A 72,089-nucleotide genomic window follows, 5' to 3' on the forward strand; every position below is an offset into this window, starting at 1 on the left:
ATTTTGTACCTTTTGCCATTCCCATCTTCTGGTACAGGTATAGTGAATTGTAACCAGTGGGGGTATCTCTGTCACCTCTCACCTTTCTCGTCCTCTGGTCCAGGGGTAGCAAATTCTGAGTGATGGGTTACATCTGTCACAAGTTGCTACCTCTTACATTGTAGGACTCTATGGGTTGCTTTTGGCCCATGGGCCCTACTTTGGCCATCACTGGCTACACTAACTTTCTTTTATATTCGACAAAGGTTGTCTAAAGAAAAAACTTGACAGTGGTGTGGGCAGGGCTGTCCTTACCCATACGCAAAGTACGCAGCTGCCTAGGGCACCAGGAAACTTGGCACACCAAATTTCCTGGTGCCCTGCGCAGCTATGTGTTGCTCCAGCCCCTGCTCCAGCTCTTCCCCAGGGCCCCCACCCCTGCTCCACCCCCACTCTGCCTCTTCCTTCCCCTGCTCTGTCCCAGCCCCGCCCACACTCCCCTGAGCTCTGCAGCAGAGCCGAGCCTGCACTCACCGGCGGTGGGAAGTGCAGCGACCTGGCCCCAGCTGTGCTGCGGGTGACTGCTGGGGGTGGTTCCCCTGCCCCCCATGCCAGCCCTGCCCCCCCGCAGAGGCCTGGGACCAGCCCCCCCCCATGGGGGGGTTGCGTAGGGCCCCAGAATAGCTAGGGACAGCCCTGGGTGTGGGATGGAAGCATAAAGTCTTCAGTTGCCAAACGACCCTGCTGTACATATGTATCAATTACCTCTTAATAGAGTGAGGTCATTCAAACATCATTATGCAGCTTATACATATTTTTGATGAGTATTAAAATATAAATTAAATAGCACAATGACATGTATCTGCACAATGATAACAAAGGTAAATGATGAAGTGCTAAAAGTAATGAAAATAACATTTTAAAAAGTAATCAATTAAAAGGAGCAAAAGTATATTTTAAATAGATTACAAGGAAGGGAGAGCAATTCAGGGGACCCCAGCAACAGATAAGACAAATTTGTGAACTGTTTCCTGCAGCAGATAGAGAAGAGTGGCAATGACTAGGCACTGGGATGCCTGTGCCTTTAAGAACCCAGCCCTGGGAAACCCTTTGCTGACTCATTTGCGCAGGCAGGCATAGCGTTCACAGAAATTTCATCTCGGTTCTGCTTCCCGTGTCCCTTGTTGTAGGCAGAAGCTGCATGCTGTGAGGTAAGGAGGGGGCTGCTGGAGAATAGCCCGGGGAGAAATAAAACGCTTAAGATAGAAATGGGGGGGGGGGGGGGCAAAGGGAGGCGCGGGGAAGAAACAGGCTGGAAGCTGGCAGTGGGGTGGGGAGGGGCAGACAGGGTCTGAGGGAAGCCTGGGCGGGGGGGGGGGGGGCGTCCCAGTCCCAGTCCCAGTCCCAGTCCCAGTCCCAGTCCCAGTCCCTGCTTACGAGGGCTGCCTACAACCAGTGATGAGCTGCCAAAAATCTTAACAACCGGTTTCCTCCTCCTCATCTCAGGAGGGGGTCGTGGTCTCCCGGGACTCCCGCTCCATCCAATCCCTCATGTTCCTTGACGCCCTCCCCCCGGATGCCTGCCCCATTCACCCCCCTTCCCTATCCCCTGCTGCCCCATCCAACCCCTCCTATCATTCCTGATGCCCCCCTGGGACCCCTGCCCCATCCAACCACCCCTTCTCATTGTCCCCTGACTGCCCTTGGAACCCCTGCCCCCCACTGCCCCATCCAACCCCTGCTCCTTCCTGACTGCCCCCCGGGACCCTTGCCCCCATTCAATCCCCCTGTTCCCTGCCCTCTGACTGCCCCAACCCCTATCCACCTCACCACCACCACCCTGAACTCCCCTGCCCTCTATCCAACACCTGCTCCCTTACCATGCTGCCTGGAGGTGGCTGGCGGTGCTACAGCTGCGCTGTGGGGCCGCTGGGCCGGGCCCGGGCCGAAGCTGCAGGGATGCCGGGCCGGAGCAGGTCGGCGCCCGGGGCGGGACTGGAGCAGGTTGGCCGCTGGGCCAGGCTGCGCCTCCCTGGAACCCTCCTCGTGCCTCCCCCACCCCAGCTCACCTGCACGAAGCCGCTGCTTGCTTTTCAGCCCTCCCAGGCTTCCCGCGTGAACCGCTGATTCGTGGGAAGCAGGGGAGGGGGAGGAGAAGATGGGTGAAGCGTTCGGGGAGGAGGCGGAGGTGGAGCAGAGGTGAGCTGGGGTCAGGGGCAGGGCAGAGAGCTGCCGGAGCTTTACCGCTTGTTAAATTTAAAAGCCCTTTTAGAACCAGTTGTCCCGCGTGGGACAACTGGTTCTAAATTTAACAACCGGTTCCTGCGAACTACTGCCTACAGCTGTTGTGAGAGCACTGGACCCCACGCCTCTGTAGCTGCGGGGGAGGCAGCTGTGTGGCGCTCCTTGCAGAGTCCAGTGCCCGAGCTCTGGGACCCCGATCCGCACTGGGAGGGGAGCACGGATGCAAGCCTGGAACAGGCAGACTGGCTGAGAGGCTGGGGACTGTGGTGCGCAAGACCATGCCATGCCGCCCGCCTGCCCAGTGCTGAGACCACGCTGGGGCCTGGGGCGCTCCAATGGCACCACCCGCCCAGCATTAGGGCTGGAGGTGCTCTGGCCATGCCCCCAGCCAACTGCAAATGGCACAGACTGAGGAATTAATCTCTCCAGTCTCCTCCCCACTGCTCCTAGATGCCACTTCTGTTGCCCTAAAATAATGAAGGGGAGAGGGGGAAATGAAGAAAAACAGCTGAAACTCTCTGGGAGGGACAGTGAAATAAAGTAACTCTGGATCTGAGTCCCCTTCTACTTAGGGCTGGCTCTAGGTTTTTTGCCGCCCCAAGCAAAAAATTTTGCCGCCCCAAGCTCTGAGAGCCGGAATGCCGCCTGAGCAAAAAAAAGGATGGCCGGAATGCCACCCCTGGACATGTGCTGCCCCAAGTACATGCTTAGTTTGCTGGTGCCTAGAGCCGGTGACCAGTCCTGATTCTACTCCCCCCATGCTGGGGATGAGGCTGATCATCGTAGCAAATAAATGCATTAGTCTCTAAGGTGCCACAAGTACTCCTGTTCTTTTTTCATCCTGGCAATGAGACCCAGACAGAATATCACTCTGTACTACAAAATTAAGTCGACCTAACTTGCATCAGCATACAACTGGCATAGTAATTGCGTTGCTCTCTTGTTGTCCGGCCCAATTAATATTTCATTAAAGTGGAAAGGTTTCAACAAGTGAGAATCACTCATAAGTCCAGAATATCCCAGAGTCTAGTGGTTAGGTCATTTCAAAGATGGCAAAGCTGAGGTAAGCAATGAGAACGGCCATACTGAGTCAGACCAATGGTCCATCTAGCCCAGGATCCTGTCTTCCCACAGTGGCCAGTGGGAATGAGCAGTGCTTTAGAGGGAATGAACAGAACAGGGCAATTTTGAATGCTCTATCCCCTCTCATACAGTCCCAGCTTCTGGCAGTTGGAGGTTTAGGGACAGCATACCACAGCAAGACAATAGCAGAGCCAGAGCTCAAACCCAAGCGAGCTTGCTTCACATACACTGTTTGCTAGACTACGCTGTGCTCAGTGCACTTTCAGTCACTGTGGAGAAGATTTACATACTAGACAGACAGAGTCAAGTTTTGCTCTCATGCACAGCACTGCAAATCAGAAACCAACTCCACTGAAGTTAGTCTCTTTGTTCCAGATTTACATTGGTGTAGCTGAGAGGAGAATCTGGCCCACAAAGTCTTTGATATATCCAAATCAGTACAGTGTTTATCTGTTACAACTCCTGTCCATGCTATAGACACAGGATGGAGAGAGAAAAACATATCGTGGATGAATGAATAGAGGATAGAACTGGAGTATTGTGTCCAGATCTGGGCACCACATTTCAGGAAAGATGTGGAGAAATTGGGAGAAAGCCAGAGGAAAACAACAAAAATTATTAAAGGTCTAGAAAACACAACCTATGAGGGAAGTTTGAAAGAACTGAGTTTGTTTAGTCTGGAGAAGAGAAGACTGAGAGGGGAAATAACAGTTTTCAAGTACATAAAAGGTTGTTACAAGATGGGGGGAGGTAAATTGTTCTCCTTAACCTCTGAGGATAGGACAAGAAGCAATGGGCTTAAATTGCAGCAAGGGAGGTTTAGGTTGGACATTAGGAAAAACTTCCTATCTGTCAGGGTGGTTAAGCACTGGAATAAATTGCCTAAGGAGGCTGTGGAATCTCTGTGATTCAAGATTTTTTTAAGAACAGGTTAGACAAACACCTGTCCGGGATCATCTAGCTCAGGGGTTCTCTTTCTTTCTCTCTGAGGCACCCTTCGACATGCTATAAAAACTCCAGGGCCCAGTGGGGGGAAAAGGGAAGGCTTGGGGCAGGGCCCAGGGCCCTTGGCATAGGCATAGTTTGACTTCTATTTGGGGGCCTGGGGCCAGTGGGATTTGAGCCACCTCTGCATGGCGGGGTCCAGGGAGGGAGCGCCGACTCCACCCTCTAGCTCACCTCAGCAGGACACCCAGCCTGTCTGGGTTGGAGGGAAGGGGGGCGTGCAACCAAAAATTAATAACTCTAACTTTGAAAACAGCTTAGGGTGCAGGTGTAGCTACGAGCTGTAGTGCAGGCATGGGGGGTAGCTCAGGGTGCAGGCAGGGGAATACCTCAGGGTGCATGGAGGGGATAGTTAGGGGCTGTGTGTGGGCAGGGGGTATTTCAGGGTGAAGGGTGGGGGTAGCTAGGGCTGTGTGCGGGCAGGGAGTAGCTCAGGGAGCAGGTACCTTGAAGTTGTGTGCTGGTAAGTGGGTAGCTCAGGGTGCGGGGAGGGAGAAGGTAGGAGCTGTGTGTAGGCAGGGAGTATTTCAGGGTGCAGGGAGGGGATAGCTAGGGGCTGGGTACGGGCAGGGGGGTAGCTCAGGGTGCAGGCAGGTGGTTGTTAGGGACAGTGTGTGGGCAGGAGTAGCTCAGGATGCAGGGAGGGGGGTACCTGGGGCTGTGTGCAGCCAGGGGAATAGCTCAGGGTGCAAGGAGAGTGTAGCTAGGGGCTGTGTGTAGGCAGGGGAGTAGCTTAGGGTGCAGGTAGTGGGTAGCTAGGGGCATTATGTAGGCAGGGGAGTAGCTTAGGGTGCAGACAGTGGGTAGCTAGGGGCTGTGTGTAGGCAGGGGGGTAGCTCAGGTTTCTGGGAGGGGGTAGCTCAGGGTGCAGGGAGAGTGATACTAGAGGCTGTGTGAAGGCAGGGGGCAGCTAAGGTTGCAGGGAGGGGGCGTATTAGGGGCTGTGTGCTGGGAGGGCTCCCCTGCGGACCATGTTCCTGGAAGGGTCTGCCAGCCATGGAGCTGGGTTCCCCTGCCCAGGTGGCTCTTTCTGGCTGGGAGCTGAGGAGCAGCTTTAACCTGGGGCACCAGCAGGAGAGGAGGGAATGCTTCTGCTGCATGGCACCAGCCAGAGCAGAAGATGCTCTGCACTGCCAGGCTCTGGCTTCCTGCCTCACACCTGGCCTGGGGGCGGGGAGAGGAGATGGGGGCAGTGCCACACCTCACCACCCCGGGAGTGCCATGATCTTGCGCTGCAGTTTGGGGTAGGGAGCAATGCTCTCCATTTCCCCAACTCTGCCCTTGAGCTCAGGGCTTCTGCCCCACAGGGAGCACCAGGGCTCGGGGCTTTGGGATTCAGCCCCACGTTGGGGATCGGGGCTTCAGTGCCACTAGGGGTGCCGGGGATCAAGGTTGCAGCCATGGGGCCCTGCGGCCCCCTTGAAAGGGCTCGCAGTCCCCCAGGTAGCCGTGTTCCCCCAGTTGGGAACCGCTGATCTAGGTAATACTTAGTCCAGCGTTGAGTGCAGGGGACTGGACTAGATGACTTCTTGAGGCTGCTTCCAGTCCTGTGATTCTGTGAAATCCCAGCTGTACTTTTACTGCAATCTCCTTAGAGTAGCTATTGCATTGGCCTCTTGTTTGTACAGCACCAAGCACATTGTAGTAATAATGATAATAAAATAATTAAAAGTAGGGCTGTTGATTAGTCGCAGTTAACGCACGCGATTAAATCAAAAATTTAATCACAATTTTTAAAATTGTGATTAATCGCACTTTTAATCAAACTGTTAAACAATAGAATAGCAATTGAAATTTATTAAATATTTTGGGATGTTTTTCTACATCTTCAAATATATTGATTTAAATTACAACAGAGAATACAAAGTGTACAGTGTTCACTTTATATTCTTCTTTTTTATTACAAATATTTGCACAGTAAAAATGACAAAGAAATAGTATTTTTTAAATTCACCTCATAGAAGTTCTGAAGTGCAATCTCTTTATCGTGAAAATGCAAGTTACAAATGTAGGTTTTTTTTTTTGTTTTGTTACATAACTGTACCCAAAAAGAAAACCAACCTCTGTTTGTCAGAAGCTGGGAATGGGAGACAGGGAATGGATCACCTGATGATTACCTGTTCTGTTCACTCTCTCTGGGGCAACTGGCACTGGCCACTGTCTGAAGACAGGATACTGGACTAGATCGACCTTTGGACTGATCCAGTATGGCGATTCTTATGTTCTAAAACAATGTAAAGCTTTAGAGCCTACAAGTCCACATATTCCTACTTCTTGTTCAGCCAATCACTCAAACAAATTTGTATACATTTACGGGACATAATGCTGCCTGCTTCTTATTTACAATGTCAACTGAAAGTGAGAACAGGCGTTTGCAGCCAGCATTGCAGGGTATTTACATGCCATATATGCTAAACATTTGTATGCCCCTTCATGCTTCGGCCGCCATTCCAGAGGACATGCTTCCATGCTGATGACACTTGTTTAAAAAAAAAAAAGTGTTAATTAAATTTGTGACCGAACTCCTTGGGGGAGGGGGATTTATGTCTCCTGCTCTGTTTTACCCGCATTCTGCCATATATTTCATGTTATAACAATCTTGTCTGATGACCCAGCACAGATTTGACAAAGTGCAAAGAAGGTACCAATGTGAGATTTCTAAATATAGCTACAGCACTTGACCCAAGGTTTAAGAATCTGAAGTGCCTTCCAAAATCTGAGAAGCATAAGGTGTGGACCATGCTTTCAAAAGTCTTAGAAGAACAACACTCCAATGCTGAAACCACAGAACTGAACCACCAAAAAAGAAAATCAACCTTCTGCTGGTGGCATCTGACTCAGATGATGAATATGGGTCGGTCTGCACTGCTATGAATCATTCTCGAGCAGAACCCGTCATCAGCATGGATGCATGTCCTCTGGAAGAGTGGTTGAAGCATGAAAGAACATATGAATCTTTAGCGCATCTGGCACGTAAATATCTTGCCATGCTGGCTACAACAGTGCCATGTAAACAACTGTTGTCACTTTCAGGTGACATTGTAAACAAGAAGCAGGCAGCATTATCTCCTACAAATGTAAACAAACTTGTCTGTCTGAGCGATTGGCTGAACAAGAAGTAGGACTGAGTGGACTTGTAGGCTCTAAAGTTTTACATTGTTTTATTTTTGAGTGCAGTTATTTTTTTTGTACATTTGTAAGTTCAACTTTCATGATAAAGAGATTGCACTGCATTATTTGTATTAGGTGAATTGAAAAATCCTATTTCTTTTGTTTTTTACTGTGCAAATATTTGTAATCAAAATAATAATATAAAGTGAGCACTGTACACTTTGTATTCTGTGTGGTAATTGAAATCAATATATTTGAAAATGTAGAAAAACATCCACAAATATTTAAATAAATAGTATTGTATTATTCTTTAACAGTGCAATTAATCACGATTAATTTTTTTTAATCGCTTGACAGCAGGGTGGATTTGATTTAAATCATGATTTAAATCACTAGTCAGGAAGACTCGATTCAATCATGGATTTCTACATAAAAGTGCATTCTTGTTGGTTGCTATAACCTTAATACATATTCTTCACAACTCCGAGATAGATGTAGGTTTCATTTTTAGAAGGTACACACTATACATTTTTAAAGTGATTTATTTTGAAAACTTTTCAGATTAGTTTTACAGCTATATCAGAAAATGAATGATTGTTTTGTTATTTCATTTACCAAAGGTAATGGAAGCAGTGCACCTCCCAATGACTTCATAAATATCTATCTCCAATTCAACAGGTTTATCATTAATATTTGGAGGATTTCCTTGCCATGCTGTATTAGGAGGAGAACATCACCAGACAGACATTTAAATTGTTTTATTTAACTAAAACAACAACATTATGTATTCTGGATTTTTTTCTTCAACTGCAAACATATAATATTTTAACAAAACAAGCATTTGAATTTAGTTAAAAATTCAAGTTTTTTAAAATCAGGTTTGTTTTTGTTAAAATTGTTTTTAACTAAAATAGTTAAATGAATTACTTAAACAAAAAACAAAAATTAAATAGACTCTGTCAGTCAGGTCAACATGAGAAACTTAAAATATTGGCTTCTGTAGAAAACTCAGTCATGTTCACCTTCATTTTTCTCTTTGTTCAAAATCTGGAAAAGCAAAACAAGCTTTCCTGCTTTTTCAGGTCCCAAACGATTTCTCAATTTGGAATGAATTAGTCCAAAGGAAGAAAATATTGTTTCTACACCAGCAGAAGAAGCTACTGCTGTTTAAAGTGAGATTATCACTTCAACAGTCTCTGAATCAAAGTGCTTAAGTGACTTCCACCAATTCACTGGTGTGACTTTCTTTAAAACATCATCAGCACACATATATTTCTTGAATCACAGCCCCAGACACCTCACAAAAAATCTTTTGATTCCATTTGAAATAAGAAAATTCATTTTGAAATATTTTGCTGAAAAATTACAAAAAAAAAAAAATCAAATAACTGGAAAACTTTTTTTTTTTTTAATTTTTTCTTATACAACATATTTGACCAGTTCCAGTGTTGTGAACTGTCACCATTTTATCATAAGTCTTGACATATATGATGTTTTCCTTACAGCCCCAGCTGTTCTAGTCCTTTGATTATGAGAATTTCAGCTTTCATTTTTATTTTAAAAAGCAAGTTTCTAGCCCTTATGGTTACAGGAAAAAGCTAAAGTATATGACCTGAGTGCAGCCTAAATGCTCAGATACCAAAAGACAAATATAAAGAACCCAGAATTTTTTGATCATGTGGAAGGCGAGAGAACCGGGTTCCCCTCCATGAGTAGATCTATAGGATAAATTTGGTTACATGTTATGTACAGTCTCTAGCTCAATGGGGTCTGATCAGTGACTGGTGCTCCTAGTTGCCACTACAAAGCAAACAATAAATCATCATAGTATGTTCTGTCCCTGTATATTTTCCGCCTGCTAAGCTTTCTGCACAACTTACTTTAATGTGACATTGTCTCATTGCTTCCTGCTGGGGAAAAAAGGAGAAGTCTGTGTAGGGGATTATGGGATTGTTGTGATAAAAAAATCGAACAGCCATAATTTTAATTACAAAAGGGCAAATTCCCAATGCATAGTATTGTAGGGGCAGATTTTTTAAACCTATCACGGTGGGTTTAACCTTCCTGTCCCCAGTAGAGTAACTATAAATATTTCCATTGACTTCAGTGGGGCATAATTAGGCCAATTCTCAGTGATTTTCAAAATGCTACCCTAAATTAATATTCAAGGGATTAAGATATCAATTTTCTCTCTTTTTTTGGTGATGGGAATTTAATATAATTTTATACCAATCTGCCTTTTTGTGTGTGGAGTTATAATGGAAACTCAATTTCAACCTTAAATATGGGATGATTGCTGTCACTCCATAATTTGAAAATGAGTTCACTTAACAATTAATTTATCCTTTTTTATTTAATGTATCTTCTGTAATCTTCTATTCCTCAAACTCCCTGGCTGGGATGATTTAGTTGGGGATTGGTCCTGCTTTGAGCAGGGGGTTGGATTAGATGACCTCCTGAGGTCCCTTCCAACCCTGATATTCTGTGATTCTATGATTGATTCCAGTATCCAGCTGGTCATAATCACTGCATCCTACTCACTAGGGTAAATTGTTGTTTTGTGTGATTTTTTTTTTTTTTCTCTTCCTGTGTTCTAGATGAAGTTTCAGTGAAGATGAAGGTTCTCTCGTTCTGCCACAGCTCCGGATTCAGCTCCTCTTTGCTTGGTTTTGTTATTTATTTTATGACTTTTTATGTTCACAAGTTGAAAACAGGTAGGAATCTTCACTGCCTCTGCTGCTTCCCCTAGGATTTATTTTGGGCCCCAAGCCTGCAGTCCCTTACAGATAGGCTTATCTTTATGCCCTGTGAGTAGTCCCATTGAAGTCAATGGAACTAATCCCAGTGTGTAGACATAAGCACAGAACAGGATCAGGGCCGTAGTTGTTGTTTTTTGGCTGTATTTATGTTGTTGCTGGACTATTTGATCTGAGCTTGGGGTAATTTGCAGCTCTGTCCGTTCATACCTGTATTTTGTAAAGATTGCCAAGGAGGCCCAGCTCATTGGATGGACACACTTTTACTGCTGAGTAACACAAACCTGTATAATTAAAATTATTGGATTTTTATATTTACAAAAAGGGCCCGTCACTCTCTTTAGTTGCCAATACAAAGCTGAATGAAATCTAGCACACATTCCAAACTGGTCCAATAGTGGATTGGTTGGTTGGTTTAAAAACACCCTCCTGCCTTCCTAAGCCTTCAGGACTAATAATTCCCCAACACACCTTATCTCAATTGCATCCTCTTCCATCCATTCCCTGCCCAAGACAGAATGGACTGTAGAGGTATCAGACCAGTGGGGTGTTGCATTCTTCTCACCACCATCTCTCTCCCACTAAAACCAGTGGGACTGTTAGACTGAGCATCCCAGCGCTCTTCGCCACTGTCGTATCACATGAGGAGAGAGGTGGTAGCCTGTTCCAAGCCTTAGTGCTTCACATGTCAAAAATCAAACACCTTGAATTGCACCAGAAATATACTGGGAGCCAGAGCAGATCCCAGAGCTCAGGGGTGCAGAATCTTGTTTGAAGATTAGCAAGCAAGAGGTGACAGTCTGCAAGAGCTGCCAACTAGTCTTCAGGCAATAAAGGGATTCCTACACTGCGAATCTGAGCACAGAAACTGGTGGGGCCCTGAGGAGCTGATTCAAATCCCACTAAAAGTCTTTCCAGTCACGTCAGTTGGATTAGATCAGGTCCCCAGCCCTCTAAGAAACTGGAGGAAATTTTACCCTAGTTTACCAGGCCTAATCCTACCCTCTGTGGACACCACTGCTGGGGTGGCACGATTGAGGGGGCAGAAAAAAAATGTCTTGTGTGTCCTGGTATATTTCACAACACAGTGTATGATGATTAGACCTGATCAAGCTGCCTCTGCCATTGTCAATTATCACATTTTGTTACCCTGCTCTGCAGGATGAGCACCCAGAATATATACACTTCAGGACACAGAGTGTTCATTCACAGAGCCCTTCACCCTGGTGTTGTAGTGCTCAGCATTTGGTGCTGTCACTGCCATAGCCTGCATTCGATTCCCAGTCCGGGAAGACTAGCTCTTTGCCATAGAGAAATTCTGCAGCCTGTGTTACACAGGAAGTCAGACCAGATGATCACAATGGTCCCTTCTGATCTTTGAACCTATGAAATAGCTCCCTGAAATATAAAAATGTATAAAACAAGACCTGGCTTGTGTGTGAGACTGATTACATGTATAGGAACTTCTCTCTGAGTTTATTTTCTTTATCCTGGTACATTTCTCAGCTCAGTTTAAAGTGATTGGACCTGAACAGCCTGTCACAGCCATTGTGGATGAGGAGATAGTGTTACTCTGTCACCTGTCCCCCAGGATGAGTGCTGAGAACATGGAGGTGACATGGTTCCGGTCCCAGCTGTCCCCATTTGTGCATCACTATAGTAATGGAAAGGACCAATATGGGCAGCAGATGCCGGAATATCAGGGGAGGACAGAGCTCTTGAAAGATGGTCTCGCCAATGGGAGTGTTGCCTTGAGAATTTTCAGTATCAGACTCTCTGATGAAGGACAGTACAGCTGTTTTGTTCAAGATGGTATCTTTTATGAAGAAGCCCGATTGGAACTAAAGGTGGCAGGTTAGTAGCCTGTATCTGTATTTCCTTCAAGGATGGCTCTGAGTGATTCGAAGGGCTTGTTGACCTTGGGGTTTATTTTTCAGTAACTGCAGCATTTTTTAATAAAAATGGCCCATATCCACATGAAGCTAATCTTCTTCCAAAATACCTGTCCAGTTAGTGCAAACTGGATAATCCACTTTAAAAGCCATGCAAATCCATCTATAACCCCCTGTGCATAGCCAAGTTTTATGACCTCTGCCATCAGCACCATCTTTATAGTAGTGCATGTGTCCATGACAACAGCCCTGACGGCTGATCTACCAACAGCAGATTGTTGACTTGCTGACTGGTAGCGATCAGAGATAGCAATGGCCATGTGCTTCTCCACACGGAGGGGAGCTCTCATGTTGGTGTGATGCTGCAGCAGCACCAAGGTGAGCTCTACACAGCTCTGTAGGAAAGTGCCCTTTGTCAGCTAGACATTCTGTCTCCATTGCTGGTCATCCCAGGACCACTTCACTAGCCTTTCCTACTAGTCAGTACTGGCTTCTGAGCACACAGCACAGTGCTCAGTCAAGTGAAGTTGCTCCAAGAAAAGTTTTTTTCCACAATTAGAGGCTAAATTGCTTTCTCCTCCTCTTCCTCCACCAAAATCATTGCAGTAGCATGGTGGCTTCCAAAGCCACCTGGTTATGTGATCACAAAAATATGTGCAGCAGCCTTTGTGTGTTAGTGAGTGCCTGGCCCATGGCACACACCAATGTGCCTCCCTCCTCCCCCGCCCCCCACTGGCTGACACTATGCAGAATTCCCTTTTTGGTACCATTCATTTCCTCATAGGAACTTCAGTATGTCACTTTTGAAAGTAGGACTTAAATTCCTAATTCAGTTAGGTGACTTTGAACATTTTACCTATGGTCTGTTGCTGAGGTAGAATATTTATTGTATCAAAAGTGAAGTAAATTGGAGAAGGGGCTCCTGAATTATTACACCTTCTTTATCAATAGTCATCTAATATTTTGGAGGGTGTGGGATGAAGAGAATAAAACAGAGATATAACATCTGATTTCCTGTATTCACATAGTTAAATCTAATGCCCAGGACTGAATTTTAGTTTCCTGCGGTAATTGTCATTATATGAAAAGACCCTTCCAACCATAAATAACATCCTTTATAGTGGAACAGACCTGCACAGACTTCACATTAACTGGAATTAATTGTACAAACTAGCCACATCCATGCCAGTCAAGAATGCCCATTCCTAACCTATGGGCACTAGATACCCCACATTTGAAAAAGAGTACCTAATGATCTGCTGGCCCTGGGACACTCTGGTGTCACCTTCTGGAGATTTATTTTATTCTGGTGAAGGCTACATAAAACTTTGAGGAAGCTTTCATCCTGTGAAAGGCTGTTTTCTCACCAGTCAAGAGGCAGTTCAAGACGGTTACGCTCAAGGAGATGTCCAGATACTTCTCCCCTTCTGCTCTGATAATGTATTTGTAGGTCTAAGTACAGTATATTTAATACAATCAAATAGGAGATATTTCACCTGAAGACACATTTGAAATACATGGTTTATTTTTCTCAGTTTCTTTTAAATCCGTTAGTGCTAAGATCAATTATCAATTAAAGGGGTTCATATAATCCAGAAATGCCATGCTGTGCTCTGTGTAGATCCAGAGATAAAACAATACTGAGGAGAAAAGCTTCCCCTTCCCCTCCATGAAATAATTACAGTTTCTTGTTCATATCGTTTCCTGAGTCCATGAGCACTGGGAATAAATGGGAAGTTTACATTCTTATTCTCTAGGCTGAATATGTGCATAAATCAACATGGATTTATTCATTTGTCTCTAGCTTCAGGCTCTGCGCCTCACATCTCTGTTGAGGGTTACCAGGATGGAGGGATCCGACTGGTGTGCCGATCGGCCAGATGGTACCCAGAGCCCGAGGTGCTGTGGAGAGATCTCAAGGGACAGCCCTTACCTTCATCCTCTCACACAAATTCCCGAGAAGCCAGTGGCCTGTATGAAACACAAACTTCTATCATTCTAACAGAACATTCAAATCAGAACTTGTCTTGTTTGGTCAGGAACACCCACCTCAGCCAAGAAAAGGAATCAACATTATTTTATATATCAGGTCAGTAGCCATCAAAAACCCACAAACTGTTGTTGTTTTTTCAGCAACATTAAAAAAAGACAGCTGTGGTCAGATGTTGGTTACATGTGTGTTCTCTGACACACACAACATACAACACAGGGCAGCCTTACAATTAAAAACAAATGGCGCCAGAATTCTATTTATAATTGTACAAAATAAGGCATTAACAACTTAGTTATGAAAGCAATGCATTTAAAAAAAAACAGAGAGAGAAACAAAAGAGTTAATAAGCAAGTTATTACCTTGTTGTTTAAAACTTTTATTAAAAATTGACAAAAATTCAAATTAAATTTGCTAAATATGTTGTATTAATTTAGTAACTTAAGGCATTTTCAATTCTTTATATTAACTTTATTTTAAAACCCTGCTATATGGAAATAAAGAAAACCCATGTTTCAAATATTAGTCAGTGGTTAGGATTAGAACCAGAGCCTGCATTTCTGTTGCTAGGCAAGCGTATCTTCAAGAAAGTTAGGAGTACTTCCAGTTGTTGCATTCCTGAAGGGTTAAAATAATTAATTTACTGGAATTATTCAAAGTAAAGTTTTTTCCTTGTTTTCTCTTTCTTTGTTGTTCTGTTCTGTTTTCAATTGCTTTATCTTTTGGAGGTTTCTGTAAAAACTATAACCTTTAAAACAAAAAGAGAGCAGAAATGAAGCGGGGGGGAAAAAAGGAGAGGGAAGAGCAAAGTAGGAAGGTAGGGAGACCCGAGCCAAGAGAGATTAACTCTATCAAGGTATCTTAAAGTATAGGCAGCAGCAGTAAATTTATCAAACCGAGAAAGGATATAAAGGAAAACTTAAATTGTATGTAAAAATATTTGAGAAAGAAGGTTATATTTTTTTAGCTCTGAGTGAGGTGTGTGGCTCCATGGGTTAAATAATTAAAAATAAAAAAAAAAATAAAGCAGTTTGGAACCCACACCCCTGGTTTTTATCCTAGCTCTGAGAGAAGACTGGGGGTCATTACTTGCTCTTGCAAAACCTGCATTCTTTCCCCCCAGTGTGTGTTGCTTTTATTTGCATGCTAAATGGATTACAGGAGTGCCCTTTTTTGCTGCAGTTAACTGTTTTTGGGCAACTCCATGTGTTAATGCATCAATTCTAATCTCAGTTTTTCACTTTGAAATCCTTTTTTATTCACTCCCCTGTGATCGAGTCACAGCTTCTGTCTCCTAATGTGCTCTGTGAACTGTTCCATTTTTTCCTTCATCTGATTTACCAATCCTGTGATAGTATTGTCTGCTACTTTTCCTCCCTCTGCACTTACTTCTCCTGTTCTGACTGGCACCAGTTTAGGTCCTGATTTATTTTTTTACCAGAACCTGGCTTTTATTGTACGGTGATGGTTGCACTGCAGTGGCCCCAGTTTAATTTTATAATTTTGCTAGGGCCACCTTTTTCTATTTCTGTCCCCATTCTTCAGGCACAGGGTAGTTACCTGAAGTCCACTGTTGACTACCAATATTTAAAACATGGGTGTGACGTTCCCCTCTGGTGTTATCTGGACCGGTGATCTCCTAGGTCACTCCAATCCTTGACTTTGGGAGCCAGCCTTATCCTGCTCTGCGGTGAGAACCCCCACTCCAGGGCTGTTCATGCACAGCCTCTAGCATGTAAGCTGCTCCTTGGATTGTGCAACCGAAGGACACTAGCCAGTATCTCTGGTCCCAGACACAACCCTAGGAACCTCCGTCTTGCAGTGTCGCATTATGCCTGCTGGACACTGCAAGCTTATATGAGTTTGTCAATTTAACAAAGAAATTGATCTGCACCAGGCTTGTTATCCCAAGGGGAGTCTCTGACACACTTTAAACCAAACGCACTGCTTCAGGTAGAATAAACAAACAGATTTATTAACTACAAAGATAGATTTTAAGTGATTATAAGTCAAAGCATAACTAGTCGCATTTGGTCAAATGAAATAAAAGCAAAACACATTCTAAGCTGATCTTAACACTTTTGGTGCCCTTACAAACTTAGATGCTTCTCACCACAGGCTTGCTGGTTGCCCTTCAGTCAGGCTCTCCCCTTTGATCAGTGTTTCAGTCGCTTGGTGTGGTGCCTGTAGCTGTAGGTGGAAGAGAGAGGAAGAGCATGGCAAACATCTCTTCCTTTTATCATGTCCTTTCTTCCCTCTTGGCTTTACCACCCTCCCCCCCCCCCCCCGGCGCCCCCATTCAGAGTCAGGTGAGCATTACCTCATCGCAGTCCCAACCTGACTAAAGGAAGGGGGTGACTCATTCGAGAGTCCAACAGATCCTTTGTTGTTGCCTAGGCCAGTGTCCTTTGTTCCTGTGAGGCTGGGCTGGGTTTGTCCCATACGTGCCCTGATGAGGTGTGAACTGCCCCTCTGCTTCTGGAGAGTTTTTGCCTGGGCTTGCCTTAAGTCATGAGGACACATTTTCAGCCTCATAACTATATACATTAAATTACAACCTGTAACATTACTATAACAACAATTACTATAACAATGCTCAGTACACAATGAGCCTTCCGAAGACACCCAACTTGACAAACTTTGCATTAGATACCACACAATCATATTATAAGGATGAACATGGGGGTGCTGGGTGTTCCCTCGAGGTACAGAGCGTCACAGCCTGTCTATGCAAACAAGGTCAGTTTCTGAAGTGTTCTCCCCCACTTCTCTTTTTTGCGGATTCTTTACAGCTGTCTCCAATCTTTTATTTTGTTCCTGTGCTTGCTGTCTCTGAACTGCTTGCTGCCCTGTTAAAACAGCAGGAGCATTCCAGGGCTCTGTTATTTCTCTTGCTTCTTTTAACTTTCTTTGTTTCTGTTACTTGCTTCACCAATTTTGTGGCGTGTTGTCTTAACCATTTAACAGCCAGGGCCATAGTTTACAATATTCTACATTTTTTACTCTTATTTTTCAAGGCTACAGTCTCTGCCCTAGTCTTACAGATTCCGTTCCAGATTTCTTCCCCACTATATTTTTTAAATTCATATGGAACTCTTTTGCTAGCAACCCAGCATGTCCTTACCTTATCAAACTCTGTGGGGATTTTCAGGGTGGGGTTAAGGGGATTCCCTAGCATGTAGCCTTCTGCCATGTTAGATCGTGATTCCTACAGAGGACAGCTTGCTTACTTACCAGATCAGCAGTCGGGGCAATATTGTCAGATGTTTGGCTGCATGTGTGTGTTTTCTCTCCATACTGCACTGGCTCTGGCCAGATAACCTGTACAGCAGGCTCCAATCAAACTATTCAGTAACCACAGACCCATTTAGTAGCAAAGGCACTCGGTCAGGTTTATTGCTGACAAAGCATGGTGCTAATGCCCCGGCTCAATGGTTACAGGTACACTAACACATGTATGCTTGTGACAATGGACCAGCTCAGTCAGTGGCAGGACTTTTTCACTGCCCCCTAGGCTGGACGAAGGGTTAAGGTGAGGTATCCCAACATTTATAGACTGAGACAAACAATCTGGGATAAACAACTTATGTACCACCTTACGTGTTTCATGACACATTTGTTACCTCCCCTTGTACTTTTCTCCTGATTTTTCAGACAAAATATCACTGTTCAGCACTTTTGTCAAGCCATTTTATCGTGTGCTAGGTTGGGGTGTTCTTGTGCTGGCCTGCTGGAATGTGTTTACACATTGTGTGCTTTAGTAATGCTAGCAATATTGGTGCCGATTTCATGTACCAGACACTGACTTTCAGGCAAGCATCTGCTTTTGACAGGGCCTGACTGTTGCTCATAGCATAATTTTTGCTGACTTTGGTTCAGGCCTCAGGCTTTGTACCAGGCCAATGCTTCAAGCTCTCTCTTTCGACTACAACAACAACCAACTGATTAGCTATGTTAAAATGAATCCATAGCAATGAAGGCCACAGTGTGTATTTCAAACAAACACACACACAACTAGAAATCCAGTTAGCTAATGGTGTTATTTCCCCCCCCACATACTCACACACTCCACCTAGTCCTCAAAGCCCTGATGGATAACCCCTTTGAGCCAATGGCTACCTGCTCCCTTCTCCACCTATCCATGAAGACTGCCTTGCTGATAGCAATCATGTCTGCCAGACAAGTAGGAGAAATGGGAGCACTCATGGCAGAATCTCTGTATACCACATTCTTCCGTATAAGGTCACACTCCACACACATCCGAAGTCCCTGCCTAAGCTATCTCTACCCAGAGACTCTCCAAATGGATTGCAGACTGCATATGTTTCTGCTACCAACTGAAGAACATACAACCTCCTACATCAATTAGGACACACTCTACTAGAGCTGTCTCCACTTCCACTGCCTTTCTCCATATGCAGGGCAGCTACCTGGGCATCAAACCTTACCTTCGCCAATCATTACGCTTTCATGCACACAGCAGCATCCGACACCAGGATGGGTAGAGCTGTCTGGTCAACAGCCTTCTTACCTGATTCGAAGTCCCAACCATCCTAAGGGATACTGCTTTTCAGTCACCTGAAGTGGAGCACCCACAGGGACATCTCTCGAAGAAGAAGAAGAAGAGGAGGAGGTTACTCATCCTGTGCAGTAACTGACGTTCTTCAAGATGAATGTCCCTGTGGGTGCTCCACTATCCGCCCTCCTCCCCTCTACTTCAGAATCTGGAACACACTCCGTTGTAGAGAAGGAATTGAGGAGCCCGGGCCACGCATGCGTTCTTCAAACACTGACAGCTCATGAGATAGGCACAGCGCGTGCGCAGCCCATAGGGGTACTGCTGTAGAAATCTCCGATCAAAGGTGCTGGGACGCATCGTGACCTGATGTGGAGCACCCACAGGGACACTCATCTCGAAGAACGTCAGTTACTGCATAGGGTGAGTAACCTCCTCTTATGACTTATAACTGACATAAACAATACTCGTGTGTAAGGGTATGTCTACACTACCCATGTTACAGTGTGGCTGCAGCAGCACTGCGACATGGGCAGTGTAGACATGCTTTATTAAAAAAAAAAAAAAAAACACCCTAAACGAGCGATGGTAGCTTTATCGCTGGGAGCGCAGCTCCCGGGATAAAGTGCTGCCTATACTGGCGCTTTTCAGCGCTAAAACTTTTGTCGCTCAGGGGTGTGTTTTTTCACACCCCAAATGACAAAAGCTTTAGCGCTGAAAGTGGCAGTGTAGACACAGCCTTAGTGCAGTTTTTCCAGCATAACTGTGACTGCACTAGGGCTTTTGTCAGTATAACTATGTTGATAAAAAAAATCATATCCCCAACTGATATGTTGGCAACATGTTTTTGTATTGTAGACTAGACATTATGCATTTCTGAAATTCCCACCTATACTATATAGGCAGTAGAGGAATCTAGTTATTTTTCCCTTATGTCATTTCTGGTAGAGAAATATTGACCTGTCTGAAGAATGTGTTATGTCCCACTTGCTTTCTTTGACTTAGGAGATTTTGTATATATCATCCTAAACCTTTAACTGTATTTGAATGAACAGTAATCAGAAGGCACAGTAGACAAACAGCCAAACATTCTCCCCACTCTTACATAAATCTATGATTATTAGATATCCTATTGACCATTTGGGGATGGGGGACAACACTTAACTCATTTGCGAGACTCAACCCCAATGGAAATCTTTGTCCCATTAAAAAGCAACAGAGGGTCCTGTGGCACCTTTGAGACTAACAGAAGTATTGGGAGCATAAGCTTTCGTGGGTAAGAACCTCACTTCTTCAGATGCACTTCTTCTTGCATCTGAAGAAGTGAGGTTCTTACCCACGAAAGCTTATGCTCCCAGTACTTCCGTTAGTCTCAAAGGTGCCACAGGACCCTCTATTGCTTTTTACAGATTCAGACTAACACGGCTACCCCTCTGATATTTGTCCCATTAAAGTCAATGGCAAAACTCTTAGAGTTCAGTGGGACCAAGATTTCACCACTATCTATCATTTCTTAAATCTTTGACTGCAAATAGTAATGATCACAGCTCACCACCTGCCTAGCTATTATTAGGTTGCATCATTGCAGAGATGAGTTTTGAGGAGAGATTGGAAGGAAGACAAGAGGCTTTATGAATTTTGACTGGAGCTTTCCCCACTCATAAGGAGTGGCATGTGTGAAAGCACAGAATACCTTGCTGAAGAAGTAGAGAACTGGGGGATTGAGGTTGGCATCACTGGAAATGAAACTGGAAATTGACCTTGTGATGGTATACTGGGTTGGGTAGGTGGGGTGGACTAAACTGGAGAGCTTTGTAAGAGAGGACAGGAAGTTTGAGTCTGATACATTGGAAGAGGCGAGCCAATGGAGGGATTTAAACAGGCTGATAATATAGTCTGTGTGATGAGATCTTAATAGTGGTATTTCGCATTGATTTGATTGGAAGGGGGAGCACTGAGGCTAGGGAGGAAGAGATTACAGTAGTGAAGATGTGGGGTGATCAAGGCTTAGACCAGAATTTGGCAGCGTGGGCAGAGAGAAAAGGTCAGACCTTGGAGATATTGTATGGGAAGAAGTGGTGAGATTTAGACATGAGGTTTAAACAAGAGGATCACAAATAATGAATAGCTTCCTGCACAGTAATTTGGATGAATTGTGATTATGATTCATTGAAAGATTTGAGGGAAATAGTGGATTGACAGGCAATTTTTTTCAGACAACCTGGCAATTTCTGAGTGTTCTTTAACATTGAAAGCCTTGTTCTCCCCTGGTAGAACACCACTCTGATCAACGACTTTAACCCTTCAACATTCTGATCCATGGTCATTACTATTGCTAGTGGCAGTATTACATTAGATTCCTCATGTGAGATAGTAGCCCTGCTTTGCTGAGCACTGCACACAAAAAACACATAGTGACAGTTGGTTCCTGCTACAAAGAACAGGCATCTAAATAATCAAGACCCCAAAAAGACTGGAGAGGAAATGGAGCCACAGAGAGGGGAAAGGACTTGTCCAAGGTCACACAGCAGGTCACCAGCAAATCTGGGACTGGAACTCAAGTCTCACAAGTCCCATCTCACTACCTGAAGGACTGGAGAGTGTTGCCTCTCATTGTACAAGAAGCAGCAAATCAAACCAGGCTCACTTATACACCAATGTACAAATTTGATGTCTGTCTTGGTTGGAGTCACTTTTAATAGCTGTTTCTAGTGTTTTATGCAGTGCTGATGGGGCCATACTTCCTCCCTTGTTTTAGACTAGTCCCACAGGGGTAGGCATCATATGAAATGGAGTCATTTGGTTTTTGTCCCTGCTTACAAAGTAATGAGTCGTTCTGGGATTTTGTTTTTCAGATCCTTTTTTCCCAAAGGTGAATCCCTGGATGGTGGCGATGTGTGTGATCCTGGTGGTTTTGTTTGGTTCCTTTGTCCTTAGTCATTACCTCTTCAAAATCAAAGGTAAATTTAGAAGCAGGAAATACAGTGTAATTAGCAAGACATTTTCTTTTTTTAAAAAAATGAATACAGTAAACAATTTGATACTGGCCAGACGTGATGGGAAGCGTGTAACTGCACCACCTCCCAGCAGTGCAGGGAAGAAAATGCTACTAAGATTCCCCTTTTGTCAAGGGGGGTGGTAACCTGCACCAGTCTCTGGCTCCAGCACAGAGGACGTCTCCACCAGTACCTACCTGCAGCATTGTAGGATGGAGTGAAAGCTCAGTCCACTGTCCGCTGCTCTTTGCTCATTCCCCACCCACCTTTGCAGTGGTGCATATTGTGCCAGCTGAGCCTCCCTCAATCCAATGCACACAGCAAGGATCCAGGGAGCCCATGCATGAAACTAAGGAGGTTTCATTTCCCCCTTACTCTCTTGTGTAGGGGTGTTGTGCAAGATACAATCTTGTCCTAACTGCAGAAGACCATGATATTTCCATTTATGGAGAGAGAGAGAGAGAGAGGTATGGAATTGGAAGGAGGAGAAAATTAGGCAACAAGGCTGAATCAGAAACCCAGATCAAAGCAGTTATATCTGCATCTTGCTCAGTCTTCTGTCTTCTGGGGTCACTTATGTCTGTCTCATTTCTCACAAGACTCTGCAAAGCCTAGGGCTGGCCCTGATATCTATTAGTTAGTTAGTATCTATTATAAGTGGCAGATTAGCCACTGGGCCAACAGGGCCGTGCCCAGGGGCCCTGACCAATTGGGGGGCCTCAGAAAAATGGGTGCCCCCACACCCTGACCTGCTCTGCCCACTCGCCTGGCCCTCCTGCCGGGGAGTGCGGTTGGAGTGCGGGGGCTTCCCCCGCTCCACCCACCTGGCACTCCTGTCAGGGAGCAGGGGAACCCCTCATGCCCTGACCCTGCTTCCTGGTAGGAGCGGCGGGCGGGCGGAGTGGGGCAAGCCCCCGCACCACGACCCTGCTCACTGGCAGAAGTGATGGGTGGGAGGGTGGGGCGGGGCAAGCCCTCATGCCCCGACCCCATTTCCCCAGCAGGAGCTCTGGGGGAAGAGGGGAGACTGAAGGAGGAAGGGGTGGGGAGGGCCCCACTTACTCTGGCCCAGGGCCCCACAAAACTCTAATCTGCCTCTGCCTCTCCCCTGGCGTTTAGGGCAGTGACGAAGCTCTTCCACTCCTGTCTGTTTCTGGCAAGTCTTTCCATGGTTCCCCAGCTGTGCCCCATGTTTTTCAGCTCGGCTTCCACAGCTCTTCGCCATGTTGTTTCCAGGTGACCTCATTTTCTCTTGCCTTCGGGTGTCCATCTAATTGCTATTCTGGTGATGGAATCAGTTTCCATCCGAAGCACACGGCCAGTCTATCTCCAATGCCTCCTGGTAATGATGGTGCTCATATCTTCTTGGCTGCATGGTGTGAATAGGTCTTGGTTTGAGATTGTTCTGGGCCAAAAGATACAGAGAATTTTTCTGAGGCAGGTTGTATGGAATGAAGACAGTTTGGACACATCATACTTTGTCATTCCCCAGCATTCTGCACTATAAGGTAGTGTTGGAAGTATGCAGCTCTGATAAATTCTGAGTTTGGTTTTGGTGTTGTATTTTGATGATTTCCAGACTGTATTCAAGCTCCTGAAGGTGTTCTTGGCTTTATTGATTCTATTCTGGATATCCTTGCTTGTTCCACATCCTAGCTGATGGTGCTGCCCAAGTATGTGAATGTTTCTACATTGATGAGAACATGATCTTCTATCCATATTGGTGATGGTGAGGCAATATTAATGGTCCGGATATCTGTCTTATTGTGGTTGATTTGCTGGCTGAATGTGTTGAGTTGGATTGTTTTTTCTTGTATATGGTTTTGACTATGTGATAGGAGAGAGAGATCATCTACGAAGTCTAGGTCTTCAAGGGATGAAAAGGGTGTCTATCTGATGCCTCTTGGCATGTCTTCTGTTTTACGCTGCATTATCCAGTCAATGGCAATATTGAAGAGGATTGCAGACATGACACTCCTGACTTACTCCTGTTTTGACTTCAAAACTGAGCTCACTGTGATCAACACTGCATGTAAAGTTGGAATAGAAGCTTTTAATGATGTTGATTGTACGGAGAAGAATTCCATATGCCCCTAGAATGCGCCATAGGCTGGTCCTGTGAATACTGTCAAAGACCTTTTAAAAGTCTCTGAAGTTTATGTAGAGTTGCCGTTGCCATTCTAAGCATTGTTCTATTATGTTTTGTAGAGTGAGTATCTGTTCTATGCATCCATGCCCTTTCTGAAAACCAGCTTGCTCTTGTAGGTGACCTTGTTTGTCCCTAATGAGTGTGTGTGTTGGTGTTTGCCACTGATAAGCTGCATCATTTTTTAGATGGTTCCTTGTTCACAACAGGCAGCTGCATCCTCTGCTTGTATTGCCAGATTATCAATATAGTGTTGTTTGTCCACTCTCACAAGGCGTTTGACCTCCCATTGTGCCTTGCTATATTGCTCATAGTGTTTGTCCTTTAGCTTCTGAGATTTTGTATCTAAAACTTTATTCTTCAGGGCTCATCTAGTTTCTATGGCATTCTATGTGTTGGGTGTAATCCACTCTTTTCTTTTCTTCTGCCTGTAGCCTAAACAGGCGTCACTGCTCTGTTTATAGATTGTTGTTGCTTTGCCCCAGTTCTTGTTGATCTCCTCATCTGCATTCCACTCCTCTTCATCAAGGTCTGCAAGTGCCTGAAACCAGTTCTTTAACTACAGAACGAAGTCTTTCTGTATTTCAGGGGACTTTAGCTTGTCAACGTCATAACATCTATGTTTATGCTGTTTGGTGGACCCACAAGTCTCAGTATTAGCTTGATGGGGGCTGTTACAAGGTGGTGGTCACTGCCAACGTCTGCTCCCCTTGTCACTTTCACTTCTGTCAGTGAACATCGCCATTTGCCATTGATCATTCATCATATGGTCAGTCTGGTTCTTATTGCTACCATTGCGTACAGATGTGGTCTCCTCATCTCAAAAAAGATCTACTGGCACTAGAAAAGGTTCAGAGAAGGGCAACTAAAATGATTAAGGGTTTGGAACGGGTCCCATATGAGGAGAGATTAAAGAGGCTAGGACTCTTCAGCTTGGAAAAGAGGAGACTAAGGAGGGATATGATAGAGGTATATAAAATCATGAGTGATGTGGAGAAAGTGGATAAGGAAAAGTTATTTACTTATTCCCATAATACAAGAACTAGGGGTCATCAAATGAAATTAATAGGCAGCGGTTTAAAACAAATAAAAGGAAGTTCTTCACGCAGTGCACAGTCAACTTGTGGAACTCCTTACCTGAGAAGGTTGTGAAGGCTAGGACTATAACAAAGTTTAAAAGAGAACTGGATAAATTCATGGTGGTTAAGTCCATTAATGGCTATTAGCCAGGACGGGTAAGGAATGGTGTCCCAGCCTCTGTCTGTCAGAGGGTGGAGATGGATGGCAGGAGAGAGATCACTTGATCATTGCCTGTTAGGTTCACTCCCTCTGGGGCACCTGGCATTGGACACTGTTGGTAGACAGGGTACTGGGCTAGATGGACCTTTGGTCTGACCCGGTACGGCCTTTCTTATGTTCATTTGGAGAGCACCATGTCAGCTTGTGAATTTCACAATACTGAAATAGAGTTCTGCCGATGACTAAGTCATTCATATTGCAGAAATCTAAAAGCCTCTCTCCATTTTCATTCATGGCTCCACACCCATGTCTTCCCATTGCTCTGTCCTTGTTTGTGTTGTCCTTACCGACCTTGGCATTCAGGTGTCCCATGACAATAGGTGTAATGTAGAATTTGTCCTTTGCTTCGTCATCACTGTCATTTGTCAGAGCATAGCACTGAATCAGGGTGATATTATTATGTTTCTCTTTCAGTCTGGCTCTCATAAGTCTGCTGCTGATGGACTTCCACTCCTCTCCCTTCTTCAAAAGGATAACAACACCCTCATGGTGTTGTCCATCATCCCATCCAGAATACAGCAAAGTTTCTCCTGAGGCTGTTGTTACTCTTCCTGATCCCATCTATCTGCTCTCACTGACACTCAGGATGTGTAAGCTGTAGCGTCTCATCTCTGCTGTGACCTGAGCTAGCTTCCCCATTTCATATATTGTCCGTACATTCTAAAAACCAAGTTTATTTTTGTCTTTGTGTTGAGCATTTCAGTCTTCTTGCCACTGGCTTCCTTTTAGCTTTCGCCACTGGCAGTCATACGGGTCATTGACTCCTGAAGGCCATCACACACGGTAATAGTTGATTTCTCCGCCACTGTTTCCATTACATATTTTGTTTTTTACGGGACAGGATTGTTAGCCCTGTGCCTAACCCCCAACTTGGAGGACCAGGGTGTTTGTTTTTGTCTGGTCCCTCCCCCACAGACCAATCTGGCATAGTTGAACCTGCCAGGAGTAAAAAGCCCCCATCGGCACAAACTCTGGGGATTGTTAGAGCACATAAGCTGTCCCGCCATGACAAGGCAGAGACACCAGATGCCTGATATCTATACTTAAAATAATTTTTTGCTAATAAAGTGCAATGCACTCTCATGCTACATTGGTGCTCCCTGTGGAATATCCAATGGGGTAAGTAAATAATCAATGAGGAAAAGCCATCGCAGCCATTTGGCAAGTCTCAGTCTTTCTCTTTGCATAAGTCAAATTCTGTACACAATTGTATCCTCGTAGCAGGGTGGTGGTGGTGGTGTTTTCCTGTTCTTTTGGAAGATTTACTATTCAATTTAACATTTTTTAAAGCAGGAGAAGCCTAAATCTGAGAAATTTCACATCAAAAGATAATAACAACAACCAAAAAAGGGGGCTTTGTATAGAAATTACCTCTTAGGTCAGGTCAGATGATCTGCTGGTAGAAATCAAAATAACTCTCTTGAAATCAGTGGAGCTGGACTAATTTACACAAGCCCAGACCCACAAAAGGACCCAGTGTTGGGTGTTCCAACATTGAGCATCACACCACCAAACTTTTAGGTGCCTAGAAGATCACTGGAACAGCACTGTGATCCACAAAGCCTGAGTAAGGTGCCTCTGGTCCTTCTACAATGCATGCAGGGAGATAGGCACCTTAGAATGGGATCCACAAAAGCCAGCATGCTAGATGGGGAGCCACCTAGGCCAGCCAATGGGAGATGCCAATGAGAGGATTGTATCCTAAGCCCCGCCCTTCTCACAGAGTTTGGTGCTTAAATCCAGGCTGCAGGGAGGTGCCTAGCTCTGCTCGCTGACCACAGGCAGGAACCCCTCTCCTGGAGTCAGGCGGCTTAGGCACCAAAGCCATTTCTTGTGAGAATGAATGAGAGGCCTGCCTAGCTCACTTTGGGGGAGCAAAGTTGAAAAGGGATTAGCTCTCTATATAGCCTAATGCTTAGGAGCCAAATGAATTCTACTGAGCACCTTGCAGAGAGACAGCCCAAGAGTGCTGAAAGCAAGCTCTGACTCACAACGATGGTGTGGCTTAGCATAAGCTGCTTTGGCTCTAGCAGTTGAGTACCAGCCAGGCCCTGTGAGTTTAAATCCAACCATTGGCAGAAATCAGAAGACACCTTACTATAATAGGGTGTTTTATTTTGGGAAAATGTAATCTGAGTGCATCAGAATCCTCAGAGGTTGCTCAGATATTTTTGAAAAGAAAATAAATTCCACATGCAAATAGTTGCTGGGGAGGAGTGGGAATTAGGGAGCAGAGGAGTAGTGGGTAATAAGGGGAAAGAGGTTTGGAGCTGCACTGAGGGGAGAAGGGGTTATGGAAAGGGGGTTAAACTCACTGACAAAAACCTTTCTTAAAGCAGTTAAGGTTGCCTAATGGATCACTTAATGATTACCTGTTCTGTTCATTCCCTCTGGGGCACTTGGCCATGGCCATCATCAGAAGACAGGATACTCGGCTAGATGGATCTTTGGTCTGACCCAGTATGGAGTTCTTATGTTCTTAAATATGAAATTGCAGATCTGTTAACTGTGCGATATAACTTATCACTTAAATCAGTCTCTGTACCAGATAGCTAATGTAATGCCGATTTTTTTTATTATTATTTTATTATATTTTTTTAAGAAGCTCCAAAGGCAATCATGGGCCTGTGAGTCTAACTTCAGAATGAGGCAATTTGGTTGAAACTATAGTAAAGAACAGAATTATCAGACACCTAGAAGAACATGATATGTTGGGGAAGTGTCAACGTGACTTCTGTAAAGGGAAATCATACCTCACCAATCTACTAGAATTCTTTGAGGTTGTCAACGAACATGTAGAGAAGGGTGATCCAGTGGATATAGTGTACTTGGACTTTCAGAAAGCTGTTAACAAGGTTCCTCACCAAAGGTTCCTCTTAAGCAAAGTAAGCAGTCATGGGAAAAAGAGAAGGTCTTTTCATGGATCAGTAACTGGTTAAAAGATAGGAAACAAAGGGTAGGAATAAATTATCCGTTTTCAAAGTGGAGAGAGGTAAATAGCGGGATCCCCCAGTAATCTGTACTGGGACCAATATTGTTCAACATATTCATAAATGATCTGGAAAAAGGGATAAATAGTGAGGTGGAAAAGTTTGCAGATGATACAAAATTACTCAAGATAATAAAGTCCAAAGCAGACTGCAGAGAGTTGCAAAGGGATCTCACAAAGTTGGTGACTGGGTGACAAAGTGACAGATGCAGTTCAATGTTGATAACTGCAAAGTAATGCACATTGGAAAACATAATCCCAACTATACATACAAAATGATGGGATCTAAATTAGCTGTTATCACTCAAGAAAGAAATCTTGGAGTCATTGTGGATAGTTCTCTGAATACATCTGCTCAATGTTCAATGGCAGGTTAAAAAAAAAAAAAGCTAACCAAATGTTAGGAAGCATTAGGAAAGGGATAGATAATAAAACAAAAAACATCATAAAGCCACTATATAAATCCATGATACACCTTGAATAGGACGGGCAGTTCTGGTTGCCCCATCTCAAAAATAGATATATTAGAATTGGAAAGGGTAAAGAGAAGGACAAACAAAAATGATTACGGGTCTGGAACAACTTCCATATAAGGAGAAAGTAAAAGTATTGGGACTGTTCAGCTTGGAAAAGAGACTAAGGGAGGATATGATAGAGATCTATAAAATCATGACTGGTGTGGAGAAAGTGAATAAGGAAGCGTTATTTACCCTTACACATAACATAAGAACCAGAGGTCACCCAATGAAATTAATAGGCAGCAGGTTTACAACAAGCAAAAGGAAGTACTTCTTCACACAATGCCCAGTCAACCTGTGAAACCTGAAGGAAAACTGGGTTGAAAAAAGAATTAGATAAATCCATGGAGGATAGGTCCATCAATGGCTATTAGCCAAGATGGTGAGAGATGCAACCCCATGTTCTGGATGTCCCTAAGTCTCTGACTGTCAGAAGCTGGAAGTGGACGACGGGATGGATCACTTGATAAATTGCCCTGTTCTGTTCATTCCCTCTGAAGCATCTGGCACCAGCCACTGTCAGAAGACAGAAAACTGGGCTAGCTGGACCATTGGTCTGACCAGGAAGGCTATTCTTGTGTTCCTATGTGGGTGATCAAAGGAAAGAGGTGTGTGTGTACTTGGAAGAGATCCAGTATGCCTCATGTTCGTGCTGTCTGATGTGGGTATGTCAGCAGGAGAGCACAGGGGTCTTCTTGCCATGGGGATTGTCAGCTGTTAGGTGGGAGATGAATGTGGTCTGTGAATTTAATGAAGGGAAATGTCAGTTGGCATTGTGTGCATATGGGTGAACGGATTGTTAAAGAGGTTGAAGGGGCTATAAAATTTAGCAGATGTGGTGTTCTTTCTGTGGAGTCGGTGAGGTGTTTGAGTGTAGGGCTGGTGTGAGTAGCTCCTGTTCGGTACAGGGAGCAGGCAGAGTGTGAGTCTGGGTATTGTGGGTGTACTGAAGTATCACTTAAAAGGAGCAGAGTTCAGGTTGTGTGGGCTTGTACCTTTACTCTGTATTCCCAGCTTTTCCAAAGCTTCAGTTTTGCTGAAATCAATGATCTGGAAGGACACAAGACACCATAGGCGCCAACTTTGCCTGGCGCCGGTAGGTGCTTGACCCCGCCACTACCCCCAGCCCCGCCCCAACTCCACCCCTGCCCCGCCCCCATTCCAATACCTTCCCCAAAGTCCCCGCCCCAACTCCGCCCCCTTCCTGCCCCTATTGGACCCCTTCCCCAAATCCCCGCCCCGGCCCCGCCTCTTCCCGAGCGTACTGCGTTCCCCCTCCTCTCCCTCCCTCCCAGCGCTTGCTGCAGCAAAACAGCTGTTTTGCGGCGGGAAGCACTGGGAGCTAGAGGGAGAAGTGGAGCCTCAGCGTGCTCAGGGGAGGAGACAGAGGTGAGCTGGGGTGGGGAGTTGCCCGTGGGTGCAGAGCACCCACCAATTTTTCCCCGTGGGTGCTCCAGCCCCGGAGCACCCACGGAGTTGGCACCTATGCAAGACACCACCAGCCTTAACTTTGTGTTAAAGAGTTTTTGGCACTGAATATTAGTACTGACACAGACCAATGTTATAGACAAGAGAAGGGGAAAGCATAAAGTTTTAGTAATTCTAAAACATTCAGGGGAAACTTAGAGACTCTTCGTGTGACATGCTGGAGTGTGTGCAGTGGCTCTGAAGCTTGACCCATAGCACACAGCCTATGTAGGCACTGAGTGGTACAGAGGGCTTTGCATTAGGCCTGCACAGCATAGGTGAATTTCAGCCATCACGTGTATAATCCTTTACCAGTAGGATTTCCAAGGATGCCTAAGTGATGTCGGGGTCATTGGGACTTCTGCCCCTTAGTTACTTCAGTAATTTTGCAAATCTCACCGTGAATGTATATCCCTGGAAAGAGAAGCTCCTCAACTAATCATTGATCCATTTTTGTTTCTTTTTTAGAGAAACAAGCAGTGGAACTTCGTAAGTGTCATTCTCCCTCTACCTACATGTAAAACCTTTTGTACAAAGGTGTATCCTTATAAAGGTGCTTTGTTCATGTAGGGGGTTTGTTTTGTTTTGTCATGTTTATAATATAACTTTAAAAAATAATAGAGGTCTTGGGCTAAGTATGAGAATTCTAACACCAAAAGGTAATTTGAAATAACATTCTGAGGAATAAAAAAATACAGGGACTTTGAATGGAAATGATGGCTCAGCCTTAACTTTAATTCTGAAAATGTAATGAAATAAAATGGAGTAACAGGATGAATATCATCTTTTGGTAAAGACATGAAGATTTGTGAAGGATATAGTTATATGATTATTAATTAAAAAAAATAGAAAATGCCCTATTGTTAACATAAGAAACCTTCTTTCCCCCTATTCTTGTACATTTTTTAGAATAACCCCCATTCCCATTGAAGTCAATGGAAGACATGTCATTGATTTCAATAGTAGGAGCAGGCCTTAAATATAGGGTTTTTTTTACATGTTTGGTGTTTGCAGTATAAATGTAGTGTGTTTGCTGATAAAGTCTGATTATAACTTTGCAGGAATAATTCTCCAGGCAATGGCAATTTTTATAATATAAAGCAATCAGACAGTAATGCTCATGTTGTGTAGTTCTGTGCAGTTCTGATTTTTTCTTTTATTGTACATTTCTAGTAGAATTTGTAACTCCCGATTTCCTGTGTGTGTCAATTTGTATAATGTTGAATCCTGTACATAGATCATGTGTTCAGATCACTTCTCATCTTTGCTTATGTGGTTGATTTTTAGGGTGGAGAAGATTTGTGGTACCTATAGAAGAAGGTAATTGACAAAATATGAACTTTAATGTTCAGATCTCACCTCCTATGTGAAAATGTGGCCCCTTTTCCTTCACTGTAGGAGTGTTTTGGAGCCTGATAGTTCAGGGTAATCCTCACCAGCATCCTGCATTTTAAAGGATATAATAAGGTTGTAACTCTTCTGCCAGATGGTGTTGGCAGCATCAAGAGTTAGGTTCAATATTTAGGGGTTCCTCTTAAAAATACAACATAGAACCGGGTTGAGCCTCTACCCAGTAAACTGGAAAAACTAAACACCACCCCTTGAGGCCTTCTAGAGGTAGTACTTCCCACTCTCAAGCCCTCAGTCTGTGTCTTAGAGCCCAGGCTCCAGCCCAAGCCCGGAAGTCTACACAGCAATGAAACCGCCCTGAAGCCTGTAGTGTGGGGCCCAAAACTGGACACAGTACTCCAGATGAGGCCTCACCAATGAACGAGGGGAATGATCACGTCCCTCGATCTGCTGGCAATGCTCCTACTTATACAGCCCAAAATGCCGTTAGCCTTCTTGGCAACAAGGGCACACAGTTGACTCATATCCAGCTTCTCGTCCTCTGTAACCCCTAGGTCCTTCTCTGCAGAACTGCTGCCTAGCCACTTGGTCCCTAGTGTGTAGCAGTGCATGGGATTCTTCCATCCTAAGTGCAGTACTCTGCACTTGTCCTTGTTGAACCCCATCAGATTTATTTTGGCCCAATCCTCTAATTTGTCTAGGTCCCTCTGTATCCGATCCCTACCCTCCAGTGTATCTACCACTCCTCCCAGTTTAGTGTCATCTGCAAACTTGCTGAGGGTGCAATCCATCCCATCCTCCAGATCATTAATGAAGATATTGAACAAAATCAGCCCCAGGACTGACCCTTGGGGCACTCCGCTTGATACTGGCTGCCAACTAGACATGGAGCCATTGAACCCGACAATCTAGCCAGTTTTCTATCCACCTTATAGTCCATTCATCCAGCCCATACTTCTTTAACTTGCTGACAAGAATACTGTGGGCAACCGTATCAAAAGCTTTGTTAAAGTCAAGGAATAACACTGCTTTCCCCTCATCCACAGAGCCAGTTATCTCATCATAGAAGGCAATTAGGTTAGTCAGGCATGACTTGCCCTTGGTGAATCCATGCTGACTGTTCCTGATCACTTTCCTCTCCTCTAAGTGCTTCAAGATTGATTCCTTGAGGACCTGCTCCATGATTTTTCCAGGGACTGAGGTGAGGCTGACTGGCCTGTAGTTCCTCAGATCCTCCTTTTTCCCTTTTTTAAAGATGAGCACTATATTAGCCTTTTTCCAGTCATCCGGGACCTCCCCCAATCACTATGAGTTTTCAAAGATAATGGCCAATGGCTCTGCAATCACATCCGCCAACTCCTTTAGCACCCTTGGATGCAATGCATCTGGCCCCATGGACTTGTGCTTGTCCAGCTTTTCTAAATGGTCCTGAACCACTTCTTTCTCCACAGAGGGCTGGTCACCTCCTCCCTGTACTGTGCTGCCCAGTGCAGTAGTCTGGGAGCTGACTTTGTTCATGAACACAGAGGCAAAAAAAGCATTGAGTACATTAGCTTTTTCCACATCCTCTGTCACTAGGTTGCCTCGCCCATTCAGTAAGGAGCCCACACTTTCCTTGACCTTCTTGTTGCTAACATACCTGTAGAAACCCTTCTTGTTACTCTTAACATCCCTTGCTAGCTGCAACTCCAAGTGTGATTTGGCCTTCCTGATTTCACACTTGCATGCCTGAGTAATATTTTTATACTCCGCCCTGGTCATTTGTCCAAGCTTCCACTTCTTGTAAGCTTCTTTTTTGTGTTTAAGATCAGCAAGGATTTCATTGTTAAGCCAAGCTGGTCACCTGCCATATTTACTATTCTTTCTACACATCGGGATGGTTTGTTCCTGCAACCTCAATAAGGATTCTTTAACATACAGCCAGCTCTCCTGGACTCCTTTCCCCCTCATGTTATTCTCCCAGGGGTTCCTGCCCATCAGATCCCTGAGGGAGTCAAAGTCTGCTTTTCTGAAGTCCAGGGTCTGTATTTTGCTGCTCTCCTTTCTTCCTTGTGTCAGGATCCTGAACTCGACCATCTCATGGTCACTGCCTCCCAGGTTCCCATCCACTTTTGCTTCCCCTACTAATTCTTCCCTGTTTGTGAGCAGTAGGTCAAGAAGAGCTCTGCTCCTAGTTGGTTCCTCCAGCACTTGCACCATGAAATTGTCACCTACACTTTCCAAAAACTTCCTGGATTGTCTGTGCACTGCTATATTGCTCTCCCAGCAGATATTGGGGTGATTGAAGTCCCCCATGAGAACCAGGGCCTGTGATCTAGTAACTTCTGTTAGTTGCCTGAAGAAAGCCTCGTCCACCTCATCCCCCTGGTCTGCTGGTCTATAGCAGACTCCCACCATGACATCACCCTTGTTGTTCACACTTCTAAACTTAATCCAGAACTCTCAGGTTTTTCTGTAGTTTCATACTGGAGCTCTGAGCAGTCATACTCCTCTCTTACATACACTGCAACTCCCCCACCTTTTCTGCCCTGCCTGTCCTTCCTGAACAGTTTATATCCATCCATGTGAGTTATCCCACCAAGTCTCTGTTATTCCAATCACATCATAATTCCTTAATTGTGCCAGGACTTCCAGATCTCTCTGCTTGTTTCCCAGGCTTCTAGTTTAAAGCCCTCCTCACTAGGTTAGCCAGCCTGCTTGCGAAGATGCCCTTCCCTCTCTTCGTTCGGTGGAGCCTGTCTCTGCCTAGCACTCCTTCTTCTTGGAACACCATCCCATAGTCAAAGAATCCAAAGCCTTCTCTCTGACACCACCTGCATAGCCATTTGTTGACTTCCACGATTCGACGGTCTCTACCTGGGCCTTTTCCTTCCACAGGGAGGATGGACGAGAACACCACTTGCACCTCAAACTCCTTTATCCTTCTACCCAGAGCCACGTATTCTGCAGTGATCCTCTCAAGGTCATTCTTAGCAGTATCATTGGTGCCCACGTGAAGAAGCAGGAAGGGGTAGCGATCTGAGGGCTTGATGAGTCTCAGCAGTCTCTCTGTCACATTGTGAATCCTATCTCCTGGCATGCAGCACACTTCTTGGTTTTCCCAGTCAGGACAGCAGATAGATGACTCAGTCCCCCTGAGGAGGGAGTCCCCAACCACCACCACCTGCCTCCTTCTCTTGGGAGTGGCAGTCGTGGAACCCCCATCCCTAGGACACCTCATTCCTTCCAATCGGTGGAGTCTCCTTCTGCTCCCTTCCCTTGGATGTATCATCTAGTCCACTCTCCGCATTAGTGCCTGTGGAGACAGCATGAAAACGGTTGCTCACCTGTATCTGCATTGCTGGTACATGGATGCTCCTCTTTCTTCTTCTGGAGGTCACATGCTGCCAATTTTCTTCACCGTCCTTCTGTCCCCTCTACGCAGCCTGCTCTGATTCCTCAGAATGTTATGCCCATAGAAGCATATCCTGACGTCTGTCCAGAAAATCTTCATTTTCTCTTATGCAATGCAGGGTTGATACTTGTTTCTCCAGACCCTGAACCTTCTCTTCCAATATGGAGACCAGCTTGCACTTTGTACAGACAAAGTCGCTTCAGTCCTGTGGAAGAAAAACAAACATGGCACATCCTGTGCAGGTCACAACAGCTGAGCGCTCACCATCCATATTACCTTCCTTCTAGGAGCTTCCTCAGCTGTTTCAGTAACTACTCAGAGAAGCCTGCAAGATGAAAGCCTCAGTGGGCTCTCCCCAGGCGAACTCCCAGTCAAATTCCCTCTGTTAGCCTCTCCGCTGTTCGCCACTCAGCTGATTCGCAACTGGCTGCCTTTTCATAACAGTCGGCCCCACCTGGAACAAAGCACTCCCAATTGTTCCTCTGTACCCCCGTAGGGGGGCATACCCCACTTTTTTGGCAGAACTGGGCATTTGTCCCATTTGCTCTTGGCAACTGACAAATGCCCAGTTTTGCCAAAAAAATCAGGATGCCCGGAACAGGGCTTAAAAAGGGGACTGTCCCAGTCAAAAAAGGACAAATGGTCATCTTACCTAAGAGGCAATAATTCCCCACTCACAAGCACTGAGTCTGTGTGTAACAAAAGAAAACTTATTAAATGGGAAAGGGAACCCAGCATTAATTTGTGAAAACACCACAAGCACGATTCAAAAGCATGTGACCATAAGCAAACACCCACCCTACAGTATGTTCAGTAGTGTCCTTTGCCTCTATTTTCCACCTTGGGGTGCGAAAGTCTGACAAACAAATGTCTCTGTAACATGCCACTCCCCTTTCCATGCACTGCAGCCCACTCACCATTGGTTATCTTTGGTCAGCAAAGACCCAGAATTCAGAGGTGCATTCATGTGGGTTCACCTCCCAGCCCTGAAAGGGGAGGAGGAGGGCATTGAGCAATGTCTCCACTGTCGCTGCATGCCTCTGCAACTGGCTCATTGCTGCTGCTGTACAGTAACTCCTCACTTAAAGTTGTCATTGTTACGTTGCTGATCAATTATGGAACATGCTCATTTAAAGTTGCACAATGCTCCCTTATAACATTGTTTGGCAGCTGCCTGCCTTGTCCAGTGCTTGCAGAAAGAGCAGCCAGTTGGAGCTAGCTGGTGGGTCCTTGGAACCAGGGTGGATCGGCAACCCCCCTATCAGCTCCCTGCTCCCCTAAGTTGGCTATCAATTGCCAGCAGTTCAGATGTCCCTACCCCCACTACCCTGTGCTGCTCCTGCCCTCTGCCTTGGAACTGCTCCTGGGAGCCTCCTCCTTGCTGTGCAGGGGAGGGGGGGGGAAGAGGGGTGCTAATGTCAGGGTGTCCCCCTCCCCATCGCTCCTTTACCCCATTGGGCCATCTCCACAGAGCAGGGGACACATACAACAGGGCTCAGGCCTGAGGGAGCTTGCTGGCAGCAGCTGCTGTCTCAACTTGCTGATCTACTTAAAAAGGCAGTGTACTTAGAGTGGGGTCAGCGTACTTAAAGGGGCAATGGGCATCTCTCTCTCTCTCTCTCTCTCTCTCTCTCACACACACACACACACACACACACACACACACACACGGTGTGTGTCTCTGTCTGCCATGCTGTTTCCCCTCCCTCCATTCATGCTGCCTTGTAGAGTGTGAGGCTACATTAACAACGTGTTAACCCTTGAGGGCTCAGCCGAGTGCTAGTTCATCGTTTAGCAGTAAGGCATTCCCTGGGAAATATCCCACCCTCTTCCACCCTTTGACTTCACCACTTCAACCCAGCTTCACAATCATCATTGTTGTGTACAGTATTAAATTGTTTAAAACTTATACTTTTCCCTGGAACCTAACCTCCCCCCTCCCCCCATTTACATTCATTCTTATGGGGAAATTGGATTCGCTTAATATCATTTTGCTTAAAGTAGCATTTTTCAGGAACATAACCACAGCCTTAAGCGAGGAGTTACTGTACTCTGCCTTTGTTCACTGTGCTTTCTCTGCTCCTGCTTGGTGCTCACTGCCACTTTTGCGATGCCATGATCTGAGGTTCCATCACTTAACCCAGCTCCTAGTGATTTCACTGTGTAGCAGGAAATCTCACTGCTAGTGCAGCCTCTGTGTTGTCTTTTACTGCAATACTGTCTCCACCCCAGGTCTAAGGGTTAGCTCCTAGGGCAGCTTATTAGTGCTTCATCTTTGATAATCCCTGAATAGAAATAATGAACTAGATTCAGCTGAGAGCCAACTTTTGTTTTGCACACTGGTAGGGGAAAGATTAACTGGTGTGTAGGACTCTTTATGCTATGCAATGCAGTCCAGTCCAGACCTCCTCTCCACTCCTGTTTCTCCTGTCCCTGGGTTTTGACCTCTGCTTAGCAAGGGAGGTTCAATTTAGGGTGACCTCCCTGTCAATCAGGGCATGCTAAGTACAGCTCTGCTGCCCTTTCCTCACTCGATGAGGATAACAACATTTCATTACTCCTGCATTCAATAACTAAAGTGAATGGTAACCCAAATGGAGACAAAATCATCCCTTTGCTAAAGCAGCTCCATGGCCTGAGCTGGTCCTGAAGTCTTCCCCCACCGACCCCCAATTTGTGTTTGGATGTCAGGGGAGGGTTTGTTCAGACCCTGCTCACATGGTGAAGCATATTTTGTGGCTGTGTCCCACTAAAATGCAATAAATCCAGACGTTCTTGCATCGGCTAATTCTGTTTCTCCTCTGCCTGTGCACTGCACCTCCTCCAGTGCTTCCTGAGAGCAGCTCCCATCCCATCTGCAGAGTGAAGTGTAGAGTGCACCGCCCTTGACACTATACAAATACTAAGGCCTTCTCTGCCTCTGTTCCTATTGCTGGTACCTCTTCCTGAATCATCTTCAACTCTCACTGCCTGGGAAAGTGACTTTGGGGAATGTGCCCTGGCCTGTGGAGAAGGGGCAGACTGAGCGATGTCTAGTACCAAGATACCACAGTGAGGGGAGCAGGACAACCTCAGAGATTAGAGAGAGGAAAAATAGAGCATTGGGGCATAATACAGAAATAGCACTGAGGTCTCTGTCCCTAGAGGTGAAAGGGCACATGATGGGTGAGTGAGCATGGGAATAGGAAAGGATGAGCAGGTGAGTGGGGAGTAGCAAGGGGAATGGAACTGCTTGTCTGCAGTTAAAGCAGCAGGTGTATCTTTAAAAGGCAGCTCCCTTCCTTAATGCAGCTAGCCAAGGGAGCAGCCCCCAGACACAGGGCTGCAGGCTCAAGCTGTAACCCAGCAGCCCTAGATTCTGCTCTCTGTTTCATTGGTGTCTGGCTTCACAGATGACTTCCTCCCTCCCTCCCCCCCCAAATCTGAGTAGTATGGTGCCCTTTGGGGAATGAGGATGGGGAGACACTGGGGGAGGGAAGCAAAACTCAAGAGAAAAAAGAAATAGGAACAAAAAGTGAATTAAAAGGGGAATAAACAGAACAGGGGTGGGGCGAATGGATAGGAAAAGTGGTAGGAAGGTGAAGCTGTACCCAGCTGTGATGCAAGAAGAGGGAGAGAGATGGGTGGGAGAAAGAGACGTAAGAAAAAAAGATAAAGTTGATGAAGCAAAGCCTTAGATTCTGTTCCCAAGCTGGTTGAAGCAGCAGAGGGGAAGGCCGTACACAGCCTTGTGTGTGTCCCCTTCCTCCTCCTCCCTCCGACTCCCATTGCCCTACTGATGTAACCTTCACCTTGATCTCCTTTCCATTACATCCAATATGGTTCCCTGTCACTGGTCTCTATCCTTCTCCCCTCCAGGATAACTCCCTTGGTCTGCCTCTTTCCCATGGTACTCTTGGCCTTGCCTTGCTCTCCTTGACAGCTGTTGGTATTGGACTCTGCTTGTTCTCTGGTGGAGTGGGGGTACAAGAGGGGAGCTTGTCTTTCCCCTAGTGACTGATGATGTGTTTCCTACATGGACTCTGGAGGAATCAGTGATGCTGCTCCTTCCCCTGGCCCTTACAAAGGACCCAAGAGTTCATTTAATGATCCCTGCTCTGATTGGAGAAAAGATCAATCTGACCCAAAAGCACCAGAGCACTGAGCACAGACAGGAGCAGTCCTGGATCCATTACAGACAGCAGGGGAGCTCCTGTGATCAGTGCTCTGATCATGTTCCCTTTCTCCTCTCTCCACCCACCATAATCTCAGCTTTTCTCTCAAGTCAACATTTTAACCTCCCTAAATTCACCACTACCTTCGTCTGTCTTCCAGCAGCCACTGAATCACCACATTCTTCTTCGAGTGATTGTTCATGTCCATTCCAAGCAGGTGTGTGCGCGCCGCGTGCAAGCCAGCTGGAAGATTTTACCATAGCAGCCTCCGTAGGGTCGGCTCCGGCGCCCCCTGGAGTGGCGACTTCATGGCGCTGTATATAGGGGCCAGCCGACCCCCCACTGCCTCAGTTCCTTCTTACCACCGGTGACGGCTAGCTGGAACTTCTCTTGCTCTCTAGCAATCGTGGCAGTGTTCTATAGTTCTTGTACATAGTTATTAGTTAGTGGTTAGTGTTAGTGTTAGATAGTTAGGTATCAGTTGGGGGGGGTTCCCGAACTTTTCGTCGCCCCGCTGGGGCATGCCCGGCTCCCCAGGGTTCAAACTCTGTCGGGACTGCGGGAAGTTTTTGCCGAAAAGTGATCTGCACTGTTCGTGCTTACGGTGCCTCGGCGAGGCCCATCAAAGGGACAGGTGCCCTATCTGCAGGGCTTTTCGCCCTAGGACTCTCGAGGATAGAGACCAGAGACTTAAAGTCCTCCTAATGGAGGCAGCTCTGCGGCCACAATTGGATCCCGGGCCTTCAGAGCCGGCACCCAGCACTTCATCCTCGCTGCGCAGTACCCCGGCACCGGAGATATGTCAGGAGGCCAAGGGCCCAAAACCCCAGCACCGGAGAGAGTCGGCGCATAAGAAATCATCTTCGACAAGACGCCACTCCCCGTTGCCGGTGCCTGCTAAAAAGAACAGGCCGTGGACCGAACGGTCTCCACACCGGGACTCCAATGGTCGGGCGCAGTCCACAACTGTTACGGGACAACCCGCGCTGCAGACCCATCCCGCCATTCCGTTGACTCCCGCCCCGGAGATGACAGGGTCGAGTCCGGAACGGCATAGGTCCCTGGACATGATGGAGGAGGTCCGCCTCCCATCAACACCTGAGGCATTCGAGGCTGCCTCAGACCTCTTGAACCTTCCGGTGCCGGTGTCGCCGCACCAGTGCAGACAACCTCCGGCTGCCGCCGGGCCCCAGTATCACTCTAAGGGTAAACTGGCGATGCACTCACCTCACTCCCCACACGGCGCCAAGGTAGCGGCACCGGCGCGGGCACCCCCGCTGGCGACTGTGGGTACCGCTCCTCCGATGTCCTCTTATTCGGAGACTTCTGACTCGGAGGCGGACTCTTACTGTTCTAACAGATCGAGGAGCAGATCGTCCTCGCGTAGGAGTGCCCAACCGTACCCGCGACAGTGGCATCAGCAGCAGGACTGGCAACCGCCACAGTGGCTGTTCTGGACGTCATGGGCCTACCATCAGTCGGTGGGTCAGGCGTACGGGCCCCGCTCACGAACCGCTTCCATCTCCTCAGCGTCTGCTGCACCGCCGTTGATGCCACCGCCACCGGCACCACCGTCTGATACGAGTGTGCCACAAGGCATTACCGCACCCCCAGGTCAAACAACGGCACCGACGGGGGCTTTGCTCCTTCAGCGCAGGCACCGCCCAGCACTCCTCGGTGCTCGGTGGCGACCCCGGTACCGGCCGTGGTGCCGCATCTTGAGCCCGCACCGGCCACGCAGCCGGAATACCGTGTGTCGCAGGCCCTTACAGAGGGAGACGTTGTAGATTAAGGGCAGCTACATGGGATGTCTTCCTCCTCCTCTCCAGACGAGGCAGTAGCGGGAACTTCTGCTGCTCCAGCTTTAGAGGATAATAGGCTCCTCCAACAGCTCCTTACTTGAGAGTCCCAGAGCCTCTCGATACAGACAGAACAGATCAAGGTGGACACCGATCCCGTCATTGATATCCTGACCCCGCCAGGTCCATCGAGGGTAGCCCTACCCCTCATAAAATCCATTGCGGACACAACCCGTACCTTGTGGCAAACCCCAGCTTCATTGGCCCCTACAGCCAAAAGGACTGAGAGGCGGTATTTTGTCCCTACCAAGGGCTATGAACATCTTTACACGCACCCCCCGCCGGACTCCCTAGTGGTGGATGCGGCCAACCAGAGGGAGCATCAAAGATTTCAGGGATCCACACCTAAAAGTAGAGAGGCTAAGAAGCTGGATCTCTTTGGACACAAGGTCTATTCAACGGGGGGCCTACAGTTGCGTATTGCCAATCAGCAGGCAATAGTGAGCCGGTATGGACACAATACGTGCTCGGCTTTGTCTAGGTTTATGAACCTCCTCCCGCAGGATTCAAGAACCGAGTTCTCGGCCCTTGTCGAGGAGGGCAGATTAATTACTCATGCCTCACTTCAGGCAGCCTTGGACGCAGCCGATTCGCCTCGTCATGAGGCGCGGAGCCTGGCTTCAAGTTTCCGGCCTTCCTCATGAAGTCCAACAGACTATACAGGACTTACCCTTTGAAGGGCCCACGCTTTTCTCAGAAAAGACGGACAAACGGCTCCATAGCCTAAAGGACTCGCGGACCACCCTCCGTTCTTTAGGCTTACACACCCCGGTTACTCAGCGTAGGCAGTTTAGGCCTCCGCAGGCCCCGCATCCATATCAACCTCAAAATCGAGGTGATGCCGGGTGCAGAAGACCGCGGATGGGCAGGAGGAGACAACAACAGCAGCCCTTCAGCTAGTCTTCTACCCAACCAAGGTCTCCGCAGGGGCCTAGGCCACCGTTTTGAGGGTTCGGTCGAGGACGGCCTACCGGACACATCTCTGGATCCTCCCAACCTCACCTTTTCATCACATCTGTCCCCCTTCTATCGTGCATGGGCCCGGATCATGTCAGATACTTGGGTGCTTCGCACGGTAGAGGAGGGATATTCTATCCAGTTTTCCTCCCTCCAGCCCCACCAGCCCCCCTCCCCGTCCCTCTTCAGGGACCCCTCTCATGAGCAACTTCTCCGTCAAGAAGTTCAGTCCCTCCTTACAGCAGGGGCAGTGGAGGAGGTGCCTCGAGATCTTTGGGGCAAGGGCTTCTATTCTCGATATTTCCTAATACCGAAAGTGAAAGGGGGCCTCAGACCTATTCTGGACTTGCGACGCCTCAACAAGTTTGTCAAGAAGCTCAAGTTCCGCATGGTCTCCCTCTCCTCCATCATTCCCTCCCTGGATCCAGGAGACTGGTATGCCACCCTCGACTTACAGGATGCATACTTCCATATCGCAATAATCCCTCGCCACAGGCGTTACCTCAGGTTTCTCGCCGGCAACATTCATCTACAGTTCATGGTTCTACTCTTCGGCCTATCAGCAGCCCCAAGGGTCTTCACAAAGTGCATGGCAGTCGTGGCAGCCTTCCTCCGCAGGCAAGGGATCCAGGTATTCCCTTACCTGGACGATTGGCTCATCAAGGGCAGGACCAAGGCACTTGTGAAGGTTCAGGTGGTCTTCATCAGGCACACCTTCAGCTCCCTCGGCCTCTTAATCAACAAGGCCAAGTCCACTCTTTCTCCAACACAAAGAATCGAGTTCATAGGAGCACTTCTGGACTCGACACAAGCCAGAGTATATCTCCCAGAGGCCAGGTTCCGAACTTTGTCCAACATCATTCTCGGCCTCCAAAGTTACCCTACCACCACAGTAAGAAGCTGCCTCAAATTGCTAGGGCACATGGCAGCACGTACCTATGTCATCAGACACGCCAGGCTCAGACTGCACCCTCTCCAATCTTGGTTGGCAGGAGTTTATCGGCCAGTCAGGGACTCCCTAGACTCAGTGGTGACGTTACCTCGTCCGGTGTTGGACTCCCTCCAATGGTGGCTCGACCCACGGGTGGTCTGCGCGGGGGTCCCTTTCCTCGAACCAGAGCCCTCCCTGACCCTGGTAACGGGCGCGTCGGATCAGGGATGGGGAGCACATCTGGGCCATCTCCGGACTCAAGGTCTTTGGTCAAGGGAGGATCTCTCATTGCACATCAATGTCAGGGAATTACGTGCGGTTCGCCTCGCATGCATGGCATTCAAGTCCCAGCTTGCGGGCAAGTGTGTTTCTGTCCTCACAGACAATACCCCAATGATGTTTTATATCAACAAACAGGGTGGTGCTCGCTCCTTTCCCCTTTGCCAGGAGGCCCAGGCATTATGGGACTTTTGCGTACACAACGTAATTCACCTGATAGCATCCTACCTCCCCGGCACGCACAACGCGCTTGCGGACACTCTCAGTCGCTCGTTCCAGAGTCATGAGTGGTCTATCCGCTGGGATGTAGTTCTCAATTTTCTGACTTTGGGGTCATCCCCATGTGGACCTGTTTGCTCCCAACGAGAACAGGAAGTGTCGTCAATTCTGCTCCCTCATGGGATGCAGTCAGGGCTCCCTATCAGACGCGTTCCTCCTCTCTTGGGCAGACGGGCTTCTCTACGCCTTCGCCCCGATTCCCTTGATTCACAAAGTGATCCTCAAGGTCTGCAGAGATCACGCTCGACTCATCCTCATAGCTCCTGCGTGGCCACGCCAGCATTGGTACACGTCTCTCCTACTCATGTCTACGAGGGTTCCACTCACGTTACCCCTACTACCAGACTTGATCACGCAGGATCGCGGTCGCCTCCTTCACCCGAAACTGGAGTCGCTCCACCTTACAGCTTGGATGCTCCGTGGCTCAACCCACGGGAATTACAATGTTCTCATCAGGTCAGACAGGTCCTGTTGGGCAGCAGGAAGCCCTCGACAAGGTCTGTGTATTTGGCCAAATGGAAGCACTTCTCCCTCTGGGCTACACAACGCGGTCAAGCCCCCTTGCTCGCCCAGGTCCCTCTTATCTTGGACTACTTGCTACATCTAAGACAACTCGATTCGAGTACACATCGCTGCAATCTCCGCATTCCACCCGGGAGAGGGGGGGTACCTCAGTCTTTGCAAACCCACTTGTTGGACATTTCCTTAAAGGTCTTGACAGATTGTTCCCACATATCCGTCAACCTGTCCCTGCTTGGGACCTCAATTTGGTCCTGTTTGTCCTCACGGGGCCTCCATTCGAGCCGCTGGCTACATGCTCGCTGTTATACCTCTCATATAAGGTCGTGTTCTTGGTGGCTATCACATCAGCATGGCGAGTATCGGAACTCAGAGCTCTGACATCCGAGCCTCCATACACCGTCTTCCACAAGGACAAGGTCCAACTCAGACCGCACCCTGCGTTCTTACCTAAGGTGGTTTCCCCGTTTCACATGGGTCAAGACATTTTTCTCCCTGTGTTTTATCCCAAACCACACTCCTCCGCGAAGGAGCACAGGCTGCATTCTCTGGATGTTCACAGGGCTCTAGCGTTCTATATAGAAAGGACGAGACCCTTCAGGAAGTCGACCCAACTTTTCGTCGCTGTGGCTGACAATAAGAAGGGGCTCCCGGTCACGTCACAGAGGATCTCGTCCTGGATCAGAACCTGCATCCAGGAGTGCTACAGTCGGGCCAATGTGCCAGCCCCTGCTATCACGGCCCACTCCACAAGAGTGCAGGCCTCTTCAGCTGCGTTCCTGGCCCACATCCCAACACAGGAGATTTGTAGAGCGGCCACCTGGTCCTCAATACATACCTTTACGGCTCACTACGCCATTATGCACCAGGCTAGGCAGGATGCTGCATTTGGCCGCGCAGTCCTCCAGACTGCAGTGACCTCCGACCCCACCACCTAGACTTGGACTTGTGAGTCACCTGCTTGGAATGGACATAAACAATCACTCGAAGAAGAAAAAACGGTTACTCACCTTCTCGTAACTATTGTTCTTCGAGATGTGTTGTTCATGTCCATTCCAATACCCACCCTCCTTCCCCGCTGTCGGAGTATCGGCAAGAAGGAACTGAGTCAGTGGGGGGTCGGCTGGCCCCTATATACAGCGCCATGAAGGCGCCACTCCAGGGGGCGCCAGAGCCGACCCTACGGACGCTGCTATGGTAAAATCTTCCAGCTGACGTGCATGCGGCGCGCACACACCTGCTTGGAATGGACATGAACAACACATCTCGAAGAACAACAGTTACGAGAAGGTGAGTAACCGTTTTATCTCATAGCTAGTATAGACAGACACACACCATTTTTTCCCCTCACCACTCCTGTTAAATCCCCAAATATAGGGAAATACATTGTTCACCATCTTTTCTGCACAGACAAGCTGTGGACCATTATTTACACATTTCTGCTGGGTTCTCTGGATTATGGAAACTGTGCCTGCTGCTAAACAATCCAGTCTGGGGCACATGAAACCTAGGTACCCAGAATCCCATTGTTATCTGGAAAGGAGCAGATCCAAAGTATGTTACGTTTTAGAAGACGTGTCAAAGGGGAGGAACCATAACAAAATCCTGCACAGAGGCAGCTGGGATGCAGTGAGATTTAAGATGGGGAGGGGTCTCTGCAGCGGGAGGAGAATAGATTGAGTGAGCCCTGAGCACAGAGAGAGTTTTCATAATACTCTGCTGGGCTCCCCTATGATACCAGCGTCTCTACTTCCTTCCTTAGGGAGAGGTGGGGGCAGGAGGAGAAAGATTCTGAGTCTGAGGCCTGGCCCAGCCGATCATTTCTCTCTGTCACTGACCCCTCCCTGCCAGGGGAGTGACTCTCCCCTGCAATTTGCTGAGATCTCAGAGCTGCTTCCCATTCAGAGCAGAGTAAATCCTGGAGGAAGGAGATTCCCTGGTTCACTTTCCAGCTGGGGTAGATTCTATCACTAGGGTGACCAGACATCCCGATTTTAACACATTTGTCCCGCGTCCCGACCGCACATCAGTCGGGATGCCCTTTGTCCCAATATCGGGGACTGCTCACCGCCAAAGTCCCAGGGCTGGCATGGTGGTGCTTTCTGGGGCAGCTCCCGGTGGCGCGCCCACCCGCCGACAGGAGCCTGCAGTGCTGGTGGCCCCTAGGCACAGAGGCAGAGGGGGTCTCTGCATGCTGCACTGGCTCCCTCCTGCCCAATCAGAGCTGCAGGGGCGGGGCTTGCAGGTGCTGGCAGCGGGCAGAGTGTCCTCCCAACCTGACCTGACCCTAGGAGCCAGAGGGACCTGCCGGATGCTTCCCGGGAGTCGCCCCAGGTAAGCACCGCTGGGGATGCCCCACCTCACCTCCCCAGCAGGTCCCTCTGGCTCTTAGGGTCGGGGCCCCGTGCGCGGCGCAGAGAGACAGAGAGCGCCGCCCCGGGCTCCCGCCATCCCGGGAAGCGCAGCGAGCCGGCGCGGCTGTGAACTGGGGGAGAAGCCCACCCCGAAGCGGCGGCACAGTGCCACTGGTGGAGCCGCTGCCACCTGGCTCCAGGCAGCTGGAAGGGGCCCCAGCACTGCCCCTCCCCACAGACCACATAGCTCCGCTCCCCAGTCACTGTACGGACAGCTCTTTGCGGTGCGTGGACTCAGTTCGGTACTGGGCGCTGTGCACGCCAGCGGGGTAAATAACTCCCCGGCCGCCGCCACGCCGCCCCCACGTGGCCACCCCGTCCGGGCTGCTGCCTGCCAGCAGCCATGATCCAACGAGGGCATTTGGCTGGGTGGAGAGGGCACTAAGTGGTCCATGGCAGAGAGCAGGGGCACGTGGTGTCTCGATGTGGGGCAGTTTCCCATGTGTCCCCCCAACTATCTCCCGCAGTGGGGGTGGTTATAAAGCCAAGCGGGAGAGTCAGGGCCACTTTGGGTGAGTCTGCCCCTCAGTTTAAGTGCAGGGTTAGTGGGACTTGAGTCAGCTGAGCTGTGTTAGGGAGCCCTGGGCTTAGGGTGACCAAAGGTCCCAGTATTAAAGGCTTTGTCTTATATAGGCAATTATTCCCCTCCCCCACCCCCGGCCCCAGAAAAAAAAAAGTCCCGATTTTTTACACTTGCTATCTGGTCACCCTATCTGTCACTGACATGATGAAAACCTTCCCCAGGGCTGAGCTCTGCCATTAATGCTCTGATTTTATTCTCTCCTCATGCAGCAAATGTGATCAAACCCTCTCCCAGGGCTGAGTTCTGTCTCTAACGCTCTGATTCATTCTGTCCCCAGCAAATGTGACTCTGGATCCAGATATGGCTCATCGTGACCTCGTCCTCTCTAAGGATCAGAAAAGTGTGAGATGGGGAGACACACGGCCGGATCTGCCCAACAACTCTGAGAGATTTGACTCTGTGCTCTGTGTGCTGGGGTGTGAGGGATTCAACTCGGGGAGACATTGCTGGGAGGTGGAGGTGGGGGATGGGCAATACTGGGCTGTGGGGGTGGCCAGAGAGTCTGTGAGCAGGAAGGGACGGATTGAGCATAACCCTGAGACGGGGATCTGGGCTGTGCAACTGTGGGGGGATGAGTTCCGGGCCCTCACTTCCCCTATAACCCTCCTGCCCCTGAGCCAAGTCCCCAGCAGGATCTGGGTTTGTCTGGACTGTGATCAGGGGCAGGTGACATTTTTCGATGCTGGTAATGAGACCCTGATCTTCACTTTCCCACCCGCCTCTGTCCCTGGGGAGAGAATCCGACCCTGGGTCTGGCTGGGGTGGAGAGCCCAGCTCAGACTGTGTCCCTGAGACATGTGGGGGAGGGAATATCCAACTGTGGCTAAATAATGAAAGCCTGATGGGAGCAGGGGTTTGGGCCCACAGGGTGTCCCATCTCTCAGGTGGGTTCGCAAACCACAGGACACTGTCATAAAATAAGATTGTTAAAATAAATAATTAAAAGATGTGGAACTACATTTCCAGGGGGGTTCAGAAAAGAGAGGCCAGTTCAGACAATCAGAACAGCGGATAAGACAAATTTTTGAGCTACTATGAGACTCCATGCAGACACGTTACAGCACCGGAAACTGACCAGGAATTCTTTGAAACAGGGAAAACACTTGTAAAAAGTATCAATTTGTTTTATGATGGGGTGTGTGTGTGTGTATGTGTGTGTAAACTGTTTCCCTGAATCAAATCCCCTTTGGCAGCTCAGTCCACCACTTCAGCTAGAGAAGAGCTGTGGTACCTGAACATTGGGCCGCACAGGCCTTTTAACACCACAGACCTGGGGAAGGGGGTGCTGAGATGGACCATCCAGTGAGAAACACAAGTCCTTCTACCACCCACACCCTATTTTGAAACTGTTGCTGATACAACTGTTGCCCATCTGTGCTAACTTTTATCCCCTCCTGCCTCTCCCTATTCAGGGGCTTTCCCTTCTGCGCCTATCTGGCAGTGCAGCTCACCCCATCTGAACCCTAGCTCCTGTCCCCAGTTTTGTCCATTTGCCTCTCTTCTTCCCCTCCTTGAATCTGTTGTACCCTCCTCTGGATGTATTTTGGCCCCTGTAAAAATTCTGCCCATCCAGCCCCTCCGATTTCTCCCCTTGAGCCCAGGCCTGGATTAACCCATAGACTATAGCTTTAGGCCCTAATTTTTAGGCCCTACTGTAGGCCCTCCAGCTGAGTGACGGTAGTGAGGCCATCGGAATTTTTTTTCTCATTAAATATTGCATTGTACAAATTAATTCATCAAGACTGTGAATTCAGTTTATGGTGGTTTTGTCTTTGTGGGCTAAAGTAAGTGTTTATGGGCTCAAGAAATATTGAACTTTGTACACAGTAGGTCGACACTCGACAATAGAAACCATGTCAAAGAAAGGAGGATGGCACATGGAGTTGCCCAAAAACAGTTAACTGCAGCAAAAAAAGGGCACTCCTGCAATCCATTTGGCATTCAGACAAAAGCAACAGACACTGGGGGAACAAATTCAGGTTTTACAAGAGCAGGTAACTACCCCAACTCTCCTCTCAAAGCCAGGATAAAAACTAGGGGCACAGTTTCCAACCGTGCAGTACCCAACTGCTTTGACTCACGGAACCACACTCTGCGCTCATATCTAAAAATATAACCTTCTTTCTCAAATATGTTTACATACCGGTTAAGTTTTTTCCTTTATATGCTTTCTCAGTTTGCTAAACTTGCTGCTGCTGCCTGTACTTTCAAACACCTTGATAGTTAATCTCTCTTGGCTCAGGTCTTGCTACCTTTCCTAGGTTGCTCTTCACGCCCCCACACCTCTTTTTCCCCGCCTCTCCTCACTTCCACTCTTTCTCTGTGTTAAAAGTTAAAAGTTAGAGTTTTTACAGAAACCTCCAAAAGATAAAGCAATTGAAAACAGAACAAAACAAGAAACAAAAAGAAAACAAGGTTAAAAACTTTACTTTAAATAAATCCAGTAAATTAATTATTTTAACCTTCAGGAATGCAACAGTTGGAATTATTCCTAACTTTCTTGAAGATATGGTTGCCAAGCAACAGAAATGCACACTCTGCTTCTAATTCTAATCACTCACTAATATTTGAAACATGGGCTTTTCTTATTTCCATATAGCAGAGTTTTAAAATAATGTTAAATATAAAGTAATGCAAAATCCCTTGTTACCAAATTAATATAATAAATTGGGCAAATATTAATATATTTTTATCAATTTTTGCTAAAAGTTTTAAATAAGGTAATAACTTGTTTATTCAAATGTTTAACCCTTTTAATTTTTTGTTTTTGTTTGCCTTATTTTGTATAGTTATTAATAGAATTCTGGTGCCATTTGTTCTTAATTGTACGTTTGTCCTGTATGTCATGTGCATTGTCCTGTGTTGTATGTTGTGTGTGTCACATGACTATTTTTTATTATTTTTATTTTGTTGCAACAAAAGTCAATTTTATACCCTTTTAAAAATATATGTTGGGGTATAATCATAGTAGCAGTAACACCAATTTTTTTGATGCAAAGTTCAAAAAGGTTTCAGTTACAAATATAGGTACATATATTTCTACCTCAACAAATAATTCAATTGCAAACAAAAAGAATTCTCTTTTATCAATCACATTTTTTTTTAAAATTTGTCATTCAAAGAAAAAATGTAAGGGGAAACCGCAACATTAAGGTAAAGATAATATTAACAAAATGTCAATTTCTTGTTTAGGCTTTTTATAAACTTGTTTGCACTTTTGAATATAGTTATAAGAATGTGATAGCAAAAATGTTTAAAAATAACAATTTATGCATAAAGCTAACCAAACAATTTCAACAGGTTTCCACCTTTGTCTTCCAAACACAACTAAGCATCATAAAAGTATAATACCCTCAAAGTATTTGCATGGACCTGTATTTAAAATTTATTTTGGTTTAATTTTATAGTTGGTTTAATTTTATACGCTTTTCTTTTGCTACATTATGTTAATGGGAAGCAGTGGTTGTTAGAGCTTATGCTTCTAAACAGTTAACAAGAGTGAAACTGGTATCACAAGCAAATTAACTCTAAAAAGCTTGGTAAAAATTATGTTATTGACTCTTTTGCTAACATAGAATGTTTAGCAAAAAAAAAAAGGCAATACACCTTCTCACAGAAGATTGTGAGCATTTATTTTAGCAGCTAAGCATTACATTTAGTATAAAATATTAGTAATGCACCTCAAATGAAAATGAATGTCTATACAACAACTGCAAAAGTATAGCTAGTGTTATAAAAGACTTGGTTTCTATTACATTGTAAACACTAAATTAATCTGTGTATTAAATTTGGGTTACTAAAAACAAGAGAAATGTAAAAACAAACAACCAAAAAACTTAAGCTGTTGAAAGTTGCATCCCACAGACCAAAGACACCAGAAGATATCGTACCACAAAGCCACCAGAAGAAACCCCCAAGCATCAAGAAAAGAAAAATGAAGTGCTGTATAAATAAGAGACTGGTCAAATACACCTCTATCTACCATATATGGACAATTAAGTTAACAATCAGCTAAAAAACACTACTGGACCAGGATAAACTGTCATTTAATTTCAACTTGGTTACTGTGTAGAAACAACTGTATTATTGCTGTACTACTGTATTATTGCTGTACAACATTTATAATGTGCATAACCTTGCTAAACTGTTTAACCAACACACAGGTAAAAATCACCAAATGAATGGCAGCAAACAACATGAAGGCAAGGAAAAAACAAATTGATAAAGAAATTAAGTTACACAGTAACTATAGGGTTACCATTCGTCCGGATTCCCCCGGACAGGTCTGGCTTTTTTGAGTTAAAAATAGCGTCCGGGGGGAATTTGTCAATGTCCGGACTTCCCCCCCCATGCAGAGTGTGCGCGGCTTACAGGACAGCCGGCCAGATCGTGCCACTTGCACAGGGCTCCGGCAGCCTGAGCCCTTCCTCCACTTCCCCCCTCCTCTCCCCTGCAACTTGAGACCAGTCCCCTCCCCCTCCCTGTATTCGCAGATTGCCGGCTGGCCGTTCGCCTCGGCCTCTGGCAGTCTGGAGCTCCAACCCTGCTCCCCTCCCCCGCTGCCGAGCGCGCTGCTCTGCAGCACAGTAAGGGGGCCAGGGGGTCAGAGAAGCGGCAGGGAGGTTCTGGAGGGGGGTAGTCAAGAGACAGGGAGCAGGGGAGAGGGTTGGATGGGTCAGGAGTTTGGGGGGGCTGTCTGGGGTTTGGGGGTGTAAGGTTCTGGGCAGTCAGAGTACAGGTGGGGGGGTCTCAGAAGGGGGCAGTTAGGGGACAAGGCACAGGGAGGCTTAATGGCTCTCTTAATGGCTCTCCATGCGTCTCTGGACCCTCTCAGCTGTCGGGCTTGGACGGAAACATTGCCTGAGGGTAGTGAGAGAATGGGTTATCGGTGAGGTGGGGTGGGCGTGAGCCCGGTCAATAGGGGCAACCCCTACCAAGATCTGAGCCTTTTCTCACACGCCCGTTAGAGCTTGACATTATGCTGTTTGGGACCCCTCTTTGAGGAAAGCCTCTGGATTGCAAGTCCAACCGCTACCTCCTCGTGATGAGAGCCGGTAACTGGCTCGGATAGTCAGGCGGATTGCGGAGGACGAACCCACATCCCACATTCAGTGGGGTGTGGGTTGGGGTTGGGCAGCCCCATATGGTGCCACATGGATGCCCCCCTGGTAAGGGTAGCCTCCCCCAGGTACGGGTTGACTCCCCCTGGTAAGGGTTAGATTCCCCCTGGAAAGGGTAAGTTTCCCCCAGGTACGGGTTAGTTTCCCCCTGGAAAGGGTTAGTTTCCCCCTGAGAAGGATAAATCTTTTAGCTATGGAAAAAAGTAATTTATATTTTTATACCGGATTGGCGCTGGACCGGGTTAATAACGCCCCCGCTGTTGGCTTTGATGCCCCGGCTGACCGTGTTAAATATATTAGGGGTGTGATCAGGGTCGCTGGACCAATGGATAAAATGGTGTGGACTATAATGAAGTCTCATGAGAATGAGAGTGAGAATCAAGTCCTCCCAGTGGAGCATGGAGAGGAGGTAGAGGAGAATGTTTGTGATGATCATGGTGAGGAGATTTTATCTATCTTACCGATGGTTTTTACAAGGGACACTTTTAATGATTTAACTATGGACAGTTTTAATCCAGATTTTAAGTATTTAAGTACATTTGATGATCCATATGTTAGGGAATCGGGATATCTTAATGCTCATTTAGTTAATGGGTCTAGTTTATTAAATAGTTTTAGACCAAGTACTGATTTTAATAGGGATTGTAATAAGGATCTTAACAGTACTGGTAGTAATATAAATATATTAGAAAGTAGTTCGTGGAAGGATGGGGTTTTTTATTTAGAGTATCCCGTTGATAGTTTTAATTGTCCAATATGTCCCCAGATATTACCAACATTTGGTAAATGGGCCAAACACATTAATGTGGTTCATAAAAGTAAAGCCATACGAGTTGTATGTAGTAAATGTGGAAAATCTTCTCAATATCATAATATAGCTTGCCACTACCCCAAGTGCATACCTAGGAAGGCGGATACCCCAATGAAGAGCCATATGTGCTCGGTCTGTGGGCTTGGTTTTCATACTAGATCTGGATTGAGCCAACACTGTAGACATAGACACCCTGCTGTGAGGAATGAGCAAAGAAAAGAAGATATGGCTGCTAAAAGTAAGATCAAAGAGGGATCGACTAGATCTCGTATATGGACCAAAGATAAGGTTGCGCAGCTTATACAGTTGGAAAGGAAATATATTGGGAAAAGGAATATAAATAAATGTACTGAGAGCGAGATGAGGACCAAAACGAATAAACAAATATCAGATAAAAGACGAGAATTAGCAAAGAAGAAGTTAGTGGTAACAGGAGATAGGGAGGAAGTGACTGAGGTAGAGGACATTAGAGTAAATATATTAGAAACTCCGCCCCCAAGAGAGAGGGTTTTCCCACTAAAAGGACATCCAGAAGTGGATTTAGTGGAGAAAATATGTAAACGGGGAAAACAAAGTAGGGAGGGAAGAGAAATAATAAATAGTTTAGGGGAAATTGAAGGATTATTAAAGGAGGATTTAACAAAAGCTCTCGGATGGGCAATGTTGGAAAAATTATGTTATTCATTAGTAGAGGGAAAGGACCCTAGAAATGAAAGTCAAATAGAGTTGAGGAATAAAGGAAAAGGGAAGATGAGAAAGGAGGGGAGAAGGAAGCAATTTAATGCAATTAGGAGATATGCTACAAAGAAAGCTAAGTATAAATTCTATCAACAATTATTTGATAAGGATAGAAGAAGATTGACTCGCATTATAATGGGAGAGCCAGATAAGGCTAAGTGTGCTATCCCTATGAAAGAAATTGAGGAATACTATATAAAAATTTTGGGAACAATTGGACATGGTAATATGATAGGGTGGCCATCATCCACAGAGAATGCGGATAATGATATATTAATGAGTCCGATCTCTGTGGATGAGATTAGAATAGCTTTAAGAGAAATAAGAAAAGATAGTGCTCCTGGCCCAGATAAAGTAAAAGTGAGCAATTTGTGGGATATTTTTAATTTAGACTCCTTAATACTTACAAAAATTTTTAATATATGGTTTCTAAATAGACAGGTACCAGATGAATTTAAGAAAAATAGAACGATTTTAATACCAAAGACACAAGATGAGGAGGAAATAAAGAAGTTAACATCTTGGAGACCATTGGGTCAGTTTGGATTAGAATCTATACCAAAATATTAGCAAAAAGACTGGTGGAAACAGTTAAGATATGTAGTAGACAAAAAGGGTTTATATCCGCCCCTGGGTGTGAGGAAAATATTGCTATATTAGATAATTTGATTAAAGGGGCTAAACGAAATGGGAATGAAATTGCAATAGTGTTCGTAGATCTGGCTAAAGCATTTGATTCTGTGGGACACGGACATATAATAGCCGGGTTGAGAAGATTTGGTATAGATGAACATTTTATAGATATTATTAGGGACCTTTATGATAATTGCACAACTAGGGTATGGGTGGGTGATGAAGCTACTGAGTCTATTTTAATTAGGAGGGGGGTCAAGCAGGGTGACCCGTTGTCCCCAATTTTGTTTAATATTGCTATGGATCCCCTTTTAACTAGATTAGAAGTAGAAGGAAGTGGTTTTTATGTTAAGGGTAATAGTGTCACGTCATTGGCTTTTGCCGATGATGTGGCAATTTTAAGTAGCTCATATAAAGGAATGATCAAAAATTTGGGTATCTTAGAGGAGTTTTGTAAAAATACTAATCTCTCTGTTAATGTGAAGAAAACGAAAGGCTTTCATATTTTAACTAAACATAAAACCTATGTAGTTAATCCTAAGGATAATTGGCAGATAGGGTCAGAGGAGATTGAATATGTTCAACCAGGGGATTTTGAAAAATATTTAGGGGCTAGAATAGATCCCTGGATAGGTGTAGGGGGACCGGTACTTAAAGAAAAATTGAAAGATTGGAGTGAGAATTTAATTAAGGCCCCATTAAAACCGGCCCAAAAAATATTAATTTTACAGACATACATCTTACCGAAGCTATTTTATAATCTTCTTTTAATAGAACCCCCTTTTAATCTTTTAGACGATCTTGATGTGTTAGTTAGAAAAATAGTTAAAGAGATTTTACATTTACCTCAGTGTACCACAGATGGGATATTTTATTCTAGAGGTAGGGATGGTGGTTTAGCTCTCACTAAGTTTAGTGTGCAAATCCCAAATATGTTAATTCGTAAATGGAGGAGACATATTGTCTCGAGAGATGATTGGATGGACCTATCTTATCTATATGCAGGAGAAAATCTTGTGGATAAAATATTGTCATTTAGTGCAATAACATCTCATCCCAAGAAATGGAGGGAAGAGGAATTTTTAAGATGGTCGGAACTGAGATGTCAGGGAATAGGGATAAAATATTTTAAAAATGATTTAATTAGTAATTCGATTTTTAGAAACTCTAGTAAAGTTAAATCGTCAGCGTATATCGCAGCATTGCAGCTTAGGGCAAATATTTATCCTACTAGGGAGACATTAGCAAGAGGAAGAGGAGGTGTAAATGCTCTTTGTAGATGGTGCGGTAAAGTGCGGGAGACTGTTCCCCATATCTCAGGACAATGTTATAAGACTAAGAATGCTAGGATAAAAAGGCATAATAGAGTAGTGGCTGCAGTTGTAGATAAGGTTGGTAAATTAGGGTGGAAGGCAATGATAGAGCCCCATTTGAGAAATAGTAAGGGTGAGTTAAGAAAGCCGGATATTATATTTATAAAAGGAGATACAGCAGTGGTGGTTGATGTTACAGTGCGATGGGAGGATAATGCCGGAAGTTTGGAACAAGCCCACAGTGAGAAGGTGGCTTATTATCTTGAGTTAGAGGAAGAAATTAAAAACTTAACGGGAGGTAAAAATATTCACTTCTTTGGTTTTGTGCTTGGGGCGCGTGGCAAGTGGAGTGAAGGTAATAATGATTTGTTACAATTATTGGGAATGGAAAGAAGTAAAAATTTTAAGGAGGGTATATTTAGACTTGTTTTATATTCCACTATTGGTATGATGGCTATATTCAGTGACAGGTAAAGATCCCGGAGTTTCCATTCCGTGTATCTTGCCAAAACTAAATTTTAGCTATTTTGGTTTCCATGCTCTAAATTTTCAAATTTTTAATATTGTTTTGAACATTAACATATTTAGTGTTATTTAATATCTGTCCTTCAATAGAATGGTTTTAACTATATAATAAATACTTATTAATGGATGAAATTCCAATTTAAATTATTAATTTTTTTTTTTAACTACTGGATGTGGATGCGGACTGGCCGCGTATAGTAACCAGGAAAGGGCAGGTCGTCACGCCTGTACATAAATAGGGGGTGGGGTTCTGGAGGGCAGTTAGGAGCAGGGGTCCCAGGAGGGGGCAGTCAGGGGACAGGGAGCAGAGAGGTTTAGATGGGTCAGGAGTTCTGGGGCAGGGGCTGTCAGGGGGTGGGGGTGTGGATAAGGGTTGGGGCAGTCAGGCGACAGGTGGGGGTAGGGTCCTAGGGGGCCAGTTAGGATGTGGGGAAGGTCTCAGGTGGGGGCAGTCAGGGGACAAGGAGCAGGAAGGCTTAGGTAGGGGGTGGAGTCCTGGGGGGCAGTTAGGGGCAGGGGTCCCAGGAGGGGGCAGTCAGGGAGACAAGGAGTGGGGGGGAGGGTTGGGGGTTCTGAGGGGGTGGGAAGTGGGAGGGAGTGGAAGGGGCAGGGGCGGGGCTAGGGCAGGATTAGGGCGGGGCTCCTCTCGTCCTCTTTTTTGATTGTTGAAATATGGTAACCCTAAGTAACTACAAATTGGGTTAACAAATTCCCTGTTAGTACCAGTCATAATTTGGGTTACTGACACTGCATCCTAACTAAAGCACATGTTATTCAAAACAATCTTGATCAGTGTCTGGATACCAATACTAAATCCTGATATAGCAATATTAGATAAATTGGTTCCTGTCCATTGAGTAGGTTATCGGAAAGACAGCATCCATAAAAAACAACTCGATCTACATCAACTACTGGTGTATCATGGGGCAATGCAATCCATGGAACAGAGAAGCTAGCCATTCTTGTTTCCTGCCTAGCAAAGCTTACCAGAGGGTGACAACCAGCAGTAAGGGTGACCCATAACATGAATGCACAGTACTGGATAGGAACTAATTACAAGATATTGATATATAAAGACCTCATTTGTAGTGTCACTATTCCAAATTTCTGTTTTACTTCTCATATACATAATACTGTGGAACACACTATAACAATGCCTATCCCAGTATTTCAAAACACTCAGCCTACTACTACTACTAATACAGATGGTAACTGTAATTGCCCTAATAAAAGTGGGTTGCTATCTGCAGTACCACAAGGGCCAAACTACACCACCAGATTGGAAAAGAATTGTTATGCTTGGATATAAAGTGCTGTTATATGTACACATACATACTATACATATATGCCTGTATACACTACAAATACATACACAATATCCATATTACTGATATATATTAATTATTTGGGAGTGCCGCTAAGGCTCAGTCATAACACTACATTCCTCAGTCATGGTCCCGGGCCTAACATTCCCAGGCCCACCATAAGGGACTTGAAAAAATTGGATAATAAAATCTGTCTACCTGTCGTACGAGGGAATGTGCAGACTAAGGACATGTGGGGCATCAATGTATGGATGGTAAAGTGAGGTGACCACATAACAGTTACCACTGGGTTATCTTCAGTCCATGAATTATGCTTTTCCGGGACAATGGGTAAACATCCTCCCCATAAAAAGACAAAAAGTGGGGGAATGTAGTAAGATGAGGCCTTGAGACATAAAACCCGTGGTATCAGAGGCCTGGTATCAGGCCTGGTGCCTGAACTGAAGTAATGGTCAAGACGTTGCTAAGCAAAGTTAGTCTGTGAGCCAGAGGCAGGCCCTGCTCACAGAAGTTGGCAAGAGGAAGGCTGCTAAAAGCACATATACACATATAAGCACTAATAAGATGAATGTGTGCCAGGACGACACCAGAACAGCTTGGTACAAACACAGCCCACACAGATAACAAGGAACAGGCAGACCCAGCCTAAAGACAGTATAAAAGGACAATACGATGGATAGAATGGATAGACAATATGAAAGGACAATATGATGGATAGACAGTATGATGGATAGACTTATTTGTTCGAACCAACCTGTACCAGGAGAAAGGCAACACCCTAATGCATAGAGGGGCTGTACCTCAGTGCGTTCAATGATGTGTAACCTGTTTGTACCTGTGTATAAGAATGCATCCCTGAGTGGACATCTTTGTCTGGCCTAGGGGGCAGTGGAAAATCCCACCACTGACTGAGCCGGTCCATTGTCAGGGAGCACATATGTACTAGCAGAACTGTAGACATCTGATCCAGGGAGCTAGAGACTGAGTTTCGTTTGACAATAAACCTGGCCGGGTGCCTTCGTACCTTATTAGAGTCTGTGGTCATTGGGCGGGTCGCTCAAGATCTGCTGTGCCAGCTATCTGCGCAGAGCTGGAACAGCACACAGGGCGAATACACACACACGCAACCAACTGTTATCATCATTGAACAAGAGCAGAGCACCACGCCGGTAGTGTCTGATGACAAAAGGTACTCCTTCTCTCCTAACATTTTTTCCTCCTACTAAGTCTGGTGGTGAGGAAGTCCAGGTGAATACCAGCCCAAGTGAACCTGCTGCGCCTGACGAAAAGGAGCAGCCTCCTGTGACTTCTCTAGCTGCAATCTCACCCCACTCCTCTGAAAACTTTCCCAGTGATGATAATACAAAAATATCCTTCTCCAACAATCCAGGTGAGTGGGACATGACTTCTCAAGATATCATTGCATATTGGACTGAGAAGGGCTCACAAAAATGCCAGAATCAAGATGCTGACTTTTCATTGACAAAGCAAGAATACACCAATCAGAATTGTTTGTGACCAATTCAATGTCTGAGTACGTGAAGCCTAACAAACAGATTTGCAAGCAAGAATGGCTCGTCTATTGGCCTTCTAAGAAGGAAGTGTACTGTTTTTATTGCCGCCTGTTTTCTGATACCAAAAAGTGGGGAATGTTCTGTGAAGGCTTCAGTGATTGGAAGAATACTGCATACGTTGCCAATCATGCAATGAGTGAGCAGCATACATAATCAATTAGCAGCTATCATGCCCAAAAGAAAGTTAGTGGCAGAATTGATACCGAAATGGAAAACCAATTTTTGGAAGCTCGTGCTTATTGGAAGAACATTCTCAGACACACAGTTGAAACCATAGTTTTTCTTGCTGAGCGTGGTCTGCCATTCCGTGGCTCAGATAAAACTGTTGGATTGAACACAATGGCAGTTACCTTGGCGTTCTAGAGCTAATTGCTAAGTTCAACCCTTTCTTAGTTCAGCACATCACATACATCCTATATATCAAAGATTATTTGTGATGAATTCATTGCACTGCTGGCAAAGAAGAAGCTATCAGCCATTGTAGATGCAATCAAAGATATGGGACATTTTTCAGGGTCCATTGACTCAACACCAGATGTGTCACTTGTAGATCAGCTGACTGTCATCTTGTGTTATGTGCTACCCAACAGACCAGTTGAGCGTTTCATGACCTTCATAAACATCACCAGCCACACAGGAAACTTGCCTCATAGCTACTTGATTTCCTCACCAAAAATGGGATTGACATCAGCCTTTGTAGTGGCCAAAGCTATGACAACGAAAGTAATATGAGTAGCAAATATTCAGGGATGTTGGCAAAGATGAAAGGGCACAATGCTCTGGTTGATTACATACCATGTGCTGAACACTCACTCAACCTTGTTGGCCAGTCTGCCGTGGATTGTTGTGTGGAAGCAGTTTCTTTTTTTGGATTTGTCCAATAATTGTGCAATTTTTTCTCTGCATCAACCAGTCACTGGATGATTCTTAGAGATTCACTACCAGTGACCAAATCATTCTCAGGGACATGGTGAAGTGCCAACACTGAAGCTGTGAATGCAGTTGTTCTGTGATACCCCAACATCACTGAAGAGCATCAATGATGATAAATCTCAAAAATCAGCAACAAGAAAAGATGCAAAGATCCTGAGTGATGCAATGTGCACTTTGGAAACTGGTATTTTGTATGAGGTCTGGAATAATATACTTCAGCCATTCAGCAGGTGCAGTCTAAGCTTGCAGAGTGCTCAGATTGACCTTTCTACTGCTGTAAACCTAATGAGGAGTCTCGGAACTGTTCTTCAACAAATGCAGGATAGTTTTGATGAGTATGCAATTCAGGGGGCTGCTAACCATGAGTGTAAGTCAGCCAAATGCCACAAAAGACAGAAGACACACGATGATGCAATTGCCCACTCATTCAGTGACAAGGAGGCCTTCAGAGTTAATACCTTCATCACAATCACTGACAAATTGACGAGTTCATTAGAACATTGGATCAAGGCTTACAAAAATATTGACAAAACCTTTAGCATACTGACAAATTTTTCACCTAACATTTCAAGTTCCAAAGTCAGTAAAGGTGTCAAACGTCTGTGTAAGAAGTACCCAGATGATCTCCCAGTAGATTTTACTAAAGAATATCTTCAATTTGTTGAATTCACATCACTCTCAGATATAGAGAGAAAAGATGATGAAAACAAATCTATTTGGATGTACCAAGTTATTATTGAATCCAATGTGATAAAATGTTTCCCAAATGTTGAAACTGCATTACAGCTGTATTTGTCACTAATGATCACTAACTGTAGTGGAGAACATACCTTCTCTCTTCTAACAAGAGTCAAAAATGTCCTCCGATCCACCATGACTCAAGAGCATCTCAGTGCTTTGTCCCTCTTAAGCATTGAGAATGAAATCGTCAGGTCTTTGAATTATGATGACATCATTCATGCCTAAAACTACATTTTAGTCACGAGTATTTTTAGTAAAAGTCATGGACAGGTCACGGTCAGTAAACAAAAATTCACGGCCCGTGACCTGTCCATGACTTTTACTAAAAATACCCCTGACTAAAACTGGGGGGGATTCGGGGCCCACCACAAGTGCTAGGGAAGGGGACACAGCCTGGGAAATCACCACGGGTACTGGGGAGGGGGGCGCAGGTTATGGGGGGGGAGTCGCGGCCCGGGGAGGGCACAGATGCTTGGGTGGGGGGTTGGTGGGGCTGTGGTAGGCTCCATACCCAGTTCCTGGGAAGCAGCAGCCCCAGCTCCCTAGAGTTCCACGTGCTGCCTTGCTCCACCCCAACCCCAGTTATGCAGCTCCCATTGGCTGGGAACCACGGCCAATGGGAGCTGCAGGGGTGGTACCTGGCTGCCGACAGAGGCAGCATGTGGAACTAGGGGAGCTGAGGGAGATGAGCCCCCCCCCCCCACAGGTAAGCAGCAACCCCAAGCCCTGAGGCCCCCCACACACACACCCACCCAAACTCCTGCTGCTGCGGGCGGGAGGGCCCCGAGACTGTCCCAGGAGCAGCCAGTGCGACTGACCCAGGGACTGTCCGAGCTGCTCAGGCGACTCCTGGGCCAGCCACATGGGGCTGCTGCAGAAGTCACAGAGGTCATGGAAAGTCATAGAATCATAGAATATCAGAGTTGGAAGGGACCTCAGGAGGTTGTCTAGTCCAACCCCCTGCTCAAAGCAGGACCAGTTCCCAACTAAATCATCCCAGCCAGGGCTTTGTCAAGCCTGATCTTAAAAACTTCTAAGGAAGGAGATTCCACCACCTCCCTAGGTAACCCATTCCAGTGCTTCACCACCCTCCTAGTGAAAAAGTTTTTCCTAATATTCAACCTAAACCTCCCCCACTGCAACTTGAGACCATTACTCCTCATTCTGTCATCAGGTACCACCGAGAACAGTCTAGATCCATCCTCTTTGGAAACCCCTTTCAGGAAGTTGAAAGCAGCTATCAAATCCCCCCTCATTCTTCTCTTCTGCAGACTAAACAATCCCAGTTTCCTCACCCTCTCCTCATAAGTCATGTGCTCCAGCCCCCTAATCATTTTTGTTGCCCTCTGCTGGACTCTTTCCAATTTTTCCACATCCTTCTTGTAGTGTGGGGCCCAAAACTGGACACAGTACTCCAGGTGAGACCTCACCAATGTCGAATAGAGGGGAATGCTCACATCCCTCGATCTGGTGGCAATGCCCCTACTTATACAGCCCAAAATGCCATTAGCCTTCTTGGCAACAAGGGCACACAGTTGACTCATATCCAGCTTCTCGTCCACCATAACTTTGGGGAGAATGGCAAATTTGAGATTCAACACCACAACCAGGAGATCTCTAGGCTAGCAGCTACAGTTAAAAACACAGGCCATCACTCCTGGTGGGAGACTTTGCTTGGGTGGAGCCCCAGTGCAACAGGGCTTTTGAATATCATGCTCCACCCGATTGTGGTGATCATCGGTTTCCAAATTATACTAGCAATTGGTCTGGTTCTACTGGTTTTCTGGATCCAGCGACTGAGGCGGCGGCTGCAATGGATTGAAGATCAGACCAGGTACCATGGAGTAAGGATGTGCCACTCAGTGCAAGCATCCCATGAACAGGGGGAAGGACGGGGGGGGGGGAGGGGTTGTTACCTATCAGCTCTGTCTTCTTGGGGAACCAGAGCACAGTACCCAGCCTCTCTGACTCACAAAAGACCCCCACCCCAGCCTCTGCTTGAACCAAAACCGATCAGAAGAAAGACTTACAAAAAAGCAATGAAAAGGCAGTGGGAGAAATACCTAAACCCCTCCGGACAAGGGTGACAGAATTATGGAAACTCCCCTGGCCTCATTTGCATCAAAAATGGGACAGGGAGGCATCTCCATTAGCATACAGAATGGAGAACAGAGATTCCAAGGCAAGAACCACACGGAACTCTGGGACCAGAAAACCAGGGAAGCACTGCATGATGGAGAATCTCTGCTCCAGATGTTAATGAACCCACATCTGCACACACCCAGCTCAGTAGTTATCAGACCAATTCTAGTAATAAATCCTTTATTTGTATCAAAATACTGAAGCTACCTAATTGCATTGTGAGATCCCTGGAAGGAACATCGCCGATAGCCAGGAATGATCAGTTCCTATTGTCTAGCCTGAATAAAACAACTTTGGTATACTCCATTGAGCCATCAGTGTACCCATAAACAAATCCAGTGTTCTCCCTTGAACCATTGTTCTTTCCCTACAAAAAACCTTACCCATGCTCTGATATAAATTCTCTGATGCCTGGATCCAAAATCTGCATCAGTTCCATTGGGACTTCATCTTCTTCTTACTGATCATGCTGTGGGCTCTGCCTGTCTCCCGCACTCTGGACCCTCAGTTACCACCACCATCTGCGAACCCCAATCGATTCAAGCTTCATGGAGTGGTGAGAACCTCTCTCTCTCTCTTGGTATAGCCTCCTGACCTAGACTTGTGTGACGAGTTATAGTTTTCTAAACCTGACTTTTGTAATCAAATTTAAGTTAGATTTAATATTATAACTGTATTGTTTATTTGGCTCCCCTTGTATGGTTATTACCTGGCAATAAATAACTTTCATGGTTAAGCTGGTTTCTTCTCTCTCTCTCTCCCCCTCATGGGTGTTTTTTAGCTTATCCATTCGCTCTGCAGCAACACTCCTTGTACCTAAAATCCTGCAGGATTTGCTCATCAAGTGGGTTACCACCAGGACAATTGTGACATGAAAGTGGGGATAGGGACGTGCTGAACCTGGGGCATATGAGGGTGGCAGCTTGGTAGTGCTGCTCAACCCAGCCTGTTCAGGTGTACTCTGTTATGGTGCGGTGCCCATGGCATATGAGGGTGACAGCTTGGAAGTGCTGCTCGACCCACCCTCTTGAATCCAGGGACATATAAGGGGTCAGCTTGGGAGTGCTGATTAACCTGGTCCTCTCAGACACGGGGTGTGTGGGGTGTGTGTGTGTGTGTTCGTTCATCTGATTTTGGGGTTGAAGAACCCAGCCCTGGGGAACCTAGGTCCTGCAGGATAGCTCTATTGGGAGGGAACTTGCAGCAGGAAGTAGAGCTCTGTATGAGAACACAAGTGACACAAGCAGTACATTAATAGAAGTACAGAACACACATCCCCCGAAGAGTATCAGAGGAGTAGCCTTGTTAGTCTGGATCTATAAAAAGCAACAGAGGATCCTGTGGCACCTTTAAGACTAACAGATGTATTGGAGCATACATGCGTCTGACAAAGTGGGCATTCACCCACGAAAGCTTATGCTCCAATACATCTGTTAGTCTTAAAGGTGCCACAGGACCCTCTGTTGCTTTATCCCCTGAAGAGTAACCCTAATAAATGAGAATACCCCAAAGTAACAGGCAAATCTGGTAACACCTGTACCCCCACAACTGCTATCAGTACCACTCCTGTACCCAAACAAACCACAAACCCCCCTGTACCAGACCAATCAACCCCCCTGTGCCCCCGCAACTGCTATCACTATCCCCTGTACCCAAACAAACCACTACCCCCCCTGTACCAGATCAAAAAAAACCTGTACCCCTGCAACTGCTATCAGTACCCCCCCCATACCCAAACAAACCACAAACCCCCCTGTACCAGACCAACCAACTAGTATTCCAGGCAGCAGGAAGTCCATGGAGAGATAGAAGAGAGTAGGCTAGGCACTGCTGCAGGGCATGCAAGAAGCACATGCAGAAATCCGACACTCAGCAGGAACAAAAAATGGTTACTAACCTTCTCGTAACTGTTGTTCTTCCAGATGTGTTGCTCATGTCCATCCGTCTGGCAGCCAGAAGATTTTTCCCCTAGCAGTATCTGTCGGGTTGGCCTGGGCTCTCCCGGGGTCGTGCATTCATGGTGCTCAATATAGGGCCCTGCCGACCCGCCACCCACTCAGTTTCTTCTTGCCAGCAACTCTGACAGAGGGGTAGAAGGGTTGGTATTGGAATGGGCATGAGCAACACATCTCGAAGAACAACAGTTACAAAAAGGTTAGTAACCATTTTTTTCTTTTTCGAGTGATTGCTCATGTCAATTCCAATTTGGTGATTCCCAAGCCTAAATTCTGGAGGTGGGGTTGAAGCTTAAATGTCCGCTGACTGGAGCACCACTCTATCAAAGGCTGCATCATCTCTGGCCTGACTGTAACGATGCTGCCTCTGGCGGGACACAACTGAGAGTATCAATTCAGGACAAATTGCTAAGAGCAGGGCAGTTACAGCCCAAAGCTGGGTGTCCTTTATTATTAAGGCAAACCAAACCAGCCAAACAGAGAAGACTTTGGTTTTACCCCACTGGCTAACCATAAGTCACACAAGCAATTCCCTTAGACACTCCAGTTTCCCAGTATTACCACCAGCACCACTCCTTATGGGGATGACTGGTTATGAAAACCAATACCCCAGTAAAAGAAAAACAGTTCTCCTGATCCCAAAGGACCAAGCCACTCCAGGCTTGTATTAAACTCACAAGGTTACTTTTCTCTGACCTTGGATGGGTAGATGCTGCCACCACCCAAGTGCAAAAATCCCCACAGAAGCTTCCACCCAGCTGTTAAACTTATTGGGCCACCCCAACCATTTCACCAGTAGCTGCTTTTTCTCCCTTTTCCTTTCTTCGTTAGAACTTTCTCAGTCCTGTAAATCCTGTCTCGTTTGGGGTTTACCTTTTGTAATTCTTCAGGGTAAAAAGATCCAGTAACTGTCTCACCCTCATAATCTTTTAATCAGTATACAGGTCTCTGGCCCCTGGTTAAGGCTTCATCCACTATGAATATCTCATCAGTAAACGTTTGTTCAGAATCTTTTTCAAAAGCTTCTTTGGTTTTAGATAGTCTCACATGGTCACCTTTTCTAAAAGGGGCAACAAGCAGTTTTATTTTAAAACTGTCTCTGTAAACCATTTTCCAAATCTTCAGAGAATTCAAAGGGTTAACATAAGCAGGTCTGGTACATATAGTTCTGTGAAAGCTCTGGTTGTAGCTCTTTATAAAGTCAGATAACACGTCGATGTAGCAAAAAGTGTTATGGGCTGTAAAATATCTCCACGTCCTAGATTTTAAAGTTCTGTTAAATCGCTTTGACAGATTTACCTGCTTTGACTTCATTATTAGTAATAAAATGGTGAATGCCATGACGCTTTAACAATCTATTTAAAGTTTTGTTTAAAAATTCTTTCCCCCAATCAGATTGTCATTTTTGAGGCACTCGACCTTCACTGAAAATACCTTTAAGGCCTTGGCTACCTCACCGCCAGTCTTGTATTTTAGGACTAAGGCACAGGAATATTTGGATAGAATGTCTGTCACTGTTAAGATGTACTTAAAACCACTGTTATGTTTGGAGAACCGGTGCATATCCACCAAATCTGTCTGCCATTGCGCATCCACATCTGAAACAATGGTCTTGTTTCTTTTAAAACATATTCAAACTGGCTTGTGTAAAGCATAAGCATCCTGGTCTGAAAGCCAAGCTGTTACTTGTCTTCTATTCAAAGTTTTACTATACTTTTTGGCTGCTTGAAAAAGAGGTTCACACTGCCGAAGCACCCAACTTCCCTGGGGGTGTAATATATTTTCTTTAACAGACCTGACTGTTACTTGTACCCTCCTTTACTAACACAAGTATGGAAGGGACACATTCACAAATTTAAACAAGTTTTATTTATCAACTGATTTAACACACCCTTTTGCAGCCACCTGTGAAAATGGATGCCATGACCCCTACCATTAGGGAGTCTGAGCTGGTTCATTCTTACATTTTGTCCTTTTCCAGATTTTCCTCCTGAGATCTGTGTCTCAGACACAAGCAAAAACAGCTGATGCATAATAGATTTACTCCCACAGGGCTATCAATGTATAAGTTCTCAAAGGCTTCTAGAAAGGCATCATCGAGCTGTCAAGAGATTTTCAGAAAAGAAACAGTGTAAGCCCCCACTGCTTGTTTTTAAATTTATGCGACCCTAGGTCAGCTCCTAACCCCATTACACCCCATCCTTGACCGTCACTTCTTAATCATTCATTTACCTGAGTGACATCTTTTCTGTTCACCTTGTCCACCGGTGACTCTCACGAGCTGTGGTCGTGTTCCTCCATAGGGGTGGACAATGAAAGGCTGTTACACTCATCAGGCTGCCTCACGAGTGCTTGGGCTTCGGGATCGGGTTCCAGTGTATCCATCAATGGCTGGGCCAAAGGGCTGCCCATGGCTGCTCCCTCCTCCTCTTCAGAACTGTTGCTGACGCAGTGCTTCCTCCACGGGTGGTTGAAGGCCCTCAGAGCTAAAACAAAGTCTGAAGTTCTCACAGGGATGGTGAAGGAGTCCATGTTCTCTCTCAGTGTTTCCATGATTTCTAAAACACGTGTTTTTGTAATGCAGTGGCCTTTTCCACGTGGTTCTGGGACTTCTAGGGGTGGTGCTGCACTCTGATTGGTAGAGGGTGGTAGAGCTGCAAGAAGAGTCTCAGGAAATGTGATGATTCTTGGAGGACAGATTGCTGTGGAACATAGCGAGAACCAATACAAGGTTGTTGGTTGCATTCACAGAGCAGCTGCAGATGGTGGAGCACTGGTTCTGGGCCCGAGAAATGAGCACTGATTGGTGGGATTGAGTGGTAATGTGAAAGTTGCTAGTGACCCCCCTGAACAGCTAGTAGCCGTTATGTCAGCCAGCGGCCATGAGGGGGAAGCAGACACCTTAAGTACACAGTAGCCTGAACTTTTCGACTGTCTTTTCTTTCAAGGCCTTAAGGTAGATGGAGCTGGTCCCAAGCCGGTTTTCACTGACCAAATAGCAAAAGCACGGGTCTGGCAACCACCAAATCAAGTGTTAACACGGCAAGGGCCTTTGTCTGAATGTGTATAAAGGATCTGTAAAATTTGTGTAAGACAGAGTTTTTGTACCAAGATGCAAAGCTCTCTTTTCTTCTGCAGAATAAAGCAACTCTTCCTTATCCCTGTCTGGCTGTTATTGGCTCTCAGCTAGGTGGACCCGATATTTCGGTGACAGTAAAATGCCGATTTGGGATGAGAAGCAGTGGCTGCAGAGCTTTTGGATGTGCAAAGCCATATTCCTATATTTGTGCACTGATCTCGCACAGAGACCTCCAGCACAGAGACATGAAAATGATAGCCACATTGACAGTGAATAAACTAGTGCTGATCACGCTATGGAAATTTGCAACACCAGATTGCTACTGGTCAGTTGGGAATCAATTTGGAGAAGGGAAATCCATCACAGAGGGCCATTTTTTGCAAGTGTTCAGGGCCATTAATCACCTTCTGCTATCCAGGACTGTGACTCTCGGCCATGTGCAGTACCCAGTGGATGGATTTGCAGCAATGGGGTTTCCAAACTTCTGGGAAGTGATAGATGGCATGCATATCCCTCTTTTGGCACCAGACCACTTTGTCACAGAGTACATCAACAGAAAGGGTTACCTTTCTATGGTTATGCAAGTTCTGGTGGATCATTTCACCGACATCAGGGTGAGCTGGTCAGGGTAGGTGAATGATGTTCACATCTTTAAGAACACAGGACTGTTCAGAAAGATGCAAGCAGGGACTTTCTTTCCTTACTGGTGGATTACCATTGGTGTTGTTGAAATGCCAATAGTGATTCTGGAGAACCCACGCTACTCCTTGTTCCCTTGGCTCATGATGCCGTATATCTTGACAGACCAAGGAATTATGCAACTATGGCTCAGCAAGCGCAGAATGACAGTTGAAATTGGTTTTGGTCATTTGAAAGGATGCTGGTGTTGTTTACTCACAAGATTGGACCTCAATGATGAAAATATCCCAATGGTTATAGCTGCTGGCTGTGTTCTGTCTAATATCTGTGATGAAAAGGGGGAAAAGTTTCTTCCAGAGTGGAGGGAAAAGTTGTCACAATCATCTGCTGAATCTGAACAGCCAGATAGAAGGGCTATTCAGAAAGCACAATGGCTCAGGGAGACTTTGAAAATCCATTTTAATAGTGAGCCACAGTAGTGTGTGTTGTAATGTGGTCTACCTGAGCCTGCTCTTCTGCAGCCTGGTAGGAATTATGTGGTGATTGTTGTACATGTAGGGATATAACATTGTCAATGCACCTATTCATTTTGCTTATGAATGATCTTATGAGTTGTGTGACACTGTGAAGTTTTCTTCGTATGGCTGAAGTAGATGTAGAGCAACAACTATAATTTTACATTCAAGTGGTTAAGCCAGATAATTGCATCTGGAGTAGGTAATTGGTCATGTTCAGAACTGCTGAGCACCACCCAGCACATGTTGTGAACTAATAAAGATAAATGATGTTCCAAATAATATAATTTGATTCTGCAAGAAAACTTGGGCAATTTAAGAACATAAACATTTAAAACAATAAAATGTAATAAATTAAGAGAACAGAACTTTTGAAAGGGACCCTCATATCCATTTCAGCTACACATATATTGACCTGTGAAAGCCATGATTGGTGTATGTGAAGCTGTGATTGTCTTCAATGTCTCTGACTTGGCATGGTAGGGCTAGTACACCAACTCCCGATGCCATGTGGAATGTTGGGGGGTGGGGGAGAGGGAGGTCCCGATATTGAGTTCTCAATGGGCTGTAGAAGGAGATGAGCCTGGGATTGTTGAACCTGCAGGTCCATCATAGTCTGCAGCATCTGAATTGGCTGCCTGAGAAGCCCCATTATGTCCTGATGCATCTCCCTCTCCTTTTCCTGCACCTGTCTCCTCTCCACTCTATCCTTCTCCAGCCTCTCTGCAATGTTCATCCTCCTGGTCCTGTGTTCACTGTCCAATGCAGTGTAGGCTTGTAGGATCTCCTGGAACATGTCTTCCTGAGTCCTCTTCTTTCTTCTCATCTAGCTCAGTCATTCCAGTGTGGAGGGGGAGACCCTGAAGGCCACAATGGCAGCAGCAGCAGATAAAACACCCAGAAGTACTATTCTTAAGGATATGATTTAGTCATGGAGGTCATGGATTCCATGACTTTGATAGACCTCCTTGACTTCTCCAGCCCCAGCACCAGGGGCGGCAGAACTTGCGCTGTCAGCCGCAGCCCCCAGGGCAGCAGGGCTCAGGCTTTCAGCCACCTGCAGCAGCAGGGTGGTGTGACTCCCCCCCAGCCCTGTGGAGCAGGAGTTGGGCTTTCAGCCCCCTCCCATAGCAGTGGAGTTCACACTGTCAGCTCCTCCTCCTTCACCCCATGGTGGCAGGGCTCATGCTGTCAGCCTCGGGAGGCATGACTCCAGCTTCTGCCCCTTCACACTCACATGTCCATACCTTGATTTTGTACATTTTTACCATGATTCCCCTAGCGCTCCTAAAGTTGTAAGCACTATATTCTCACTTCTGCTTGGGATTGCTTGTGCATGGTGTCAGTCATTCCTTTGTCTAGGTCAGGTGAGGCTTAGGCACTGCCAGCCAAACGTATTTTAAGATAATATTTTCAGCATACATTTATAATTCTTTATACATCACCTGTACATACATCACACAATTATATTAATGACCAGCGTGTTACCAGTTTGCATATGATACCTTATATGACACGTTTTAAATCAGTGGTTCTCAAACTTTTGTACTGGTGACCCCTTTCACATAGCAAGCCTCTGAGTGCGACCCCCCTTATAAATTTTAAAACACTTTGTTATATATTTAACACCATTATAAATGCTGGAGGCAAAGCAGGATTTGGAGTGGAGGCTGACAGCTTGTGACCCCCCATGTAATAACCTCACAACCCACTGAGGGGTCCCAACCCCTAGTTTGAGAACCCCTGTTTTAGATACAGATTACAACAACAATGCGTTGGGGAAATGAGTGTGTCAGGCCCGATGAGAGGAATGGGCTGGCATGCCCTCTGACAGCTGGCATTGAGCGACTCCCTGGGTCACAAAGGGGTAGTGCAGCAGGGCTCTGTATTGCTTGTTGTGCTGGCACAGCATATTTATGCAAGTTTTCAACTGTGGAATCTTGGCTCACCTCTCTGCCGATATTTATTTACTTTTAGAAAAAGACCAAAACTTAAGATTCTAACATTGTGGAGGTATTAACTATTTAAAAACAAAACTGAAGGACACTGAAGGACACACCGTGTAGAGGTCAGGCATAGGAGTTTATTACACACAGTGCTGGTGGAGTGTCACCTTGCTTATTAGGCTCAGAGACACTGTCAATCAATTTATTATAATAGAATATATAGATTTTCCATGGGCGGGGGAAAGTGACGGGGTAGGCAGTTCCACACCCCGGGATAGGTTTTGCAGCAAGACAAGATAGCACATTAGCCAATGGTTAAAAGGTTACATAATGTCTCCGCCCATGGTCCCAAGTTAGCAAGTTAACATTTAATTAATACTTTGATAAAATGTTATTAGTATAAAATACATATGTTGAATTCTGATTTGGGGTCCATAGGAATGAAGCAACTCCTTTGATTGTCCAACAGGTACATTCCTAGGGGTTAAAGCAAAGAAACAGTGAAAGGATATGATAATACAGATTGTCTTCTGTGTGTCTCAAGGCAGGGCATTGGTCCCTGGGAAGGGAGGTGGAAGGATGCCATATCTTATACTGACGTGCCAATTTTTCATAAACTCAAGGTTGGATCTGTGGGAAGACTGTTTCCCTACAGGAGAAACACAATAGGAACAGGGATCCTTTGTTCAATTTGAAACATTGGATGAAACATTATTCAGTTATTGCTTCAACATCTGGCATTTCTACTGACCAAGCATATCTTAGCAAAGGCAATGTTATCTTGTTTACCTCAGCTTTCTCTTAGCTGATCACTATTGCTAGGCCTCTGGTCTCTTAACCAAACTCTGGACTTTGGGTCTGGAAAAGAGCTGGCACAATCCATATACCAGGTTGTTATATAAAATGCACATGGATTTTAACCCTTCAAAAACAAAACATATTATAATGTTTATTTCGCTTACTTCATAAGGGATTACTATAAAAATGTCATAGGAAATATCCAAATGATGAACAGGGGATAAGCAGGGATGCCAGGAGCTCTGTGCATACAGATCAGTTTCCCCATGTGGGTTGAGTAATGGTTGCTGCGCCCTCCAGGCTCAGGTAGGTGTAGTCCTTGATACCCTGGAACCACTGGGTGCCGGTGGCGAAGGTGACCATGCAGGATGGCATAGCCCAGCCTAGCCCGGTACACACACAGCCACAAGAGGAGACGTTGCTTCCACTGTGCCACCTAGGGACTGAGTGCATGACAGGGACCTGCAGCAGCTACCCCACAGCAGGAAACCCCTGAACACACCCCTTTCTGCACATAGCCCCTAGCTATCCCCTGCTGCACCCTGAGCAATTTTCAAACATTTTAAGCTGAGCCCTCCACTTTGAGCTATAA

General features: G+C 46.0%; 1 protein-coding gene across 1 annotated transcript; it reads left to right on the top strand.

Annotated features, from left to right (window-relative positions):
• Positions 1 to 1,104: 1,104 nt before the first annotated feature.
• On the top strand, positions 1,105 to 50,868 carry LOC128848298 (butyrophilin subfamily 1 member A1-like). Its single transcript, XM_054048210.1, has 8 exons — positions 1,105 to 1,190; positions 10,020 to 10,136; positions 11,685 to 12,032; positions 13,875 to 14,159; positions 21,432 to 21,536; positions 30,460 to 30,480; positions 31,279 to 31,311; positions 46,988 to 50,868. Exons 2-8 carry the CDS (start codon positions 10,037 to 10,039, stop codon positions 47,500 to 47,502), a joined length of 1,407 nt encoding a protein of 468 aa, XP_053904185.1. The 5' UTR covers positions 1,105 to 1,190; positions 10,020 to 10,036; the 3' UTR covers positions 47,503 to 50,868.
• Positions 50,869 to 72,089: the final 21,221 nt, after the last annotated feature.

The sequence above is a fragment of the Malaclemys terrapin genome, chromosome 13 (assembly GCF_027887155.1).
Source record: "Malaclemys terrapin pileata isolate rMalTer1 chromosome 13, rMalTer1.hap1, whole genome shotgun sequence".
Taxonomy (NCBI): domain Eukaryota; kingdom Metazoa; phylum Chordata; order Testudines; family Emydidae; genus Malaclemys; species Malaclemys terrapin.

Bases quoted from the DNA above. Each gene is read 5' to 3' on its own strand.
- LOC128848298 (XM_054048210.1), top strand. From the start codon at position 10,037: ATGAAGGTTCTCTCGTTCTGCCACAGCTCCGGATTCAGCTCCTCTTTG. The intron at 14,160-21,431 runs GTCAGTAGCCAT...TTTGTTTTTCAG, and splicing joins AACATTATTTTATATATCAG to ATCCTTTTTTCCCAAAGGTG. The intron at 31,312-46,987 runs GTAATTGACAAA...TTCTGTCCCCAG, and splicing joins TGTGGTACCTATAGAAGAAG to CAAATGTGACTCTGGATCCA.